At 50.6% G+C, this 68,073-nt stretch overlaps 4 protein-coding genes across 8 annotated transcripts in view; 3 read left to right on the plus strand and 1 right to left on the minus strand.

Annotated features, from left to right (window-relative positions):
• The first annotated feature begins 5,279 nt into the window (after nucleotides 1–5,279).
• Nucleotides 5,280–27,894, plus strand: RGS8 (regulator of G protein signaling 8). 5 transcript variants are annotated; one of them, XM_062497166.1, is made up of 6 exons: nucleotides 5,280–5,360; nucleotides 11,646–11,704; nucleotides 15,580–15,681; nucleotides 16,594–16,658; nucleotides 26,230–26,396; nucleotides 27,712–27,894. In XM_062497166.1, the coding sequence occupies exons 1-6, from the start codon at nucleotides 5,280–5,282 to the stop codon at nucleotides 27,892–27,894; spliced, it is 657 nt and encodes a 218-aa protein (XP_062353150.1). The 5 variants fall into 5 exon arrangements, with proteins under 5 accessions (XP_062353150.1, XP_062353149.1, XP_062353148.1 ...); XM_062497165.1 differs by lacking the exon at nucleotides 5,280–5,360 and adding an exon at nucleotides 10,887–10,973; XM_062497167.1 differs by lacking the exon at nucleotides 5,280–5,360 and adding an exon at nucleotides 11,399–11,448 and having other exon boundaries at nucleotides 11,648–11,704.
• Nucleotides 27,895–40,839: 12,945 nt separating this feature from the next.
• On the plus strand, nucleotides 40,840–44,901 carry RGS16 (regulator of G protein signaling 16). The gene is made up of 5 exons (XM_062497340.1): nucleotides 40,840–40,919; nucleotides 42,123–42,224; nucleotides 42,900–42,961; nucleotides 44,236–44,402; nucleotides 44,701–44,901. The coding sequence occupies exons 1-5, from the start codon at nucleotides 40,840–40,842 to the stop codon at nucleotides 44,899–44,901; spliced, it is 612 nt and encodes a 203-aa protein (XP_062353324.1).
• Nucleotides 44,902–52,632: 7,731 nt separating this feature from the next.
• On the plus strand, nucleotides 52,633–59,278 carry RNASEL (ribonuclease L). Its single transcript, XM_062497339.1, has 6 exons — nucleotides 52,633–54,401; nucleotides 54,736–54,824; nucleotides 55,129–55,319; nucleotides 55,426–55,543; nucleotides 55,852–55,973; nucleotides 56,398–59,278. The coding sequence occupies exons 1-6, from the start codon at nucleotides 53,015–53,017 to the stop codon at nucleotides 56,531–56,533; spliced, it is 2,043 nt and encodes a 680-aa protein (XP_062353323.1). The 5' UTR covers nucleotides 52,633–53,014; the 3' UTR covers nucleotides 56,534–59,278.
• The window catches only part of RGSL1 (regulator of G protein signaling like 1), a 15,972-nt gene continuing 7,101 nt past the window's right edge, over nucleotides 59,203–68,073 (minus strand). Inside the window, exons 10-19 of the mRNA XM_062497715.1 lie at nucleotides 67,655–67,741; nucleotides 67,214–67,286; nucleotides 66,148–66,364; nucleotides 65,622–65,751; nucleotides 64,729–64,900; nucleotides 63,920–64,058; nucleotides 63,237–63,361; nucleotides 62,846–63,084; nucleotides 60,025–60,206; nucleotides 59,203–59,271 (exon numbers count right to left, since the gene is read on the minus strand). Of these exons, the coding sequence (XP_062353699.1) occupies nucleotides 59,203–59,271; nucleotides 60,025–60,206; nucleotides 62,846–63,084; nucleotides 63,237–63,361; nucleotides 63,920–64,058; nucleotides 64,729–64,900; nucleotides 65,622–65,751; nucleotides 66,148–66,364; nucleotides 67,214–67,286; nucleotides 67,655–67,741 (1,433 nt within the window). The remainder of the gene's footprint in view (nucleotides 59,272–60,024; nucleotides 60,207–62,845; nucleotides 63,085–63,236; nucleotides 63,362–63,919; nucleotides 64,059–64,728; nucleotides 64,901–65,621; nucleotides 65,752–66,147; nucleotides 66,365–67,213; nucleotides 67,287–67,654; nucleotides 67,742–68,073) is intronic.

A 68,073-nucleotide genomic window follows, 5' to 3' on the forward strand; every position in this document is an offset into this window, starting at 1 on the left:
CTGGCACACAAGATCTGCTTCCTCCTGCCTGCCTGCCAGCAGGGAAGGCAGAGACTGATGGGGGTGAATAAATGGGGTTCTCTTTTGGGTGCTGTGTGTGGTGCAACCCTGAGCCACGCAGAGGTGACCTGCTATGCCAGCATGCTGGGACATTCTGTGACCGCTCCAGCTTGTTTAGCAGGTGTCCATGTTTTCCAAGATGGAGGGATGCTCATACTCAGGTAGTTGTGGAAGTCCATTATTTTTTTTTTTCTGGATCTCACTGCCTATTTCTCTTAGTTTTAACTGTAAAGTCCCAGAGGATGACCATGTTGCCAATACTGGATTTTTAGGAAGATGTTATTCACACGGTACCTTGTTGCATTCCGTGGGTGCTGCCTGAAGTCCACAGGACTCCTGGGAATTGCATCCACGCTGTCTTTGCAGTCAGTCTGAGCTCAGAATGGATCTGGATCAACTCCTCTTGTCCGTGCAGCTGTGGGGTCCCAGGAACATCTCATTTGCCTGCTGCTAAAGGCAGGTGATGGAACATCCTGAAATATAAACCCCTCTCTGAGGGTCACCTTGTTTGGTCTTGTATAAGGGGACTGCAGGATATGCAGAGTTTAGGCAATAAATACAGATTTATGGCTTTAAACCAAATACAGATTCATGGCTTTAAACCACAGTGAGGACAGGTAGGTTTTAACAAGCTGACAGACCAGACTTTAGAATGCTTCTGCCTTCCTCTCCTAAAGACATCCAAAATTTTTTTCTTAGCTCTGTAGCACTGCCAGGAACAGAAGGGTTGGTCTCCAATGCTCCCTGCAGCAGATCCTCAACAGTGCTCAGCTGCTGTTCTTCTGCCTCCCTGAGTATTTCCTGGAGAATTTTCAGACCTTCCCAACTCATGGCTGTTTATAAAGAACTTTCTGCTGGCTGCCAGCAGCAAGTTCTGGGTTTTGTTGGGCTGTACTGATGTAAATGTGAAAGATAAATTAACCTGCAGGTGCTTAGTCAGAGTTGGAATGTGGTTTTCCAGGCATGGGAGCCAATTCTCAGGGTCAAAGTGTCTGGACTCCGTTTGGCCAAGCGTCTGGATGGTGGCCAGCATCACGAGAGCCACTAATTACAGCAGGCTGGGCAGGGGACAGGCATCACTTGGTTCGTGGCCTCTCGTCCTTTGCCAAACGGTGCCGGGGTCACGGCGACTTCCACGGGGCAGAGAGACACACACGTGTGTCCCTGCTCTTTGAGCAGAGGCTCAGCAGCGTTCCCAGATGCTCGTTTAGCCCTGCAAGGGCTAAACAAACAGCAGCAGATGGGATGGCCCCCGTTGCGGGCTCCACAAAGCCGTGAGACGACTCCAGGACGCGTTTTTACGGAGCTGCTGCTCACGGTGGGTCGGCTTGAGTGATCGGGGAGGAAATGAGGGAGCAGCAGGATCGCTGTTGGATCCTTCTCAGCTCTGATTAGGAAGGAGCGCTGGAAGATGATGGCTCACCTCTGAGCTCTGTGTGCTGCAGCTGCAGCGAGGGTAAATACAGAATCAACAGCAGGTTTTAGAATGCTTTTTTTTTTTTTTATTTCTTCCCCAGAAATGTTTTGCTGAGACAGTTGCTCCCTGGGGCATTTATTTTAGGAGAGAGGTTATCTCAGGAGCCATTTCCCAAGAGACTTCTCTGTTATGTGATGTTTTAGCAAGAAAGACCTTCTCCAGAGACTGTGCTTTCTCTCGGGGGATTCGTGTTTTGCAGAGCATTTCCTTGCACGTTTCAAAAATCCAATTTATGTCCCCATTTATTTGAAAACAACACCCTGTATCAGTCGTAGCCTTCAGTCTGTGACGTGGTAGCCTCCCTCACCTCCCAGGCTGGACTTCAGGTGGACAGAAGTCATCCTGCTGTCTGCAGCCAGTACCTGTGATCAGTGCTGCCCCTAGCTACAGGTACTCAAAGCCCAGGGTCACCATCCTTTCTGGAAGTCTCATCCCTTGCTGCTTTAGGATAAGTGTGCAGGAATACGGCCCCAGGCTCAGGGAATAGAGGAGCCAGAGGCCACAGAAGCTTCCAAAATCCAGTCTTCTTTCTCTTGGTTTCCCCACAGGGATGACTTTGCTGCCATTTGCGAGCCCAGTTCAGCCCTTGAAGGGCTTTCCCAGAGTCCCAGGGTGACAAATTCAAAGCCAAACAAGGAGCAGAGTCATGCTGTTTCCCACCGGTGCCAGCACTGCCCCATGATGGTTTCAGGAGCTGAAAGGCTTCTGAAGTGCAGCGTTGTCTGAAAAACCCTGGAGTGACTGGCTCTGGGGGTTTCCATTTCCAAGGCTGGGGATTGCTGGATTCCCAACCTGCTTTAAGTAGGGCAGAGAATGTGAGTGGAAGGGGAAAGAAATGTCACAGGCTGGCAGGGAGCTGTCTGCCCCTGCAGGGACCAGGCTTCCCGAGGTGGATCCAAGCCATCAGGCTTCACAGCCAGCAGGAGCTGCTAATTTCAGTCGTGGCACTGCCCCAGCTGCCCCGCTTGGAAAAACGCTTGGGTTTTGTTTGTGCACAAGGGAGTCGTGTTTTGCGGGTGCCCCGTCCACCACGGGGGATGTCTCTGTGAGCAGAGGGCCAGCACTAATGCCATCCTGTGTGGCTGGGAATGAATTCACCCTTTATTCCACGCTCTCCATCCCCGCTGCCCCGCTCGCAGGCGGGAGGAGATGCTGCCGTTTGCAGCTCCACACCCTGGTGCCTCTAATCCCGGACAAAACCCAGCCCGTGGAGCAGCAAACACAAGGAGACATCTATTCTTAGCCTGGAAAGCCTCAAAGCTGGTTCTTTGGGGTGTGGGGCGATAAATATGCAGTTGCTGGAGCTCTCACAAAGCCCTGAGCTGGGAGCAGACTCTCCTCTCCCATTGGATCTGTAGCCTTCACTGCAGCTTTTCACAGTTACATAAATATGGCCTATTTTCCCCTCACAAATTAACATCTTGCTCGCTAAGTTTGGGCTTTTGCATGCATACAAAACAAACCTGTTTTTTTCGCACACAGCTGGAAATCCCAGTTCACTCAGGGAGAAGCTGTCCCTGCCCCTATAAAGCTGGGGGGCACCTTCACAGTGGTGACAGAGAGTGGCACTGACAGTGTCCCCTTACAAATCCTGGACACCACACTGCAAACCATCAAATTGCTCTTTTTTTTTATTTTATTTTTTTCCCCCCCTCTGGGAGAGTCAGATCCCAGCCTACAAGGCTGCCAGAGGGTCTCCTCCTGGAGACTGGAAGTTTGGCTTGGGGCACAGAGCAGACAGCTCCTCACTCCCCACAAGACACAGATGTGGCCATTATTTTCCCCAAAGATGTTTCTTGCCCACCCTCCCCAATGGCTCTGCAGTGTGTCTGCATTAAAAACAGCCCTGCAGAGAACAGATGTCACTTGGACCTCTCCCAGCCCTGGGGAGTAGGAAATCTGTGCATCCTCAGAGACCCCTGGCAGCTGCAGTTATTTAAGTAATTTAGTGATTTAAGTAATGTTAGTGATTTAAGTAATACAGATGCAGATGCCCACACCCCCCTTTGCAGTGATAGCGCTCCCAATTTTAGCATCCTAAAGGGATCCAGCTCCCCAGCACCACTGGGATCTCTCTGGGATGGAGAAACAACCGTGATCTTGACGTGGCATCAAACCTCAGCTTCTCGCTCTTCTTGTGGTGGGAATGAGAATGGGATACCTGGTTTTGTCACCTGAAGTGATCATCCCTTAGGCCTTGGATGTGCTGCTCGGGCAGAGGATGCAGCCATAGCTACGGATCTGCAGGGGGACCTTTTCTCCTGTGGGGCTGATGGAATGCTGAGACTTGAAATATGTTCTGACAGGTCCTGGCAGGGTGACCTGTGAGTGGGAGGCCTCCTAGAGCTGGGTGCCAACATCCTGAGGCCAGTGGAGCAGGCTGGCAGGCAGGGCACTGAATTTTTGGCTTGGGAGGACTAATCTTATCCTCTGCTGTGGGAACATTCTTCATTTCAGGTGAGCCTTGAAGGTGTGTGACTGAACACAGCCACCCAGAGATGGGGATGGGTCTGGTGTGCTCCCAAGTTAGCTGCTGGGCAGGGTATTGACTTGGAAATTCTGCACTTGTAATTCCATGAATCACCCATTGATTTCTATTAACAGCAGCCCTGTGGCTGGAGATCCATGTGTCTGCAAACACCAGTGGGAAACCTTGGAGTAAAACGGGTGGCTGGGGGTTTGGGGGAGGGTAGAATGCCTCAAACATCCGACTTGACTTTCGTTTTAATCCTTCTGACCAAACTGTGCTCCCCAGGCGAGACCCAGACCCTGTGAGTGGCAAAACACTGGAGCAGAGGAGGGGAAAGTGTTCTGGGAGCTTTCAAAAAGCTGAAAAAGGCACGAGGTACAAAGCTCTCACTTTCTTCCAGAGGATCACACACTTCTAAGCATGCGGTGTTTTAGAGAAATAAAATCTATGGAGTGCGGAATTGGTGCCCCTTGGGGAAGGATTCTGGCTGGATCTCTGGTTCCCACCGGTTTGGGTCTGTCATTGCAGCAGATCAGCAGTGTCAGGGACTGCAGGCGGCTCTGCCAGCAGCCTCCTGACAGCATCCAAAGGGGAGGTGTCATGGCTGGAGTGTCTGCCCACCCCCTCAAACAGCCCTGCCAGCCCTTGGGATCTCTATCAGGACGACCCAGATAATGGGGATGAGAGGGGGAGCTCAGCTTTACGCCGTGCTGCTGCTTTGGGGACGAGCAGCCCTGGCTCAGGCCAGCCCCACGCCATCCCTCGGTGTCCCTGGAGAGCACTGGGCTGGGGGATTTTATGTTCAAAGGAAGAAAGGAGTCACCCAGGAAAAGCTGAACTATCACTGCCCTGTAGCACAGCTCTTCCCCTGCCAGGTACCAGCAAACAAAGACCACGGAGTCCCCGGTGCCCGGGCAGTTCTTTCCTTCCTCCTTCCCATGGCCCGTGGTGCCCTCGTCTCCTTGCTGCCCCTTCCCCCGTGCCCGTGGGCAGCAGCTGATGCTGGCCAGCCCTCCGTGGGCAGCAGCCAGCCCGCAGCAATAATGAGAGCAAGTCAGGCAGTGAGTGCCATCCTATGCAAGCCCTCTGTCTGCTCTGCGTGTGTGTGTGTGTGCATCTGCCAGAGCTCCCGCTCTCCCTTCTCCCCCTTCCCTCTCTTCCCTAACCCCCCTCCCTGCACCAGCTCTCGTTCTTTGCACGAGATGCAGGGCTGGGGAGCCCGGGGAAGTGGCACGGTGCTGCTGCTCTTGAGATCGTCCCTCGCCCTCCCCGATGCACCGGGACCCCGCAGCTCCCCAGAGCCCCAGCCAGCCATGTCCATCAAGCACCAAAAGCCACGTAGCTGCAGCACAGGTAAGAGCCAGGAGGGCCTTGGAGGGTGATGAAAGGCCCCGTGGTCCTTCCCTTGGCTGCATCCCTGGGGAAGGAGGGATTTCGCCTTGCTCCTGCCCCAGTTTCCTGCGGGGAAGGAGGACTCCGCAGAAGTGGGAGGGGAAGGGTGCTGCTCGGATGTCACCCGTGTTAATGCCACCGCAGTGCTTCTCCCCGTGCACTAATCTTCCCGTGGCATCTTGTGAATGGTGAAAGGGGCACAGGCACGGCCTGTTTTGAATCAGCAGGCGGGGAAAGCGCAGCGTTTCTTGGGCTCAGCCCAGCCCTGACTGGGGAGGAGCGGGACTGGCTCTGGGGTGATCTCCGTTCCAATGGGATTAGCGCTGGGCCTTTGATGCTGGGAGAAAACATCAAGACTCTGCTTGTGCCTGCACCCCCCGAGACCTTCACCATCTTGGCATCTTCCCCCCCTTGCTCCGTGCTTTGCTACTGTTGCGGTTTTAAAATGGTGGATTGTGTTTGCTTTCAATATTTGGGTATCTGTGACGTTGTGGCTGAGCTGGTTAAAAATAAGACTAATTGGAGCGAAAAGAGAGCGAGTTGGAGGAGAGGGAGCTGCGCTGAGCCGAGGTTGGAGCGAAAACTTGCAGATGGCAGAGGCACGTGCACTCTTTGGGGGAAGAACCAGCTAAACTGGGGGGGTTTCTTCTCCTGTAACATCCCCTCGGTGGCGAGGGTCAGCTCCTTGCTCTCCCGGGGGTGGGGGAAATGAACTGCGTATTTGGCACAGCCGGCCCCTTGTGCTGGCATCTTCTGGCTGCTGTGTCCCATCCCAGTGGGACGTGGTCGAATTCCTCCGTCTGGGGAGCCCACAAGTTGCAGAACGGACGGGCTGAGCTTCCTGTCCTGCTGTGCTGCCCCTCCCGTCATCCCTGCGCTCCCAGAGCAGCGCTGGGACCAGCCTGGGCTGTCACCCTGTCCCCCTTCCATGCGGCTCTGGGGGTGTTGCCCATCTGGGCTTTAGGCTCAGGCTTTGGCAGAGCTCAGGGGGCATCTCTCTCCAGCCTGGCACTGCTGGCAGCCACTCTGCCGAGGAGGAACCGGTGCTGGATGCATCAGATGTTTTTGCTAAAGAACCACCGTCTGCTGGAGGAAGAGGACGAGCTCATCTCGCTCACCTCATTTATATTTTAGCTCAGGCTACGGCAGCAGCCTGCAGAGACAGATGAAAGAGAAATCCCAGCTCACCCTCGCGGCTAACTCCGTTTGTATTTCGCCCTACGAATTCCCACGCAGTGTTTAAAGTTAAGCACGTGCTCAGGTGTTGGGCTGTGGTGGGAGCGACCTTGTGGCACAGTTGTGTATCCACGGAGCAGTAAATGGCCCCAGGAAAACCTTGCCGCGGGACCTGGATGCGCTGCAGGGCCCCAGTCTTTGGAATAACAGCGATAAGAGCAGAGCAGCAGCAGACCTTGTCCGTCATAAATGGCTTTGGGGCTAAAACCCGGAGGTCGGGGGCTGATTTTTAACACTCAATAAACAGCTCGCTTGCAGTAGTCAGCTCACAGAACGCAGGCTGCTTGGGTGATCTCCCAGCAGAAAATTAACCCTATCTGTCAGCAAGGCTCGTTCCCTGACCTGTGCTGAGCCCCAGTCCCAGCCAGGCCCTGCGAGGGACGGGGAATGGGCGGCGGGGATCACTGCGGAGCTCTGTCTGCCGGCGTGGATCCGTCCCGGCTTCCCAGCCGCGCTCAGAGCTGCGTTCCAGCCGCTGCCATATTGACAGCAGCAGCGATGCTGAAAGCTGGGAGGGCTCCAAGGCTGCACAGAGCAGCTCTGTGTCAACTGCAATCCTTTCTGCCTCCCTGCTCCACGCCCGCAGCATCCTCCGCAGAGCGCAGCAGCTCCCGTCCGCGGAGCCGCTCCTGGGCACGGCTGCGAGTTTCCTCGGAGAACAATTACCGAATTGTAATAAAGCTCTTTAAAGGGGGAATTCTTCCCTTTGATTCCTGCCTGCCCTTCTCAGCCTGGAGCTCCCCGCCCCGCTTTGCTGCTGGTTTTGTGTGCCACCTGCCCGGAGGAATTCGGCAGGGAGCAGGGAGCGCAGTGGAAGCATCTGCTCTGCTGCAGCAGCCGCCGAGCCCAGGAGCCACAAGCGTGGCCAGGAGACACTTTTGTCATTGGCACAGGGGACAATTGAAATAGCCGCCGTGCTCTCGAGCTAAGCCACAGACGCATCTGCGGCTCTCGCTTTATGTAACTCGGTTTTATTTTTGAACGTATTCTTTCATTTTCAAGGGGAGTTTGACTCGATGGGTGTCTCCCATCTCCTGCCCTGCCATGTAGAGCACATGTGAAGTGGCTTCCCTGGTCAACCCCCATCACCTGTCCCTAAAATTCTTACTCTCCTTGTTACGCCTTCTACGATCTCCTCCCTGACATGAAGAATGATTTGAGGTTTAAGATGAATAGACAAATCAACTCCTTTTAAAAAACATTCTGAGCTTCATCTGTGGATATTTCCTGGTGCTACTTGAGATTTTTTTTTTTTTTAGAAGGGGGGGTCTGTTTGCAATTAAGATAAGCGTGTGGATTGTTTTGTAGTTCAGCAAGTGATCTACACCAGTCATAATTCCTTCCTTCCAAGGCAGTCACCTTGTGTTGGACCAAATGTGTTTTCAGACAAGACAGCAGGACAGCCTGGCACAGTAAACAGAGTTGGATGCAAGATACAAGTAATTTTCTTCCAGGTTTAATTGAAAATGGTGGTGGAGGACAGCAATCTCTGGAGAGTGATTAATTAATTATTAATTTGAATTCCCTTGGGGTTGGGCCCATATCGGCGCTACTCTGGATAAATTTTGAATTACTATGAAGGAGTGCAAATAACATTTTACTCCTTTCTGTAGTCCAGCAAAAGTCCAAAGCCCCCTAGGTTACAGAAATGTGGCTGCAGCTTTGTGCCTGAGCCTAAGGCAGGATTTGCAGCTCACCTGGATTCTCAGAGCCAGGACTACTGTGGGAGGTAGCCAGCTCCCTCTGATTGGCATTTTGCAGTCACAAAATCCCAAAATGGTTTGGATTGGAAGGAATCTAAAAGCTCATCAAGTTCCAACCACCTGCCATGGGTGGGGGCACCTTCCTGTGGTTGCTGAGCATCCTCTGGAAAGATCTCAGAAGCAACAAGGTCTCAGGAAAACACACCAGGGAATGACTTCACCTGTGGGGTGGTAGATGCCCAGCACCACAGCAAAGTGAATCAGTGCTTTTCTTGGCAGGAAGGAAAATCCTCTTGGACCAACAGGTTGTGAAAGCTTGAACGAGGCCTTTGGAGCACGGCACCAGCCAGGAGAGATGCTGCCAAAGACCCAAGAAAAATCACCAAGTAAAAGCAACTGAAGCTGGCGGAGCTGTTTGGTCTGGACGAGAAAATCCAAAAAAACCCCACATATGAGTAATGGTCAAAACACCTGGAATAGGCAGGGAGGCACTGAAAAGGAAAAGGACCCTGGAGAGGGAGATTAACGTGTAGGGAAGAGGCTGGCAAATTCCCTTCTGCCCTTCCACAGTGACAGCCAACGCTCCCAATGCTGCATGTGTTCACTGCTTGTGTGTTTGCTGCTGCCAGGTTAGGAAGAAACTGCTTTAGAGTAATTTTTGGAGAGATTTAAATTTTTGGATGGCATTCAAGCCTAATATCAAAATGAGTTATTTTATTAAAAGCATTTAAATAGAAACTAAAGAGTGGTCGGAAGCAGGGGGGCTATTTTTGAAGGAATTTGCTATAAACCTACTGCACAGAAGCTTTCTAAAATATTACCCTGTAAAAACCCCATAATTCTCTTTATCTGCAATTTAATTACATTTCCCGTAGTGCCTGTGTCAGAACAGTTCACCTATTCTTGTTCTCTATTAACTCACACCTGCTCTAGGAAACTAGAAGGAAAAATTGTTGGCATACAGAGTAATTTGTGTGTTATTCAGGATCTCATTGAGCTCACTAAAAGGGTCTAATGAGGTACTGGAGAAGTAGGAATTGGGTGTCTCATGCTGGTGATGGCTGTGAGATGGCAATACCTAAAACTGCTGTAAAAGCAGAGGGAGAAGTGGGAGCACTCCCATGATCCAGGGATTTGTCCCATCCAGTGTTAGTGGACCGGAGTTTGATCTGTTTGGGACTGCAGCAAAGTCTCATAGCATCTGAATAATGGGGCAGAATCATCCAGAGCTGTGTGGATTGAACATTTTAGTGACCTCCTCCAGCCCACAATGTGTGTGTTTGTGAGTGAGAGCTGAGGGAGAAACAGCCCTGGGACTGTTGTGAGAACCTTGTCACTTGTGACCCCCTGCACTGCCCAGAGGGAACCTGGGGGCATGGAAATGATGTATTAAACCAAAAATAACATGTTAAAAGTTAAATTTGGCTTGGGTTTTGGGGCAAGGGCTGCAGCTGACTGTTATTTAACTAGCACAAACCAGCCTGTGGTAACAGAGGCAGGGGATGAACCTCAACCTTTGGCTGTGGTTTAGAGGAGATTTCGCTGGCCACTGCATTTTTGCAGTGCTTGTCTTCTGATAAGTGGAGATGTGATTTAATCTCCATCAGGATGACCTGGGCTTTGCCAGGGGAGGGTGAGAACAAGACAAACATTTCCATGCCACGGCAGGCTGGGAAGGAGGGGATCCAAACTGATGGAGAGCTGGGATCTTTGTTGCAGTGCTGCTAATCCCTGTGTTTTTCTAGGAGGTTTTGCAGGACTCTGCCTCTCCCCAAGGATGGTGCCTGGTGATAATGTGCTATCTCAAGACATGTTTCCTGCTTATAGCACCAGGATGCCAGGGCCAGCAGTGCTTTAGCAGAGAGGAAGGTGACTACAAATTTCCAGGGAAAAGGCAATTGTTAAACTGCAGAGGACTTTTTATTATTATTATAATTAGTTTTCTTTCTGGTTTGGGGGGTTTTTAAAGTCAGTCAGCTTTGTCAGGAACAAAAAAGCAATGGAGACCCCCTGGTCTGAGCTCTTGGTGAACCTGTGACCCCCAGCAGTGCCTGTGTGACACCGGGTGCTGAGCCCATAGCTGGGGGGAGGTGGGTGCCAGGGGTGAGGTTGTTGCTGCAGTCACCGTGGTGCCCTGGACATCCCATAAACTGTTCACTGGAGGATGGAGGTGTGTGCAGGAGAAAAAAAAGGGGATTGGAGCCCATACATTGGGGTGGGGGCACCGAGGGAACTCGCAGGGATGTCCAACCCCAGATGGGTTCAGGGGGTCTGCCACACCACCGGGTGGAATTTTTTGTCATCCCGTGCCCAGCAATAAGACCTTCCTTTGCTTTGTGCCAAAATCTCCCTCGGCCCTGCTGACACCTGGGCTCTTCAGTGAAACTCTCCCATCCCTCCTGTCTGTCCGGCTCCTGGACATGAGCGATCTGAGGGCAGGGACCTTCCCTAAAGCTCCGGGGAGCCGCTCAAAGCGAGGCGGGCGGGCGCTTTATTCCAACACAGCGAGCGCTTTCGCAGGCATCCCCCCTCCCCTCCCCGCCCCCCGATGCTCCCCGGCAGCCTTTGGCATCCTCCGCCCGTGCGCGGCGGTCCCCCGAACCCTCGGGGGGAAAAGCTGGGCTTCTGCTGCCAGGTGGGTGAGGCAAGGATGCGCTGGGGTGCGATGGGATGCACTGGGATGAGCTGGGATGAGCTGGGATGAGCTGGGGTGCGATGGGGTGCGATGGGATGCACTGGGATGAGCTGGGGTGCGATGGGATGCGCTGGGATGAGCTGGGGTGCGATGGGATGCGCTGGGATGAGCTGGGGTGCGATGGGATGCGCTGGGATGAGCTGGGGTGCGATGGGATGCGCTGGGATGAGCTGGGGTGCGATGGGATGCACTGGGATGAGCTGGGGTGCGATGGGATGCGCTGGGATGAGCTGGGGTGCGATGGGATGCGCTGGGATGAGCTGGGGTGCGATGGGATGCGCTGGGATGAGCTGGGGTGCGATGGGATGCGCTGGGATGAGCTGGGGTGCGATGGGATGCGCTGGGATGAGCTGGGGTGCGATGGGATGCGCTGGGATGAGCTGGGGTGCGATGGGATGCGCTGGGATGAGCTGGGGTGCGATGGGATGCGCCGGGCTCCTGAGCAGAGCGCTCGGGCTGCGCAGCCGGGCTGGGGCTGATGCGAGAGCGGCTCTGAGCTGCGCTGCTGCTGCTGCTGCTGCCCGGGGAGATCTGGGGAGGGGAGGGGTCCCGAGGTGTCACTGTCACCCCGAGCAGGGGGCTGGCTCTGAAGAAGCTCTGCTCTCTCCCCAGAGCCTCTCTGACCGCGCTGTCGGCACAGACCCACCGGCAGAGAGGACAGGTCAAAGGCAGTGAGTATTCTTTTTCTCGGTGTCTGTCTGTCTGCAGTGCCTCTGTGCTCGTTTTTTTCCCTGGCTTTCTCTGCATGCGAATGGATGGTCTTAATCTCCTGAAGCCCCTGAGAGATCTCATGGTTTGCTGTTCTGTTTATTTGTTCGGTTGGGATTTTTTTTAACCTTTGTGCTGTTATTTTTTCTCTTTTTTTTTTTTTTTATTGAGATGGCTTCTTTTCCTTTGTTCAGGTGGTTTGATAACCTGAACATCCTAATCACAACCCTTCCTCGCTGCCTCTCAAGGAGAAACCCCCAAAACACACCCATGATGAGGCTGGTAATTCTCCTTGACCAGGTTCCTTCTGTAGGAGGGAGGCAAAACCCTTCACCAAGACCTTTATTACAATTTATCAGACACCACAGATTGCATTTTAAAGTCATAACCGACTGGATTTGTTTGCAAACAGGGGGGACATCCGTGGGTATGCCAGCTGAGCAGTGGGATTGCCTCCATGGGAAATGTAGGTCCCAGCACCCCTGAAGTCAGACAGACTTTGGGATCTCAGGGAAGTTGGGTGCTGCTCGGCAGTGCAGGTGGTTTCTATGGGGGCCGAGTGGGTGTGAGTGAGGGTGAGCAGAAGGCTCTTTCATAACAGTACCCCAAAATTCAGGCTGCTGGAGCAGGCTGTAAGGGAGAGGGGCAGATGGCTCCACTTCCAGCTCGGAGCAGCAGTGGGAAAGACAAGCAGGAGTTGCTGGACTCTAGGAAGTCATGTGCTGTGGCCCCACATGCGGGTGAGGCTGTTAATGAGGAAATTTAAAGGGGCTTAAGGAATTACAAGGATTGATTTCAGTCAGAGTGCAGCAGAGCAGCCGGTCGGGGTGAGGATTAAGGAAATGCACTCACTGGCAATGCAGAGCAATCCCAGTTCCATTAATTTACTGGGGAAGAGGCTTTGTGTGTTTTTAATGTAATCATCTTTTAAGAGGGATGTTGCATTGGGCAGCCCAAGCTCCGGGGTCTCCCCTGGCTCCAGCAGAGCAGGGTCCTGACTCTGTGCACACCCTCCAGCTCTCATCATCTCCTTGGGCTCCTCCTTGGTTGTGCCAAGTGACAACATGACATGGAGGGTACCTGGAGCTTGGCAAATCAGAAACCTTTGCCTCTGCTCGTTGTGGAGTCCTGTTCTCTATCCCCTGGCTCTCCTGCCTGGTGGATCTCACCTTCACTCTCTGTTGATGTGAGAGTTGTCAGCCAGTTGCTCCCCAGTGTGCCAAGGCTCACGAGGACCCTGCCATCTCCTACCTCCCTCTTTCATTCCCTCCTTCTCTCCTTCCCTCCTTCTCTCCATCCCTCCTTCCCTCCCCTTTTGCAGGCTGTGCATCTCCTTGGTGGCTCCCCGCAGGCTCCCACCACCCCAGCGAGGCCTTGCTTGCTTTGAGTTATTTTTGTGTGAGTGCTTGAGCCTGTGGTGGTGAAAGGAGCAGCACCTGCAGATGCGTGAAGTCCTCCTGTTATTCTGTTTGCAGTGCCAGCTTTTCCATGATACCTGGCCAGTAACATCAGCCATGACCTGGAGGGACAGGCACAAGAGGTAGTTTGGTCTTCTTAGCAAGGTCAGCCCAGAGCTCTGCCCATTGAGGAGAGACCTTCAGAGGAGTTGGAGGATGAGTGGGATAATGGCAACTCCTGCTGCTCCCTGGTGAGCTGGGACACCAAACTCAAACCGCTTTAGACCTGAAGCTGGACTTTACCTGCAGTCCTGGTCTTAGAAGGAAATGCTGTCTCTCCTCTGTGACCAACCCTCAACTCCCAACGTCTTCCATTGAACAATTGACTTTCCACGCTAGGAGGCAAGGATCAAATGGGTTGAGGACAACTGGCCTTTCTTGGCTTTGGCAAAGAGGATTCTTTGATGTATTTTTAAGTGCCAGGACATGAAACAGTAAATCCCTTCTTCCTGCACTCCTGCCTCCTGCAAGCAGCCCCGACTGCGGTCCAAGCCAGCCAGTTAAAGGGTTAACCATAGCTGGATGCCTGAATGGCTGCCTTACTGATCCCACGGAGGTAACTGGAAAGACACAGTGCATCCCTCACTCCTGCCCATCCTGTCGCTGTCTACCTCGTCCAGCAAGCCCTTCAGCTCACTGCCCTCTTCCCTTCTGCCCTTCCCTTGCCTCCCTGCCTCCTGCAGACCCAATTTCTTTCCCTGTCTCTCTCTCCCTCTCTCCTGTGTCCTGTCTGGGAAGTCCTCACCGAGAGAAGTATGTTCCATGAGGAACCAGCTCCCTGCTCTGCCCCCCACCCGCTCTGATTCCCTGCTGCAGTCCCTGGATCTCAGGCACCACGGGGGGAATGTGAGCAGCGCTGCGGTAACGCCTGTCACACCTCTGGCTGGGAAATTCGGGAACAAACAGAGGCACGGGGCACTGAAAGGTGGGGGGTAGGAGGCATCTGGAGAGGCACCAGCAGGACCCTGTAGTGGGCTCGGTGTCCGCTGGAGCCTGGCTGGGAGCGTGGCACTCCCTGTGCTCTCATCTGGAGTTTATGGAGTGGAGCATCCCGGGCCCACGGCCCTGGGGCCATAGTTGGAGGCTGTGCAACAATTCCTGGGACTGAGGAGTTCCTGGATTCTGTGCTTGTTAAATGCTGCGAGCTGCCTGTGCTGCACCAGGGAGACACTCGGTGCATTTAATTAACATTTAATTTGCTTCAAGATTACATTAAAGTGTGCAATAATAGAAGCTCTCCGAAGGGCGGGAGGAGAAGGGGGAAACAGGCAAGCTACAGATTGGCTCAGGCACTGGTGCTGAAGTGTTCTGAAAGAATTACAGATGGAAGGGGAAAAGATGCTGTACTTGTGCAGCCACAGAAAGTATTCGGCATCTGTTTGGCAGCAGGGCTTGGAGAAGGGCTTTCAGCAGCTCCAAGCAGGTCCAGCGGCTGAGAAGTGGAGACGGGGTGGCTAAATGCTCCTCCCATGGTCCAGAGGAGAGAATGGCCTGGTTTGATGTCTAGGGAATCTCTGAGAGGAGATGACCTCGGGCTGGAGAGGCAGATCACAGAGCCCCTGCAAACCCACGAAGCAGCCCCTATGTGTTTTTGGGGAGAGGGTGATGGCACTCCCTTGCAATGCATGCGTGTGCTCCCTCCCTGTCCCTCTGTCCCTGTCCATCCCGGGTTATGTAATGAAGGATGCTGCGGCTGCTGTCCTGGGAAGGGGCTGGGCAAGGACACCAGGGGCTGGCACAGGACTGAAGGCTCTGGGGCTGGGCTGAAATTTAGAGGAAAAAAGCAGTAAAGCCATTTTCTGCCTGGGTAAGCGTGTCAGGAAACAGGCAGTTTGATCCTGCTTATGTAATCCTGAGTCTAAAGAAGCCACCTGGGATCGATCCTGGCCGGGAACTCACGGAGCTGCAGCGCAGGCTCACCTTGCAGGTGCCTTACTACCCCTCTCCTTCCTCCAGCCCTATCCTGCCCTCCACCTCTGGTATTTGTGCTGGTGCTGGTGCTGGTGCTGCTGGAATGTGGTGACTGATTTCTTGTGCTGCTGCCCATTGCTCTCCTCCCACACTTGACCGGAGCAGGACTTTCCAAGAAACCATCCCAAAGCGCAGCCTTCCAAAGCCCTTTTGCCAGCCAAGGCAGCTGAATGCCTGGTGTGAGAGAGCCTTCAGCTGCTCTGGTGCTGTGTTCACCCTGAACATCTGCCTGGAGATGTCTCAGGGTCCCTCTCACACATGAGGAAACCGAGGACACAGATATGGCACAGAGCCACTGAGGGTTTTTTTGGGTTTGTTCTTTTTCGTTTTGCCAAGCTGGCTAGACTTATAATCATCCTCTTCTTTGGTTTTCCCCTGCTAACACCCCTGCTTCCCCACCTCGACCACAGGAACAGAGGGATGAGGACTCGCCTGGGCTGCCTGTCTCACAAATCAGACTCATATAATGATTTCACAGCTATTCTTCCGGACAAGCCCAACCGGGCTTTGAAGTGAGTATAGCTGCAGCATCCCACCCGAACCCCACTCCTGCCCTTCCCCTCCCCAGCCACCACCCCCCCACCCAGTATTGTGTTCCTTTTGTTGTACTTTGTATGAGCTGTGACTGCTTCCACGAGGAAAACAAACCGGCCCTGATCCAACAGGAGCAGCCTCAGGAAACACCTGGATCCTTCACAGGAGCTCTGCCTTGAGACAGGACCTGCTCACAGTGCCCACTGCTGTGTGTGGGACATGTCTGCACCTCTTTGGGGATGACATTTACACCTCTGCCATCACAGATCGAAACCTGAGCAGTTGGCTTGGTGCAAGAGGTGACCAGAAATTTCAGGTCATCTTCAGCTCAGCCTTGTATTTAACACTGCCGAAATTCGGGTGATGGTTTGGACAGTGCTTGAGGGAGATGCTTCAAACCCTCCAGTAGTCCTGATTTGAGACGTATGGGATGGGACTCATCTGATCACAGGTCCCTGCTTACACCTGAGCTAAGATCTGTCCTTCCCCTGAAAGGCAAGCCAGAGAAATAAACATTTCTGCAAGGCTGAATTTCGTTTTGCCTGAATTTTGGCTTTTACAATGTAAATGTCTGCATCTGAGCTTGTTCCCTGGGCCTCTGCTTAGAGACAATGAGGAAAAATGGGTCCATTTTTGGGTATGATTCATCTGGCCTGTTTTACCTGCCTGCCTGGGGATGTGAGGTGAGCAGAGATGAGTCCCTGCAGGTGCCTTGGTATCTCCTCACTGATTCTAAAGGAAGCCCAGGGTCACTTGGCTCAGTTCTACACTCTAGACCTCCAAAATCAGGTGAGAAGAATTCCAGCCTCCCTAGGTGTCCTCATCACACAGCTCCAGAAAGGGTGAGAAGCTGTGGGTTGTCTGTAACTTGCCCCTTCCTTTCCTTACAGAAGACTGTCAACAGAAGAAGCGACAAGATGGGCAGATTCTTTTGATGTCCTTTTGTCCCATAAATGTGAGTAGAGACCAAATTACACCTTTTTTTTCCCCCTCCTCTGCCCTTAACCCCTATCCAGGGCCATGGTGCCTCAGAGCTGCTCACTCCCCAGCAGTCACAGGCAGGAAAAAAAAAAAAAGAGTTTTGTGTGTTCCCTTCACCTCTTTGTTCCTGACCACGAGGAAAACCACAACTGCTAAAGCCATCAGCCCAAGGTTCTGCCTTTTCCAGCTCAGTACCCTTGACCAGCTTGCCCTGCTGCAGAGGAGTCACCTGTGGTGCCCCTGAGCAGAGCCTGATTTGCAGTTATCACAGCAAACCCAAATATTTCACATCCAGAGACCTTATGCCAACCTGTAATCAGCAGCCCCAGCTCTGTTCAATCCTATGAGTTCTGTTCAGCAATTATTGCTCTGCTTCACCAGCATTTTCACACTGAGAAATTACAAACAAAGCAAAATTCCCAGTATGGGCTCATTCATGGGCTTCTATTGGAGAATAAAACCCGAACGAGTCGAGGTTGGCGAAAAGTCAACGTGGGTGCTGAACTGTTTTATGGCAATAAGGAGCTGTCTGGCTTGCTCAGAGACTCAGGTTTTCCTCACATTTTAAAATATAAGTGTAGAATTATATTATTAAGAGAAGGGTAATTTTGCTAGGTTTCTACTGAGATGACAACAGTTTTGGCAGTGAATTAAGTGACAACTTTAAACAGGCTGGCTGACCAAGGCAGGAAAAGCAGGATGTAATTTTAGCAGCAGTATCTAGTTGAGATCATTGCTCTTGCAGCCAATAGGGGAAAAAATATATGGTGTAGCCAGGTATGGCTAAAAAGGAACATTTCTTTTGTGGAAATTCAGAACAAGAAGGGGAAAATGCACCAAAGAGATTATAGGGTAATCACCTGGGGGGTGGAGAGAGGGGAGGGCAGGATATTCACATCCCTGTTATCATCCTGAACTCAAACCCATTTCTTCTTCACTGGTGCAAAAGTAGAAATTTTCTTTATTAAGCTGCAGAAGAAGCACTTGGATTACAAACCCCAGTGAATTTACCCACCTATGTCCTGATGTTATACAGATTCTTCTCTCTTCAGCTGACTAATGCAAAAATCCATGCTAAATCAAACCTCAGTTCAATTATTTTGGCCAGCAGCCTCCACAAGGGTGTCTGGTTTTATTAATAAATTAGCCTTATAGAGTGATAAATGGATTATCAAGATTGCTCCTATCTCTTAGAATGGAAAGTAATTCTGGTAACTCTCTGGCACTAATGAAAAATATTCAGTTTCTAATGAAAAATATTCAGTTCCTAATAGCAACGGAAGGTGATCTTTAAAATTTAAATTAATCTTTTTTTATCAGCAGTCACGGTGGCATTGCCTGGTGATTGGTGGCAAAAAAAATAATTGCTGTTTAATAAACTACTTTCTAAAGGAATATTTTATAACTGCTCTGCACCTGAAGTTTCTGGAATTGTCAGCCTGGCAGTCAAGGGTTATAATGATGCAAATACAAAAAGTTCTGTTGAAACAGAAGTGTTATTTTAGTTACACTGGTTTAAAGGAGAGAAGAGCATGTACTCAGAGAATTAATTATATTGTGCGAGTCGCATTTTTGCTGTTAGGATGTGCTGATGTTAGACAGCTAAGGGAGCCTTACGCCTTAACTGGCCAAAATCTGGGAGTAAATAAAGCTGTGCCTGGCCTGCTGGCATCTGTCTGTAGGGAAGCTGCCAGCAAAAATTCTGCTTTTAGTGCCAAGAGGAGGACAGAGCTGCCCCAGTCTAATTTCCCTGTGACTGCTCAGGTAGAACAGCATTAGCTGGGGAAAATTGGAATTCATGCTTGGGGACATGGGCTAAGCACCAGCTGGGCTTGAGGAGAATTCCCCTCGGGGCTCAGAGCATCAGCAGGTAGAACATTTCTGCTCCACACATCTGTCAGAAGCTGTCTCCACTAGATGGACAGTTTATTTATTTTGGAAAGGGGATTGTGATGTCGGGGGGTTGTGCGGCGCTTTCTGCTGCACTCAGATGGTTTTGGTCCCTTCCAGCCAAACTGTTCTCCAGGGAAAATAAACCCCAAAGCGCTCGAGAGGGACTCAGGAACTGGGTGGAGCAGCTGAAAGCGGGGCAGACCTCGTGGGCAATATTGCAAGGGGTTGGACAAGTGGCAAAATTTCTCCAAGGAGGAGGAATGTGGATCAGAGCTCCCTAAGAGGCTCTCCAGAGTGCCCAGCCAAGCAGGCTGCCCTTGTACACAGAGGGGACTCACAGGGCTCCATGAGATGGGGAAAAACATTTCTTCCCCATCCTGTTCTCATCAGTCTCCAAGAGGTTCTAAATGGAAGCGAGCTGAGGAGGTGTCGCAGACTCTGGGCAGTCTCATCGTGCCAGGCTGGATGGGGCTTTGTGTCCCTGCCCGTGGCACAGGGGTTGGAATGAAATGGTTTGTAAGGTCCCTTCCAGCTCAAACCATTCTGGTGGTTCTATGACCACCTTTGCCAGACATCCCTTGAAGTGTGATGGCCCTGGGGAGCTCCCCCTGATCTCCCCTCATTTTTAATGAATGAATGGATGACTGTGCAGGCAATGTTTGATCCTGACCTGCTGCCGTGGGCAGGATTGCCCTGCGAGGAGGATTGAAATCCCCTGGGATTTGAAGCAGTTGTTTTCTCTTGGGAGATTCCCAGGCCGGGTAATGCCCCTCTGCATAGAGTGGTCTGATTTGGATTAATTCCCCGAGCCGTTCAAAGGATAATTTGAGTGGACGGTAACTAGAGATTGCGAGCAGGAAAGGTGGGAGGGCTCTCCCCCACCTCTTTTTTGTGCTGGCCCTGGGACTCAATTCCCTCATCCCTCCTGGAGTGAGCAGTGCTGAACAGCAGGATGCAGATAGATAGGTCAGTGCAATGATATCCTAATTGTTTTTGCTAATGGGTGAAGTAAATCAACTCAGAAACCCCGGGGTCAGGCAGACAATCCCTATTTTACATCGGGAGCTCTGTCTGAGCTCGCTGCCAGACGAAAGCAAGCCGTGTTCCCTGGGGTCAGGGTTTCTGAGCAAGCAACAGGAGAGGGGAGCCTGATGCTGCTGTGGTCAGGGAATTGAGAGAGTAAGAGGCAGACCAGACCGCGTGCAGCTTTTCCTTGGGTGCCCAGGGAGAAAAAGTGGTGTTTGCAACACGCTGGATTCCAACATCTTTCCCCATTTTGTGCCAGGGAAGTGAGCTCGGAGCGGTCCCCGGAGTGTGAGTGCATGCGTGTGAGTAACTGAGGAGTAATCCCCTCACTGTGCCCGTGCCCAGCAGGCACAGGCTGGCCAGCCAGATGAGGATTTCTTCTGACAGGCTGCTGGAGGGAAATACAAGCAATAGCATGTCTCGTTCTGCTTCCCTCATGGGGCTGGACACATGGCTTATCCTTCGTCCAGCATCCAGCAGGACAGTCTGTCCTCAGCCCTTGGTCACTTCCCAACAAAACACTCAACACCAAAAACCTTCATGCTGAATTCCCACTTCTATCTCGAGGGTGATTTTGCTCCAGATTTTTTGTGATCTCCGTGCTCTTCTGCCCAAACTTTATTGTTGTTCTCCTCCTTCTGTTGTCTACACATTCCTTCACTTCCTACACAGCACAGGAATATCCCAACCTACTCCCAGCTCTTTCTAAGCCAGAACAGCATTAGCATTGTGCTGGTGACAGGCAGCTGAGATTAAGGAAAGCACTGCTCAGCAGCTGTGAGAGCACGTCCATGTGCTGTGCAGGGCAATTGTGACCTTGCTCCTCCAGCCCTGGACCTCACACATTCCACGGAGCAAATCCATTCATCCATCCATCCATCCATCCATCCATCCATCCATCCATCCATCCATCTGCCAGCCACGGGTACTCTACCTTTACTCCCTGCATGAGGTCTGGTTGCTGAGGGGATGAAACATTAAATAAATGATTATTGATTGTTTTCTTGCTCTGACAGTGGCAGGTGCTTGGTTATTAAACTGCCTGAGCGACTTAGGCCACTAATTTGGGCTCTTCCTCGTGCTGATGAAGTTTAGTTAAGATCTGTCTTGTGTTTTCTGCTCCCCACTCCAGTCCCTTCTTGCTGGAAAGGATCCACTCTCCATCTCCTGAACGGGATTTCAGGAGTCTCTGTCCTCACATGGCCGTCGAACTGCCTGGCACTGCCCATTCATAAAACACAAATTCCTGTCATTGCCTAACTCACAGGTGACCTGCAGGATCCTGAATAACATCTGAGCACTTGCACAATCCCTCCTGCACGTGCCTCAGTCAGTCTGAATGGAGAGCAGGGCATTTTGAAGCTCATATATATATTTACACTGCAGAAGTGAAATAGCAAACGTCTGCTGCTTCTCCCTCAGACTCTCAGCATTCAGTAGAGCTCTGCTTCTTTGCCTTCATCTTATCTGCTCCATCAGGAGCCATTTCCTCCTTTGGCTTCAAGCAAAGGAGACTCTTGAGTCAAATTCCTGAATAATTGTCCAATAATTGTCCTGAAGGGCAGTGCACCTACACCAGCACATCCAGTCCTCCTGAGTGGAAGTGCCTTTGGGCCTCAGGTTAGGGATTATCTTGTGCTGCTGCCTCTGCAGACTTCTAAACCTGCTTTTAATTTCTGTGCTTTCTCTGTAAAGCACCCCTGTGGAACTGCTGGGATATTTCAGGAGGTGAAATCTCTCTCCTGCTCATATCACACTGCACTCCAGCTGTGGTTGTCCTGGGAAAAAACAGATGTCCAGTTGGGTGGGGGAGCTTTGAAATGCTGGTCATTCATGAGTGATCATTGCTTGAAAGCCTTCATGTGCTAGGAAGGAGAGGAGGAGTTTGAAGTCAATATCTAGGGGCTGGCAGCTCCCCTGCCTAATTGTCCTCCTACCCTTTCAATCAGACCTGTCATTGCTCCATGACAAACTTTTGGCTGTGATTCCCCAGACCTGGCTGTCAGGCACAACTGGAAACCTGGCAGGCAGTCAAGGGCTAAAGATGAAAACTGGAAAACCTGGCAGTCAGGGATGACCTCTTCTGCATCCAAAGTGTCCCATGCAAGGACCTCACGGGTTCAGCCTCACCACTTGCAGCTCCTCGAAGCTGTGAGGACTGCATGACAGGAGTGCATGAAAAAAAAAAAGCAGAGAACAGCCAGACACTATTATTTATCCATTCACTGTCTAAACTTATTTCAGGATAAAAAGGAGCTGATTGACATTAGAGCAGGAGGCAGAGCTCATGGAAACCTTCTGGTCCCAGGGGAACCTGCTGCAGCTGCTCTCTGGGGCAGGGCTGTAGCAAATGCCTTTCTCTCCTTGTCACTCATGACATTCCCTTCTTTTAGCAGACATTACATTTTTCAGATATTATATTTTTTTCAGGTATTATATTTCTCAGGTGTCATCATTTTCAGGTGTCATATTTTCCAGGTATTTTATTTTTCAGGTATTTTATTTTTCAGGCATCATATTTTTCAGTTATTATATTCTGCATCAATGACCTTTTGCAGATGTGGTACTTTCATGTAACGCTGCTGTTCCTGCAAGTGACCCTCTGTCAGTGCTGTGGCTCTGGGATTGCTGTAGAGGAAAAGAGGGGGGGGGGAAAGGGCCAGGGCAGAGACAGGGGAGCAAGACCTCAGCACGGACACAGCAGAGACTGCAGTGACACAGCTGGAATATTTAATGTCAAACATCCTAGGAGCTGATGATTTATAAAATGACATGGATCTTGAGGATCTGGAACTTTCTCCCTGTTTTATTTCTTTTTTTTTTCTCTGAAAGCTGTCAGCCTGCGAAGTCTCCTTGCTTTGCTCTCACACAAGCCCTGTGTATTTTAGAAGCACTAAGGTGGGCACAGGTTTTTGTGTCCCAGATTTCAGGAAGGGGAGCAACTCTACAACACCCCTCACCTTCACCAAATTTATCTACCCACAGAGATGCTCAAAGTAGCCACGGGCAGGGTGATCCTGACAGGCTCCTGCTCCTTTGGCATTCTGCTCTGCTGATGTCACAATATTGCCCCAGGCTTGGACCCACAATTTGCAGTGTTACTTGGACAAGAGGTCCAGTTTTGTCTACCCTAGCAGTGCAAAACCCTGATCTCCTCCAAAAACTGCTTGAATGAAGAAATGTCAGGATGAGCTGGAATAATGCAGCTATTTCTGTGGCTGACAGTAGGAAGGAGCATGGCTGAGAGGGGATGGATCCATTTTTATTGCTGATAGCAGGCTGCTGATGGAGCAGTCAGTGAAAAAAAACCTTAATGAAGGAGCTTTGAGGAACACAGAGCAGAAAGGTTTAGCCTCTAATTTGGGCTTGTCTGGCCTAATATCTCTTCTGCCTTTCCCTCTGAGGATCTGGGCAGTCAGTCATCTCCTCTGACTGACACGAAGACAGAAATAGGATTGTTTGTTGCTTTTCAATACCCAGGGCCACTGCTTAGGGCTTGAGGCTTCAGCAGGAGCTGGAAAATATCTCCACGTCCTAAGTTATTACCAGAAACAAGGGAAGCAGGAAGAAGTTTAGGACATGCAAGGGAGATGCAGAGCAGTGTTACATTGCTAAAGATCTGCAGCACACATAGCAATAGTTATCTATAGCATATAAATAGAAAATAAATAGCATATATACTATCTATAGCATATAGATAGTATATACAGCATATGGAATGAACAGCCTGTTTGAGAAAATTGTCCACAGGGATCTGGACAAGCTTGAGAAATAAGCCCATGGAAGTCTCATGAGGTTTAATCAGACCAAGTGCAAGGTGCTGCACCTGGATTCCCTCCAGTATCTGTCCAGGCTGGGGGATGAACAGATCAAGAACAGCCCTGCCCAGAAGGACTTGAGGATGCTGGTGGATGAGAGGCTGGACATGCCCTGTCCTTGCTCCCTCCATCCTTTGGAGGAATCTGACCTCACCAAGTCCATCCCCAGTCCCATCAGTATTTTTAGATGGTTTCTTGGAAGTAGACAGGGCTGACTCAAGAGCTTTCCAGTCATGAAAAAAACTACAAAAACCTGGACCCTGTTGCAAAAGACCGGGAAGAGTTAGAAACACGTTACAAAAAAAAAAAAAAAACAAAAAAAAAAAGAGAGAGAAGCTAAATTTATCCTGAGGAGAAAGGGTATGTGTGAAGCCTTCAGCTACTTCAAATGTGCTAGTGCCATTCAGGGAAAGGAAATAAAAAACAATGGCTGTGTCCATAAATAGGCCCAGGCAGGGGTTTAAGAGGACGCAGATTGCCTAATAAATCTTTCCATATTTCTAATCTGCCCGGGCTGACTCAGATGGCATTACTGAAATGTCACAATTGCTGAGCATTAGCAAGTGATAAGCACACTTTTACCACGGACTAGACAAGCCATGATTAGGCCGAGTCCTTTCCCTCTTTACTGGAGCTGTAACAGACTCTCAGAGAGCTTTCCTCTGTTTAAATAAGAACTAAAAATGGCACAAGGCAATAAAGCAAAATGACAGAAAACACAGGAGACAAACTCACAGCAGCCATGTTTAATTTATTAAAGGTTTTTCTTAGTGACGGGCAGCTCGTTACAAACGAGCTCTTGCATTAACGTGAGTTGAAGCTGGAGGAACTTTCCAAAGGGGGGGTGTCCCAACCCTGAGGAAAGCCACATGAGCTGGAAAAACACTTCTTCAGAGTTCCACTGGGTGACGTTTGTCTTTTGGTGTAAGTTATGGACGCCATCCCGGGGTTGCAGAACTTGGGAGAATAAACAAATGGTGTTGGTCAGGCAGGGGTGGATGGATGGAAGGATGTCCGTGTGCTGCCTGGAGGAGCTGGAGCACAGGCTACACAGATGTAGGAGCAATCAAATGGATATTTAGTGAGGGGCCTTCAAAGGCCACGCCGAGATGGAAACAAAAGGGGGTTTGCTCATAAGGTCTCACATTTTTATAGGTTTTAGTCCATTTGCATGCAGAAGTCAGCTGTCCAATTAATAGCCTCCAATCATGAAGTTCCATCCTCTTTTCACTTTGTTTATGCCCAGGGCCTGAAGTTTGAAGAGATTGTCCTTGAGTCCCCAGCTGGAATAGGACTGTTTTGTCGTTACCAGCTGTGAAAAGATCCTAGTAGCCCTTAGTATAAAACTAAAAGCTGCACACCCAAGCACAACAGAAAAACTTAAAAATAAAAGCATCAGTTTCTCCCCTTTAGAGGATCTACAAGGCCTCTGTCTTGTCGAGTCTCTATTCTGAATATAAATATTTGCAATATTTATATAATATTATATTTATTGTATAAATATACTTAGAATAATATTAATTTTAAATACTTAGAATATAAGTATAAATATTTACTAAATATTTAATGGAAGACTGATAAGTGTCTAACAATAATAAGTATTATTAATTAAAAAATAAATAATAATAATATTTACTGACAATATTTAATTACAGGTAAGTGACTAAAATAATAAGTATTAATAACAAAAACAATAATATTTATAAATAATAAAAATAATAATATTTACTGACAAGAAGTGTTTAATGGGAGACAGATAACTGTCTAAAAAGAGTAAATATTATTAATAATAAAAAATAAAATATTTATAAATAATAAGAATAATAATATTTACTGACAAGAAGTATTTAATGACAGATAAGTGTCTGACAATAATAGATAATAGTAATAAAAATAATAATATTTACAAATAGTAAAAATAATATCTACTGTCAATAAATATTTGATGGGAGACAGATAAGTATCTAACAATCATAAATAAAATAATGAAGCAAAGAATATTTATAAATAATAAGAACAATAATATATACTGGCAATAAGTATTTAATGACAGATAAATGTCTGACAATAATATGTATTATTAATAAAAGATAATATTATTTATAAATAATAAAAATAATAATTTTTACTGACAATAAGTACTTAATGACAGATAAGTGTCTGACAATAATAGATATTGTTAATAATATTTATAGATATATTAATAATAAAAAATTACTGACAAGAAGTATTTAATGACAGATAAGTGCCCGACAATAATAAATACTATAAATAAATAAATAATATTTATAAATAATAAAAGCAATATTTATTGACAATAAGTATTTAATGATAGATAAGTGTCTGACAATAATATATATTAATAATAAATAAATAATATTTGCAAATAATAAAAGCAATATTTACTGACAAGAGGTATTTAATGACAGATAAGTATCTGACAGTAATATGTATTGTTATTAATAATATTTATATATATATAATATTATTAATAAAATGATATTTACTGACAAGAAGTATTTAATGACAGGTAAGTGCCTAACAATAATAAATATAAATAATAAAATAATTATTTTTATAAATTAATAGTAATAGAAATAATAATTTTTACTGACAAGAGGTATTTAATGACAGATAAGTATCTGATAATAATAATAATAATAATAATAATAATAATAATAATAATAATAATAATTACTGACAGGGAGTATTTAATGACGGATAAGTATCTGACAATAACAAATATCTAAGGAACAGCTCCGTGCCTGCTCTCTGCTCCCTCTGGAGCTCCCTGTGTGTCTCTGGCAGATGGGCTGGCAGCGTTCCGTGCTTTCCTGAAGACGGAGTTCAGCGAGGAGAACCTGGAGTTCTGGCTGGCCTGCGAGGATTTCAAGAAGACGCGCTCGGCAGCCAAGCTGGCCTCCAAGGCCCAGCGCATCTTCGAGGAGTTCATCGACGTGCAGGCTCCTCGGGAGGTGGGTATGGAGTACCCCGGGCTGCCACAGCATTCCCTTCCCTTCCCTTCCCTTCCCTTCCCTTCCCTTCCCTTTCCTTCCCTTCCCTTCCCTTCCCTTCCCTTCCCTTCCCTTCCCTTCCCTTCCCTTCCCTTCCCTTCCCTTCCCTTCCCTTCCCTTCCCTTCCCTTCCCTTCCCTTCCCTTCCCTTCCCTTCCCTTCCCTTCCCTTCCCTTCCCTTCCCTTCCCTTCCCTTCCCTTCCCTTCCCTTCCCTTCCCTTCCCTGGGGTTGTACAGGGCTCTCCATCTCTCACCACGGGCAGTTCTTCACCTCTGCTTTGCTGCCTGTCAGGAACCCCAAAAAGGGCTCATTTTACTCCCTCTCCCAGCTAGGAAGGCTACTGGGAAGGACCCAGATTCACACCGAGGTCACTCTGCTCTCCTTGAGCATTTCCCCCGTGTTATTCAGGAACTGGATGATATTTTAAGGACTGGAAGGCTGATTTTTTGATTAGAAATGGGAATGCAGGTAGGATGGGGTCTTTCCTACACTTTGCTCCTGTGGTGAAGTTTCCTTAGCAGTGTTACATAGTTTTGGCACGCTTAGAATATGGAATTATTAACCAAATGCAGAGAGCTAATCTGTACTGCTGACATCCACACTGAGGTAGACAGCTTTACTTTCCTGGCTCCTTCAAGCTTGGACACTGAGTTAATAACAACAAATAACATTTTTTCTGTCTTTTTTTTTTTTTTTCTTCCAGACAATAACCCTAAAAAATGCTGATTACCCTGCTAGGGAAAGAAAGCAGGAAAACTCTGTTGGCTGGCTTTGCAAACAAATGGCAGTCATAACACTATAGGCTGGTTTATTTTTTCAGGCCTCTCCTCCAGATATTGTAAAGTGATGCTGCTATGGGAAAAATCAAACTATTTATTTTAGATCAACAGAGTTTAGAAACATTTAATAAGAATGTAGTAATGGTTTAAGCCTAGTTAAAAGTTCATTCACCCATCTATTGGGCATGTGGTGAAGAATAGAGGGAGCCGGAGAGAGGCTGAGTCAGCAGTTTTAGGTGATGTGCAGCCTAAAAGTCTGAATAAAAGTAATTTGATTTCAGAAGTGCTCAGATCACTGTAAATCCAGCTCCTCCAGGCTTAGGGCAGGATTCACAGCCCTGGGTCACTAAACCCCCCCGGAGCTGTGGGGGCTGTTCAGGCATGGACCAGGGTAGGACCTTGGTGCAGCTGCTGTTTCACAGCCATGGCTGGGAGGGAATGCTCCATTTGGAGGAGGCCAGCTGCACACTCAAACTCTCTTCTGCTGCTTTCCCCAGGTGAACATAGACTTCCAGACACGGGAGCTGACGAGAAGAAATGTGCAGGAGCCCTCCCTCTCTTGCTTTGACCAAGCTCAGGGGAAGGTGCACAGCCTGATGGAGAAAGACTCGTACCCCAGGTTCCTGAGATCCAAAATTTACACAGACCTGCTGTCTCAGACCCAGAGGAGGCTCAGCTAGAGCAGCGATGGGGCCCTCAGAAACCACATGCTTCCCACAACAGCCGAAACCCATGTCTAAATGTGAAACTTCCTTGGTGTTAAAAGCAGTGGGAATGGGAAAAGAGGGAGAAGGAGCAGAGGAAACTTCCAGAGTGATCCAGGCGTGGTGTTAAGACTCTTTGACTTTCTGTGCTTTTTTTTTTTTCTTCTGGTTAGCAGTAGCACCTTGCAGTCGTTTCCTCTCTCTAGAACAAACCCACAACCCTCCCGAGTCATGGGCTGATCTGTGGGCAAAGCAGGTTTCCTTTAAAATCTCTGGGATGGTTTGTGTGTGACACCTTTCCGTCCTTCCACACATCTCCCTGTCTCTCACCTCTCCCTGGTGCTTGGAAGGGCCCCAAGGGCAGTTCTGACACTTGTGAAGCCACATCCAGCCCATGTCTCACACGTTGGCTGCTGGGGTCTGGACCCAGAGAGCGAGGGGAGGGAGGGAGGGAGGGAGGGAGGGAGGGAGAGAGGAGACAAAGGCACAGAATTCATTCCCTTTCCTGGAGAGGAAGCCATCAGCAAACTCAGCTCACCTCCCCATTTTGTTTGCACACCTTATGATGTTGCTGCTACCCTGCCACTGCCCCTTTTCCTTCAGGGCTGCAGACTCAGAGTATTCTCCACAAGACTGTCAAGGAGCTGAGTTTTCCTTGTGAGGAAGGTAATCCCAAATGCTCTCACTAAGCCTGGGGGGCTGGCAAGTCTTCTAATGGGAATGATTGTTTTTCATGGCTGTTATTTATTTGTGTGGTAGCTCAGTCTCAGGGCCCCAGTCGTCATTCAGGCTCTGTTGTGCTGGGCACTGGACCAAAACCTTGCACAAAGGGGCTGCCACAGGCTTGGTGGCTCCTCAGGAATGACCTGTTGGGAGAGAGAGGAGAGCAGGAATGTCCCCTCTGCCCCTTGCTGAGGTCTAAGAAAAGCACACGACCCGTCTGCCACAGCAGATGGCATTTTTCACGTGGTACCTGGCCAGCACGCGGCAAGGTGAAAAATCACATTTCTATTTTTATTTCCTCAATACTGACTGTTCCTATTTACCAGTTGCCCACCGTGGGTTCAGTGCCCTGCAAAGAGCTCCCCAAGACACGGACCCTGCTGCAGGGTGCTTGCTTCCAGTGGGACACAGAGAGCATGGAGTGAGCAGGATGGGTGTCTGGGTGTGCAGAGGGCTGTGATGGACGCCCAGATGCACATCCAGTGGTCTGGGTGGCCACTGCAGGAGAAGACTCTGTGCAGATATCAGGTGTGTAGCACCTCCCCTGTGCTGGGCAATAATTCCTACCACCTGATGGCCCCATTTCCATGGCATTGCTGTTCCAGCTTGGCAGATTCTTGCAATATTTTTGAGGGGAGAAGCAGACAGCCTGTCTGTGGATTTCAGCTGACAGACCAGAGGTCTGTTTTCTTAATTTCATGAAGGCCTGGAAAGCGACCCCATGGATCTTTTTCTTCTCTCAGTCATCCCCAGACCAGAGGCTGTAAACCTCTGCTCCAGCCAAGGGTGGTGGGTGGGTTTGATACATCAGAAAGCTGCTGATAAAGACTTTGTGTAATGTGGTGCAAATGAGGTAGAATGAATTCTAAAGCCAAGTATAACATGTTTGGGGAAAGATAAAAAAAGTCTCGTTGGATATTAAAAATTACTGTCCATCAATTAAATAAGGAACAGCTTTTTGAGGCTTTTTGCAAGGATGATACTCAGGACAGTAGGACAAATAGGTTTAGGTTCAAGATAGAGATGGTAACCATGCTGGATTTATTTGGAGGTATATTCTTGTGGTTTCCAAGACACTGAAGTTCAAGTACAGTGCAAGTGCAAACTTTATGTTTGCTGGGGAAACCTGAACAGGCTTTTCAGCACCGAGTTGGTCAGCAGCAGAATCCCCCAGGTCTTCGGAAGGACAATCCCATCTCCAGTTAAATTTCCCTGAGGAATGGTGAGAAAGACCTGCAAGGGAAGGTGGAAATCCTCCCTCTCTGGCTGTGAGCAGAGGCTGGAGGAACTCTCCCAGAAATGCTGTCTGCCACCCCTGTGTTAGGACAGACTGGGATCTCCCAGGGGTACAGGCTGCTTTTGCAGTTTCCTTTCCCATCTGGGTCACCAAAAACTGATGCCTTGGAGTGGCCACCTAGAACAGAGGCCAGACAGAGTTAAGAGAGTAAAAGTGGGTATTTATTAAAGGCCTTCAATAGTCACACTTTGGGCAGTCAGAAGCCTCTGAGAGGCTACACCCAAGATGGACAATGGTCAGGAGTTTGTCAGACAATTATAACTTTGGTCCATTTACATATCAGGGGTTAATTCTCCAATTACAGCTTCAGGTAATGAAGTCATATTCCCCCAGTTTGCTCTCCCCCAAGTCACTTTTGTTTATACTTTTCAGGGCCTGAGGCTGTAGGGTGTCCTTGAGTTACAGGCCTAGAGGGATTGTTTTGTCTGACCAAGATGTGGAGTTAACTAACACTTTATATGGAATTTAGAATTAGGCACTAATGCAGTATAGGACTTGAAAAAATAGAAAAGCTAAAATCTTAAGGCATCAGCCTGTGGTCTCAGTTTTACCCAGTGGTCCCAGTTTTACCCAGCTCAGCCTCCCAGTACTGTGGCATCAAACAAGTCTTGCAGGTGGTGAAGGGAGGCCACCTTGTCTGGCCCTGCCTTCCTCCTTTCCACCCTCCTCTTGCCTGCAGGTGCAAAAAGCATCCCAGAGTGAGAGGCCCAGGGTGTGAGAGCCAGCAGTGGGAGGCTTAAGCAGTCAGGGTTTTTAAAGAGCAGGCGGAAGACCACTGCAGCAGAAAACTGCCTTGTGGTATTCACTCCAGACAGAACCTTCTGAGTGGTCTTGGGTGGTGCTGACCTCTGGTGCCAGCTGAGGCACCCCAGACAAGGCTCTGCAGCACCCTGGGGAGGTCACAGAGACAGCCAGGCCGGGGCACGCAGCAGCAACGAGATGCTTGTGTCAAGGAATGTGAGTGGGGACAATCCCCAGGCTCCCCTGGTGGCTACAAAGCCTGGTCCTGTTCAGAGTGTCATTCCATCTCTCCACAAGATCCTCCAGCAGCGTTGGTGCTGTTGTCCTTTCCTTTCACGTCAGAACTCATGGGAAATCTTCGAAATGGCCAACACAAATGCAAGCTCCCTTCTCTCCTCTGTCCACCTGGGGAATTGCTTGGAGCAGGGCACACCTAGAGATGCCATTGCTGCAGTGGTGACAGGAGCTGGAATCAGGCTGGCTGATGTAGAAGTGTTTTCCCTGTTAAACTGGTGCCAGATAAGGCCCTCCATTAAGAACAGCATCCTAGAGCACAGAGTGGAGCAAAAGTGTTGTCTGAGGCATGTGAGTCTACCACGGTTATTTTTGTTGCTGCTCTTGCAGTTTGTCTCTCTGGAATGAAAACAGACTAGTTATTTAAAGTAAAATTTTGGTTTTTTTCTTAAACAAGAAAGTGGCACCAGCTGCTTCTTTTATGGCAAATGCTGTTCTGAAGTGAATCAGAATAAGCAGCTTGTAGCTCTACCCCTTAAACCAGGGGCTGATCAAGGAAATATTGGCTGAGCCAAAGCTTTGGAAAGAGCTGAGTGGTGACTAATCCCCACAAAGGACGAATATCCTATCCTTGATTCATCTCTTCCTGGTGTGAAAGGGGTATTCACAACCTACAAACCCATTTCCCCTCTCACAAGCACACACCTCCAAAATTTTCCTCCCGTTTGGAATAGTGTTAAAGTGTGTCATCACATGAAGAGAGGGGGGAAAAAATTGGTTCACTCAGTTCTTTTTATTCTGTTTGCTGGCACATACCAGCACAGTCAGCTCCCAGGCAGTTTGATGGCAGAAGGGAAAAAGGGTTCACAAATTTCCTATCCCTTTTCTATGAGCTTCAGGTGGTGCTAACCCCAGGATCAGATGCAGAGCTCTAATCCATCCAAAGTTTCTCCTGCTTTGGTCCATCAGCCAGGCTTGGGATGATTTCCATTACTTTTAGTGGACTCATTAGTGCACCAAGGAGACCTTGTTGTCCATGCTGGGAAGGTGTGAAGGGCAAAGTCTTGCCAGTCTAAGCAGGGGAGGGGGAAATTGCTGTGTGTGTCTGGGGGTGTGGGTGGATGAGAGTGCATGTGACTTCATCTGTATCTTATTTAGTGTCCTCTGCTAGAGAAGCTTTTCTGAGACATAGATGTGCATGTTAAAATAGGAGAATTAGGCATAATTTACATAAACTGAGATCTTTAGCCAGTGTTGTGTTTGCCTCGTGTATAAGTCCGAGTAGTAGTAAGAGACGTAAATCTGCCAGGCTTCCAGTTACCCCTAAGAGCACATGTATCAAACTGAACTGAATGTTCACTGATAGACACAAAACCAAAATGTTTACAGCATTCAGAGCAATAGCAAAGCATACCTCATGCCAGTCCTGGAGTGCCTCTCGCCCATCAGTGCAAGCTCTTCCCTCCCTGGGGGCCTCTGGCTTCTCCCTCCAAAGTCCTCTCTCCTTCTCTGTCCTGTCCTGGTTGTCTTCCCTCCTCCTCTTCCTCCTCCTTGAAGCACTCCAAACCTTCCTGTCCACCAGCACTGTTTGTTCTCATCTGTCTGAGCCTGGGACCCCCTTAACCTCCCCCTGTTTGCCTCTCCTCCATCCCCATCCATCCCTCCTCTCTCTTTGCCTTTCCCTTCCCCAGACACTCGTCTCTGGTCATGCCATCTCCCTCCTACACTCCTCCTACTGCCACTGTAAAGCTCTTAGGAGCTCTTCCTTGCCTGTTATATAAGAACAAATGTTTCACATCATTTCTGCATTGTCTTTCATCCCTGAGGCTGCTGCAGTTGTCTCCTTCCTTGGTGCTGTGCTCTCTCTGGCATCGTAGCATTATATTCCAGAACTGGAATTAAAGTTCATTTTGCTGCTAGACCAGAATGCTTCACTCTACCACGCACCCCTTGGGCTTTGCAAAGGCTCGTCTTGTCCCCAAGTCTTTTGTCTTCCTTCTTTTTCTCCTTCTTCCATGCACGCTGCACATGCAGTGCTTGTGGCAGTGGCTGGCTGGGGTAGAGGGCAGCCGTGCTGGGGTCACTCACAGCTGGGCACCCCCGTGGCTCTCTGGTTTATAAAAATAGTCTCAATAAAGGTGTGTGGGTTGTATTTGCTCGGCAAAGTCAGTCATTGTGCTCTGTGCCTCCTCCTGGCTTTACAGGAGAACGTGCCTCTAACCTGGGACTGCGGTGAACTCAGCAGAGTTCAGGGAGCTGAGGCCGTGGGTGGGAGCTGGCAGAGGGGGATGAGTTCCTTACCAAAAACATCCAACATTCCTGGCAAAAAGGCACAGGAGAAAAGGCTGTGCCTGCTTCTGGAGGGACCAGGGAGCTCTGGGGACCATCTGTGCTGTGAATTGTTTGTCTTAAGTAGCCCCACACCTCCCAATTTGCCTCATGTGCTGCATGCCCCAGGCTGGCTCTAAAACATGAGGGATGAGGAGCTGCTCAGCTTTGCATTTCCAGTGTAGATAACAGCGTTACCCTGAGAGAAATGTCTTCACGGTGCTCTGTCAGTGCCTGCGGCCCCAGCTGAGAAGCAGTGAGGGGGAGGAGGCACCCGCTGCTGTGTTTGCTCCTTCAGACCTCTGTGGGACTCCTGGCCGTAAAGAGAGCAGGGTACGAGCACACCCTGGGCTAGATCCCCCTTCCTTGAGAACCGGGCTGAAGATTTCATCTTCTTATAACCTCTCTCCCCAGCTCCTCTATGAGTTACTCAAATCAGAGCTCGCACTTGTCCTTAAGCTCCTCGGCACCTCCACCTTGGTGGGATGGCAATGTCCCCTGGAGGACCTGACTACAGGCCCAAGCACCCACTAAGGCTGCTTGAAATAACAAAGATGTCTCATTCCACTGGAAATGAACCCGTGGGTGTCTCAGAAGAGACTGGGGATGGCTCTGCTGCAAGCAGTGAACTCAGAAGTGAGCCACCATGTAGAAAGAACAGCTCAAAAGTGCTTCCCTCTGCCACGTTTTTATTTTTGTGAGATCCTCCAACTCTGCGGTGTCCAGGTGCTGCTGGTGTGGGGAGGCAACCGGCAGGAGCAGTTTGGGCAGGCCACTGCGGGCTGTTCAGTCTGATCCCTTCCAGCTCAGGGAAAGGCATGGGCTGGGCTCCCTGGGCTCACCCTGCATTAACTGCTTGTTTGCCAGGCTCCCTTTCCCTGGGGGGCTGCAGAAGCTCCTCAGCCACGCCACAAACCCCACTGGTGACGATTCCCCACCGAGTCGTGTCACCACGTTGTGCAGTGTTACACCCCTTCTGTACAGACACCCTGAGGACCTAATAAACAGCCTGAGACTATTTGTTCTCTGCCTGAGTGTCTGAAAATCTGCAGTCCCGGGGATGGAGGGGTGTCTCCTGGCCAAACTGCAGAGGGGCAAGAGGACAGGAGAAGCTGTTTCTCCTCAGCCCCTGGTCTCACTGGTGCAGACACGCTGGATAGGGCAGCAGGGTGGGGATGTGTTGGCTCCAGGCTGTCGATTGCTCGGTTGGAGCAATTTGGAACCAGGCTTCCCAGAGGTCCAGTTTGGGGAGGTGAGTCAGAAATGTGCCAGTAGGACCTGCAAGGAAGGAAAATCCCAAGAGTCTTCCAGCAGCACATTGCTGTCCCTCTCTGAGTACACCCCACTGCTGCCCATGATGCATTCCCTGCCCCAAATCCCAAACCCATCACAGCCAGAGGTGGAAACAAGTGCTGAGCCTGCTCCCTGCACCAGGAGCAGCAGTGGGGGATGCACGAGCTCCTGGGAAAGGAAGCGGCGTGGATGGATCAAGGATGATCAGGTCACGAAGAGCAAACCACAAATGAAGAGCTTTCTCCAGACTGTAAAAAGCAACCCTGTGCTCCAGCAGGCAGCTCACACTTGAGTCTCAGCTGGGTTCATCCTTATGGGATAAACCAGGGAGGGATGAGCAGGAGCAGGGTGAGAGTCACCAGGCAGTCATGGGCCAGTTTGGGGGGTCTGGAGGAGCCTGGGATAGCTGGGGAAGGGTCAGGCAGCAGCTGAGGGCAATCCTGGCTAGCAAGGGGGAAGAGGAGGCATCAGCAGGGAGCAGGGCAGTTGAGGCGAGGTTAGGTTTTAGTGGGAAATTACGTGGTGAGAGATTTACTGCAGAAACCATGTGGGGCTTCAGTGAGGAAAGGCTGAGCATCTCCTGAGCAAGTCTAGCCAGCAGGAAAACAGATGACCTGGATCTCACCTGGCCCTGGGCACACTGAGGGCTCTCGCCTTGCCTGGTGCACAGCCCACTCTCCCTGAGGAAGGTGAGTGTTTGTTCTGTGGTCTGCCTGGGGTTGCATTTAAAAGCAAAAATTAAATGGGCTTGTTTTCCTCTGGAAATGGGTGTAGTGGAATTTACCAGTCCCTCTGGCTTCTTTCTATCCCCCTTGTTTTTTCCCCTAAATCCCTTTTTCTACTGTTTTTCCTTTTCATCTGCTGCTTCTTCCCTCAGCCTGTCCCCAAGCCAAACCAATTTGAATGCATCCAAGGAAGGATCTGCCATTAGTGCTGCTCTGTCTCTCCTCTTAGTTAGGATATATTTAGCCATCATCTTTTAGCTTTCTTTCCTGGCTGTTCAGTGGCTTTAAAAAGCAGGTGCCGAGAACGGAAAGGGAAGATTAAAAGTACCTGCTGTCAGCTACCTCTCCCTGTGCAGCTGTGCAAAGCGAGCACGTGAGCAGAGTGGATAACAGCTGCCCCTCGAAAACCTCATTTGTAATTCTAATTATTACTTTTTTTTTAAATATTACTTCAATAATCTCTTTCCGCACTGCTACAGATTTCCAGAGCAGCTATTTCCTCCCGTGCTGCATGCAAACACGTTGGGAATCCATCAAACGCCCCACAGGCGAGGGTGAGGGATCCTGCATGGGCAGATGGGATGTCCTGGGATGGGCTGGGCAGGCACAGATGGAGCCAGGCTCACCTGCAGCCACACGGACGTGGTGTCCCACAAGTGTCCCTGACTGTCCCTGTCCCATAAGCTGTGCCCACGGCCAAGACCCAGCTGCAATGTGGAAAACTCAGGGACCAATTGCAAATGCACTGTCTCAGCCTTGGCGCTTTCCCTGCTCCTCCCTGGCACCATCATAGAATTTCTTAGGTTGGAAAAGACTTCTAAGATCACCAGGTCTAACCATTAAGACAGCACTGGCAAGCCTGCCACTAAACCCTGTCCGTATCATGGCACTCCTGCCTGCACAGCACCAGCCTACATCCCATTCCCATCTCCTTGGCTTACTTCCCTCCTTACAGACATCCAGGGCTTATCAACAGCTTGCAGGTGGAAGAAGGGGCTATGCAACATGAGCAGGGCCTTAAAACCTCCTGTTTCTACTCCTTTGCATTCAGCATCTCCCTGATTTCATGGCAGGCTCTGCTGGAGCGCCTTCAGGTTTGACCATTCCTGATTGCCACCTCTGTGGTTCCCCACTGGTTTAGGAGAAACTGGGGACAGAACCCTTGGTGAGCCTGCCTGGTGATGCAGTGAGACCCCAACAGCACAGCTCATCCTGGCTCTTCCCCTCTTCCTTCTCCCTGCCTCCCCTTCCCAAACTATTTCTGTATCTTCTCCTTATTCCAGTCAAACAGCATAAAAATACAAAAATAACCCTACCAGAAACTCTCCTCAGAGCACTGGGGCACATACTAAAGGGCACTTTGCACCCTGCCACCAAACCCTTGTTTTCCTATTCCCCACCTCATTTCTGTAGTTTTCAGCTTTGTTTTTGTGTTTTCCAAAGTTGCTGGCATTTTGCAAACACTCACCCAGAACCACCAGCAGCAATCCCTGGGGATGATGGGGTGTGTTTTGCTGCTGAGGGTGAAGCCAGCCAGTGGCTGTACCCCTCCAAATGCTGGCAAAGGGTGGCTGTGGGTGTCTTCACAGCCCAGCCCAGCCTGAGCAGTTACCAGAGCACCTGCCTGGGCTGCCAGGACCTTCCTGCTGGAAATTGAACTGGTATGGATGGGAGCTGGGTTGGTGCTGGCAAGGCTGTGGCACGCTTCTGGGAAGGGAGCCTGACCCCAGGCGTTGCGACACAGATGAGATTTTTGTATTCCAAAACAAGTGCTGATAATGGAGGCAACGGAGCTGGAGCCACGGGAGGCTGCTAAGCTAAATGAGACAGGAAGCACGTAATTAAATTAGATACAGAGCAGCATGAAGACATCTGAGTACACGTACGGGGCTGGGCTGAGAGGCTATTGCATAACCCTGGGAAGAGCTCTGCAATATGAAATATCTCACCTAGTGAAGCCCATGCTGGCCAGCTGCCTGTCCTCGAACAGCCCCATCAGAGGGGAGAGGCAGAAAAGCTGCCCAAGGGAGCAGAGGGGTCAGAGGTTGGCTTGTGCCCTGTCTGGTGGCTGTGGCACAGTGAGCAGAGGGTTTGACCCAGCCTTGGTGAGGAGGACTTTGCTGGAACAGCCCAATCCCACTCCTGTGCCTAGGCTCACATGGATCTGGCATTGCCCTGTGTCCCAGAGCCACGCTCTGGATCAAACAACCCACTGTGAGAGTGGCACTTCCTGTGGCTTTGTGCTTCTTCTGGCTGAGCCACTGTGGTGCCCAAAAAGGCACAGCCTCTGACTGACCCCTTCCCTTCCCTTCCCTTCCCTTCCCTTCCCTTCCCTTCCCTTCCCTTCCCTTCCCTTCCCTTCCCTTCCCTTCCCTTCCCTTCCCTTCCCTTCCCTTCCCTTCCCTTCCCTTCCCTTCCCTTCCCTTCCCTTCCCTTCCCTTCCCTTCCCTTCCCTTCCCTTCCCTTCCCTTCCCTTCCCTTCCCTTCCCTTCCCTTCCCTTCCCTTCCCTTCCCTTCCCTTCCCTTCCCTTCCCTTCCCTTCCCTTCCCTTCCCTTCCCTGGGGTTGTACAGGGCTCTCCATCTCTCACCACGGGCAGTTCTTCACCTCTGCTTTGCTGCCAGCTTGGCCTCACCTGAGCCCAGAGCCTCAAAAGCTGCCACAGGGGACAAGGTAAAACCACACACACACTTGTCCAATGCACTTTATTTCTCTGGGGAAAAGCAGCAGGGAGATGGGGCCTGAAGCAAAGAGGTGGGGGGTCAGCAGGCTGTAATCTCAAGGCAGAGTTGTGCGGAGTTTCTCTGCTCTGGCTCACATCCCCCATGCTCCTCACCAGTTGCTGTTGCTGCCATCCCAGCTGTGTTTTTGCCATAGTTACATTTGCCTGGCTGCTTCAAGCAGCACATGGTTCCCAGCACAGTGGCTGTGCCAGGCTCCATGGAGTTGCAGCCAGAAATCATCTGTCCCATGTGCCTGCAACACGTGTCCAGGCTCCTGGAGGTTTTCCTCTTGGCATGACCTGCTCAGACTGTGCCTCAAAGACCAGGGAGTGTTACCAGAGCATCCTGTGACTTTGCAGATCTGTGGATGGGAGGATGGGCTGCAGTTCTAGAGGGGAAAAGGACAGAGGTGAACATTTCCACAGCACCTGTGTGGAAAACCAGGGAGGAGATGGGGATGTAGGTGATGAGGAGAAGGGGCATTGCCACCCTAAACCCTCTGGTCACCTGCTGCAGCTGGGAAGTGAGTGCCAACCTAATTTAGCATGATCTCCAGATCTCGTTTCCAGCCCTGACCACTCAGTGACTCTGGAACAGCTGAGTGTGGCCTCCCCTGTGGGTACCAGGAGCCTGTGCCCACATCCATGTGACGCTGCTGCTGTGACGCCAGTGTTCCCAGGCTGGTGTGGCCAAGCGCTTCCAAAACTGCTACCAAGTACTGTCCACACTGTGGGTGTGCACAGACCTCAGCAGCTGTACAGGCAAAGGCAACCTTACAGCCCTCTCTCCTTTACTCTTCCATTTCTTCCCTTGAATCCTCAGTTCTAATCATGGTTTTAAGGCACAGAGAAGACATGAGTAAGAGCTTTGTGTAGCTCCAGCCATTTATCTGTAGCTGAATATCTGCCAACCAAAAAGGCTTAAACTGGATTATTTGAGTGAAAAATCCCAGAGCCATGGGGAAAGAAGCTGCTCTTACATTAGAGCTGAGACAGGAGCTAAAAGCGTGTGTTCAGTCATTAGTCCTGATGCACCTTTCCTGTCTGTCCTGAACAAGACCATTCTGTGACTTTTTCTAAATGATGAGAGACAGGACTGTCCTTTACTGCTCAGTGGGGCCGAGGTGCCTCATGCTCTTCCCAAAGCCTCCCATCCAGATATCCTCGTGCTCCTGCTCCCAAAGGCAGCTTGAGAGGAGTCTTTCTCCCTGGCCCAGGGCCGAGATAGCTTCGTGCTGCCACTCTCCTGGCACAGTTCATCTCTCCTGGGAAAGATGCTCTGGCAAAGGGAAAGATGCTCTGGCAATGTGCTGTGTATGATGAATGCAGGCAGCAAGGGTAGGAGACAACTTGAGCTCTGGAAAAATGTCTGAGCTGGGAATAGCAGGGAGGAAGGGAGAGGATGAGGAATGGAAGTGGCAGCTGTGGCCTTGTGCTTGGCTGGCCACGAGCAGGAGGGTTTAAGGTCACTCCCTTTCAGAGCCACTGAGCTGGGGAGTTGCAGGGAGGGCAATTCTGGGATCCTGTGTGAGCCTGACCTCAGCACAAGGGGCATCTTGGTTCTCATGGGCCTCTGGTTTTTGTAGCACCAGACCCTGGGGTTTGCTGGTGTACACTGGTTTAACCTTTCCTTGTCATCTTTCTCTTTTACTGGCTCAGTCCTTCCCCTCCAGTTTCCAATCTCTCCCTGGCTTTTAATCTCCTTTCAATTTCAGGTCTCAGCAGGATCTTCCATTATCAGATGCTTTCCCAGGTTTTGGCTCTCTTTAATGTGCATCCCTTTCCTTCCCTTCTCTCACCACACACCCAGCAGGGAATCTGTGATGAAGTGTAACTTCAGCCAGCACACAGGGCCAGATATTGTCCCTTATATATTCCAGCTGTGAACTGGCAGTGCCATTAAGAGGGAAGCACAAATATCACACTTCTGCTCCATCTGGATGGCATGGCCCCAAGGAAGCACAAACCCTCCTGACCCTGCCGGGCTGCTTGAACCACTCGGGCAGAGCCTGCTTGAAGTGCGGGCAGGTTCAGAAGCCCCCAGGCAGCAGGATGGAGCAGCGGGATGGGGCAGCGGGATGGGGCAGCGGGATGGGGCAGCAGGATGGAGCAGCGGGATGGAGCAGCGGGATGGGACAGCGGGATGGGGCAGCGGGATGGAACAGTGGGATGGGGCAGCGGGATGGGGCAGCAGGATGGAGCAGCGGGATGGAGCAGCGGGATGGGACAGCGGGATGGGGCAGCGGGATGGAACAGTGGGATGGGGCAGCGGGATGGAGCAGCGGGATGGGGCAGCGGGATGGAGCAGCGGGATGGAGGAGCGGGATGGGACAGTGGGATGGAGGAGCGGGATGGGACAGTGGGATGGAACAGTGGGATGGGGCAGCGGGATGGAGCAGCGGGATGGGGCAGCGGGATGGAGCAGCGGGATGGGACAGCGGGATGGAGCAGCGGGATGGGGCTGACGACTCTCGCCGAGCGCTGCAGCGTCTGTCCTGTGCCTCGCCGGCGGTTACTCAGCAGGCTCCACACGTCGGTGGAAACGAGCCTGTTTTTTCCTGTTCTCGAGGAAGCGGCTATGATGACTGCGATGCTCAAGGACGAGCCTGGGCCTCCCACTCCCCCCTCCCTTACCAGCGCACACAAACTTACCTAAGCTCTTATCTTCACGGGCGCTGCCTGAGCAGCTTTTGGTTGGCTGGAGGCTGGAGCGATGCTGTGTCCCCCTCCCCGCTCTCCCGCCTCCCACCCGATATAAAGCGCGTCTCGGCGCCGCCGCTGCAGCCTCCGGCACAGGACCGCGGGGCAGGTGGTGCCGCAGCCGCCTGTTGCACCCCCTGCCACCCCCGGAAGGAGCCGATGAGTTGCTGGATGCCCGGGTGCCCAGCTCTCAGCATGTGCCGGGGCTTAGCCGCGCTCCCCATCGCTTGCCTGGAAAGGTAAGGCGCTCCTGGGAGGCAGAGGGTTCGCTGGAAAAGATGCGCCTTGGACCGGCCCCTGCTGCTGCGGATGTGATGTTAGGGTAGGAACTGGGGTGCAGACCTCGAGGAAACGCGCAGCGAAGTGATCTGTTGTGGCTGCATCCCTTCTGCTCCCCTGGAGGAGAGCACGGAGGTGAAACCAGCGGAGGGAGAGAGGAGGATGGACAGGGCTGTACAAACACACCAGGGCTCCTCTGGCTCTGCCTCCGCACAACTTGCTCCGAGCTGACAGCAGCAGGAGTATTTTTGCCAACACGGCTGAACTGTTAAGTGACATGTTGCTCCTCCCGCAAAGCCCCGCGCTGCCGGCTTGACATTTAAACCCCTTATTTTTGTCCGGGAGCCTTGGGACGCCCGAGCCAGCCCGGCAAGCAGCAGCCGGGCCACACGCCGCCTGTCCCCTCGGGGGCACCCTGGGGACACACAGGAGCCGCTTCTCCTGCCCAGCTGCAGCAGACACCTCCCTGTAGGGAGGTGCTTCCTCCGTGCCCTCTCCGCGGAGCCGCGGGGACAGGCAGGAGCATCCCAGTCTCTGGCACGGGAGCATCCCAGTCTCTGGCACGGGAGCATCGGTGCTGCCGCTGCCTCCTAAAGGCATGGGGTAGGTGGATGGCGCTGCTGCGGAGCGCTGCCCGCTCCACGGCCTGGTGACAGGCTCCTGCGGACCCAGGGACACCCCAAAAAAGAGAGCAGGGGAGCGGCAGCCTGGCAGCAGGGAGATGCTCCCGCTCTGCCGAGCGGAAAGAATTCGCTGTGTTTTTCCAGCGGAGCGCTGCCGGGAGAGTGGGATGGGAAAAGGAACCAGGTTAGCTCCGGGGGGCTGGGGGAGCTCCAGCTGGGCACTCAGCAGCTGCTTTGTTACCTGCCCCAGAGGAAAGAGCTCGTCGTGCTTTGTATTCCATGTGTCTCTGCCTGGGAAGCGAGCGGGAGAAAACAGTCCCCCAGGCTTAATGCGCTGCCGAGCGCCGTTGCCAGGGAGCAGAAAAAGCAAGTGGGGAGCGTTTATTTCACACATCAGAGAGTAAAGAAGTGGCTGAAGCTGGGGAGCGAGGGCGGTGCCCCCGAGCCCGTGGGGTGCAGGGAAGGGGGTGTCGGCAGCAAACTGATGGTGGGGCCATCCCACCTCTCCCCTTCTTCCCTCCCTCCCTCCCTCCCTTCCAGAGCCAAGGATCTGAAGACCCGCTTGGGCATCCTGCTTCATAAACCCGAGCTGGGACACAAGACTGGAAACTCCAGCAAGCTGCAGCTGGGCTCTAGGCGCAGGTAAGCCAAGCACTGCTCTGCCCCAGGTTCAGCCCGGGCCAGGTCCCCATGGAGCAGTTTTTCATTCCCGAGGGATGCTCCTGCCCATCTGCGCAGCAGAGAGCACAACTCCCCCTCCACATAGTCCCACCCAGGCGGGCCGGGAAGGCGGATCACTTCCCAGCTCCAGCGCTTATAAAATCCGACGGGGAAACGGATGCTCTGGCATTAGGCACAGAGAGCAGGGCCTTGGCAAGAGGCAAGGAACCCGCACTTCCTGGTGGCTGGGATCCCTGGGGAATGCAGGCAGCATTAAACACAGAACACTAAATACTGCTGCTGAGGGCAGGGTGTCTTCCTGCAGAGGAGGCTCTGCTGGACCAGCACTAGCAGAAAAGGGCTCTTCTGAGAATTTCCTAGAGAACCTGCTGGACTTGTATCGGCAGCAAAGGGCTTTTCCGAGCACCCCCTAGAGAACCTCCTGGCCAGCAGCATGGAGCTGAGGTCGGGTGAGCCATCAGGGAAGGTAAAAGAAAAGGAGGAGAGAGGAAAGAGAGCCCACAGGTAATGGATACTGGCCTCTCGCTTTGGTTTCCTGCTGAATGCTGTTGTCTCGCATTGATGGAGCTGCACAACTGAAGTGCTGCCATCCCTCACCGCTGGACAGCGAGCCTTACATCCTTTTGTCTTTTCCAGAGACTCCTCCCGAGATGTGCTGGAGTGGAGGGAGTCCTTCGACCAGCTCCTCAAGAGCAAAAGTGAGTACCATCTTGTTTTCTTCTCTTGGTGAGAGCATGTAGGACAAATGTACTCGTAGTGAACTGTATGACTGAAGTCAGTCCACGATGAATTCTTGCCTCCTCCTCTAATGAGGTGTTTTAGGATTTAGAAAGAGGTCCCTTTCCTGCCCAGATCTGAGGCACAGGGCTCATTGCCTGCCTCATGAAGCTGTACCCTTCCCTCCTGGCTGGGTGTTTTTGGGAGGCAGAAGTGTTGTCTCACTGCTGCTTTGGGGCAGGAGCGTTGTCACGGGCATCCCATGAGGACCAGCCTGCCGGGGGAATGCCATGGTATTCCCAAACCACCCCTTTCTCCACACTCGGGAGAAGGAAGTGTCTGCTCTGGGTGTCTGGTGGAAACAGCAATGCAGCCACCTCCCCTCAGGCTTGTCCAGACAACAGCATTGCTGCCCTCTGTCTGTCTGTCCTGTGCCTCCAGGGATGGCTCCTCCACAGGGAGAAGGAATTCAGCTGTTCTGCTGAATAACCGTGGCCTTTCCCCCCTCTGATATCTGTTGATGCACAGAGCTTCTGTGACATGCTGTCTCCCTCACCCCTATGCAGGCAGCTCCTCCAGACCCAGAGATGGGACCTCTTTTCCAGTCCCACACATCATCCCCTCTTTACACTGGGCTCTGCACAATGGCAGAAGCACCAAATTTTAATCCAAAATTAGTTGTCTAGCTTAAAAGCTCTTCCCCAGACAGACAAAGTCCTTCCACAGCGCAAGTCTGGGGCCAAGCGTATTTTTTTTCCCCCAGTCTTCCTCACGTGCTGTGGTGGCAAATGAGCATCTCCAGCTTTGTAGCTTAATCCACCCTCCCAGTGCACCTTTGAAATCCTTGCTGCAATTCCTCTCCCATTCTCAGCATCTCGTTCCCCCCAGAGCTCGGCTGAGAAATCAAAATCAAGGCACCGCTGCTCGGCTCCTGCAGCGTTCCGATGCGTCAGTGCGCTTCTCCTTAGGTAGAATTAGCTCTTTCCTGAAGCTGTAAAGAAAATACTCCGAAGCCTCATTACAGAAAGGTCAGATAAATAAAACCAGAGGATTACTTGTCTGTGGGAAAGGATTTTATTGGAGTCTAGAGGCCAATTAGCTGTGTCTCAGAGGGTGGAATTTGCCAAGAGGGAAAGGAAATCTGCAGATGTCATGATCTGAGCTCCCAGGGCTGAGCTCGCCAGGCAGTGTCTGCTGCTGGACCTCTTCCTCCCTGCCTTCTGTCCCATTAACTGCTCTTCTCTCCCCTCCTCAGGTGGGGTAAATGCCTTCCACACCTTCCTGAAGACTGAATTCAGCGAGGAGAACCTTGACTTCTGGCTGGCATGCGAGGACTTCAAAAAGACCCGGTCAAAAACCAAGCTGGCCTCCAAAGCCAACAGGATCTTTGAGGAGTTTGTCCAAAGTGAGGCGCCCAGGGAGGTGAGACCATTTTCTGTGGCATCAATTAGGGTGGGAAAGGAATAAAATATCCTGTTGGGTTTTACAAAAGTGCTTTTGGATCAGTGGGAAGATGTGCTCTTGTTCACGAGAGCTTTAATTTCTAACATCGTGTGATCCATCACAACTGGCTCGTTAATGTTGGAACAGAAATTAAGCCTAACCGTGAAGGGATAGAAAGGTTTGTGAGCGTCTTCACCTTCATCTGAAGATGGATTAAAAGCAGTTTTGTCCTGACATAGGAGAGGAGTTAACCTTTGTGGGCGCTGCTGCCTTGCAGGTGAACATCGACCACGAAACCAGGGAGATCACCCGCAAGAACCTCTCGGGGGCCACCTCCACCTGCTTCAACGAGGCCCAGGCCAAGACACGCACGCTGATGGAGAAGGACTCCTACCCCCGCTTCCTGAAATCTGCCTCCTACCAGGACATGAGCAAGCAGGCCGCCAGCCGCGGCACCAGCAAGCGCTCGCACACCTGACCGAGCCCCGGAGCGCGGCTGGAGCGGGGACGAGCCAGGGGCCAGGCACAGGGTGGGACGTGGTTTGAGAGGGCTGAGGCCCCTGTGGCGGGGTTTTGGCCGAAGTTCTGGGATTTTAGCGGGATCCCCAGCACCTCCTCCGCACGGAGCCGGCATTGCTCGCTCCCCGCGGGAGCGGAGCGGGTGGGAGCCCCGAGCCTCGTCCTGCAGCTCGACCTGCGCCTCTGCAGACACGGAAAGAACTCGGGTTTGACCTGCGAGTCCAGGGAAAAGAGATGGGATTCCCCCGAGCAGCCACAACCCAAGAGCTCCCACCTGCTCGCAGGAGCCTGCCACTCCCGTTCAGAGGGAATGGCCAGGATAAAAGCCCCGAGACTTCGTGGCATTTTCAGCTGAAGGGATCCTGCACCTTCTCCTGATCCCAAGATCCTCCAGCTGTGTCCTGTGCATGCTCTGCATGGAAGCTTTCCACCTCCTTCCAGTGCAGTGATGTTCTTATCCCTGGCTTGAGCTCCACGACCTTCAGATTGCACCTAATCTTAGGTCCCGTGCACGACGTTTTATTCCTATTATTGTTATTTATTTCATCATTGTTGCTATTATTATATCTATATTTATCAGAGGAGCACTGCTGAAAGCACACATGCATGTCCCTTGCTCCGAGGAGCTTGCAAATTAAATTATTTTAGCTGTTGTAGCACTTAGCATGCCTCCCACCTTTTCTGTGTAATAATTTGAAAGGACCAGGCAGATTTGTAGCACAATTCCAGAGCGAGGTATGCCAGTAGCAGCAGGGAGAGCTGCTAGAGGGTTTGGAGGTGCAAGGGTGCTTTGCAGCCCAGGTTGTTCCCTCTATCCCCTTAAAGATGTGGAAGGCATCTCAGCACACAGCAGCTTGTCCTAGGCAGGGAACAGAGAGCTCAAACAGGCCCTTCGGTGAGCAACTCTATGGAAACCTTGATTTTCACACATGGGAGAGAAAACCCGGGGCTTTGCCTGGGTTTATAATTGGGCTTGGTGTTCCCTGGGATGGTGAAAGCCTCCAGCCACAGCACTTTATCAGAAACCCGTGGAGTGAGCAAAACCAGTGCCGTGAATTCAGTGACTCAGAGGAGTGGCAGGACACATCATCGGCACAGACCTGGGGGTAGCTCTTCAGAAAGTCCCTCTCAGCAGGAATTTTGGGCTCCTGGAGAGGTGTGGATCTCATCTGGCAGCAGCTGCCTGGGTGGGTGATGTGGACCCCGTGCTGGGCTCTGGGGAATGTGCCAGCAACACTGCTCCTTGCTGAGGGCTGCTTTCCAGGGCTCTGCTTTTCCCTAAAGACCAAACCTGGAGATCCTTATCCCACTGGTACTCACTCCTTGCCACGGGACTCTTTTTTGCCCCCCTGTCCCAGCAACAGCCAGAGCACAGCATCCTTTGGACTTTTCACAGCTGTTGAGCAGTGCAAGGGAGCAAGGACCAGTTTGGGGACGTTACCCTGAGTGCTTTTCCACCATCCCCATCCTGGTCCCACCTCTGAGCCTCTGGCTGTTGTCCTGGCTGTGTTTACAGGGAGATACCAGCTGCTTTCTTATTTATTATTTTTTTTTCTTTACAACTGGAACCACCTTTGCTGTGTTACTGAAGCGAGCGATGCACAATGGTCTGTTCTCATTACCAATGTAATGTCATCTTTACAAAATAAAATGTAAAGAGAAAAATACCCCGACAGCATGGGCTGGGTCTGTTTTTTAATTTTTTTTCTAGGTGGGGGCTCTCAATTAAATTTTGCATTCAAATTCTGGATCCTTTGCAAAGCTGCTTGTGTTGGGTAACTCAGGGAGCATTTCCAGTTGCTTTAAAAGTGAGAGTGTCAAGAGCAGGAAAGGAAGGAGGAAGACTTTTGAAGCATAAAGCTTTGTGGTATTTGGTTTATTGAAGAAAACCAAACAGTTCATAGAAAGAATGAAAGCAGAAGGGAAGTTTTGAATGTATGAACTGCCAGGGTATTCAGTACTGTTTGTATTGATCATAATTTGAGCCCTTTACAGCACTGCAGTTCCCAATATCTGCTCCATATTAATAAAACACAATTGTCTTAAAATTGAGAGGATGTAATTTTTTTTTGCAGGAAAATCCCTGCTTTTGAGTCAGTGACATAAATAATACCTGATTTTTGTCTGTAACAAAATCACCAGAGAGACCTGATGATTGAATTCATTGACAAGGGGGAAACTCTCTGGTATCAGAGAGGTTATTAAAAAAAAAAAAAATCTTATTCCTGTCAGAGTGTGTTGAGGTCTGAGCAGTTCCCTGGAATGGTCTGGGAGGGAAGGTTGCATGGAAAAAGAGCTTTCCATGGAAGCACCCAGGGCTGCCTGTGGCAACACATGGGGAGGAACACCCCAGTGCAGCTTGAAGAAGTGTTTGGAATAAAAACTGACCCGAAATATGGTTTTATTTCAGTTGCCTTCTATTTATTGCGTGTTCTGGAAGCCAAAATTAACTGGCCTGCGTCAGCGTAGGAGAGCGTGAGGGGACTGCCAAGGAGGAGCTGGAATCCTGGGGGAATAACTTGGGAATATGCATGTTCCAAGGTGCTACTGTGAGCACAAGCCACCCCCTGCCATTCTAAGGCATTTTACAAGAACCTGCAGCTGCAGCAGAACCTCCTGTCCCCTCTGACACAGCCATGCAGGGTCCAAGGATCACCAGGCACTGTAAAAAACACCAGCTCTGCTCCATCCCCATCTATCCAGAGGAAAGCAGGTCAAGCTTCCCCTCACCTTTCATTTCCTTTTAAATTAAGCATGGCCATGTCTTACAAGCCGGGTGATTTGGGATCATAGAAGTTTGCATCTCTATCTGATCTTTGTCCGTGTCAGAGGGAAGAAATGAGCTGAAAAGTATCCAGGAAATATTTAAATTACTTGTCAGGAAAGAGAGCAGTAAAGCAGACTAGAAGAAGCCAGAATCAAAAATAATGTTGTTCGCCCCTTTATTTTTTTTTTACTGCAGCTTCTGAATGAAAATATGAATACTTTGTCTTGCACATCTTGAAGTTAATTTAAAACTGATTCTCCATTAAAAAAAAAAATTAAACAGGCCAACAACAACAAAATAAAGATGCAAAAGATATAGAAGTAAAACCTTTTTGAGCTTTCTTTAGAAGGAAAAGTGAGGCTGTGTCCATCCTTGCTGCATCATGCATGGCCCGAGCTGAGCCCCAGCCTTGGTGGCAGCTCTCAGACCCCACAGCTGATCCTGGACAATCCCATTTACAACCCAGTTTCCTCTGAGATTCTTCCCAAAGAGAAAACCCAGTCCCTAAAAGCCAGCCTTGCATCCAGCTATGGCTGCAGCCAAAACCCAGTGGAAATACAAGAAAACCTTAAAGCCTTGGGGGGAGGGATAAAAATAACCCCAAACCACAAAACCACATTTGAGAAAGAGGAGCCAAAGCTTCCCTTGGCCAGATGTGGTCACCCCCAATAAACCCCGACTGAACTTTCCCAGGGTTTGCAAATTTGGAAGATTTGAGCTCCGGGGAGCCACTGTGGGGGCTGGCATTGCCCCCAAGGCTGTGAACACAAACTTGCTCCAGGGCCAGGTTTCCATGAGCCAGGATGGGGGGGGAGGGGGGTGGTGGGTGGGGTGGATTTATCTGGTGGAAAAAAAAGCCATTCCCCTGTGCCCTGGGAGCCAGAGCATTCCCAGCAGCAGCTCGGGGGGTCCTGAGGCCAGAAGGTCCCTGCTCCAGTGGGACCAAGCAGCTTTGGGGTGGTCTTAGGACATGGACATGGATGCAGGAGTGCACTAAGACAAGGATTTAGGCAGGTGGATGTGCAGATATTTAAGCGTAGCAATTCCAAGCTTTCATTTTCCACGGACACACACAAGTGACAACAAGCTGCATGCATTTACATCCAGGATTTATTTCTCTCTTTAAAGAAAGACCACAAAGGAACGCTGTAAAACACTGTCGGGATACGTTTTTGGGGGAAGCTAGGCAGCAGAGAGGATGCACTGAGCCATTTTAAACACCCCAAACATCTTGCCCTGCGTTCTGCAGTTCTCTGCCAGCCCCCAGGCCAGCCAGCAGAGAGGGAGCAGCTGGATGGAATCACTCTGCAGCTTCCACTCCAAGGCCTTTGCCTGAACCAAGTGCCAGGACTCACAGCTGATGTGCTCCCACTCTGAATGCCAAGGCTGTCAATGCAAGGATTTGTGTCCCTGGGCTGCCTCAGGAGCTGAGAAAGGATGAGAGAGAATTTTTCCTGCTCTCTGCTGCTGCTGGGGCACCGAGGGCAGTGCTGGGGTCTGCAGCCCTCCTGCCTCCCCAGGGCTGGGCTGCCCGTGCTGGACAGGAACTCGGGAATGGTGCAGCCACAGCCTGGGGACAAGGATGGGGATGAGAAACAGCTGGGAGAAATCCTGCTGGACATCCACCTGCTCTCCTTAGGAAAGGCATCCAAGCTCAGGTGCTCAGCCTGGCTCCTTGTCTGACTTGTTTTGGCTGCTCTAGGCTGTTTTACATGGATGTGCCCTGCTCTCCTTGCCCAGGGACTGGGATGTGCTGCCCTGCTTGGTGAGGTCCCTGTCTGCCTCACTGTTGCCCTCACATCTCCTTCCCAGCTGGCAAAAATTTCTGTTTTGGTGGTGATGAGGATTGAGCAGCAGTCTAAAAAACTAGAATTTGAAAATACTCCAGAAAGGGCACAGATATGGGGGATGTGGTTCAGAGGTGGACTTGGAGGTGATGGATAATGGCTGGACTCGATGGTCTTGGAGGTTGAACTCAATGACCTTGGAGGTCTTTTCAAACCTAAATGGTTCTGTGAAAAGTGGTTGATGTCCCTCCATGGGCAGCATCACCTGCCATCCTTCTGTGGACTATTTTCCAGGGTTGTGTTCCAGCACTGAAAGTCACATCAGCACGACCAAGCACATAAACCCTGGGGTATTCCTACTTGGAAATATAATAACAAAGCACGTGAAGTGAACATGAAGAAAAAAGCTCATCCTGCTATTCATAGCTCCTTTTAAAAATTATTTAGCCCTTGGCAGGCAGTTTTTGTTGCCACATTTTGCCTCGTGTTTATTCGTGGTTGCTGGGAGGACAAGGATTCTCGGGAGATGTCATCTCAGGAGAGGGGATGCAAAAGTGGATGCAAGTCCATCAGAATGGAGGAAAAGGGAGATTTTCTTAGTTGTGCCCTTGATTTCCCCGCTGTCTGTGTCTCAGCATCTCATCTTCTGAGTCCCTGGGTGCACGGGCAAATAATGACTCCGCAGATGTACAAATACAGCAGGAACTCCATAACCCAGAGTCTACAGAATGCTGGTGGAGAGGAGCTCTGTTACTCCCACGTTTTAGGAAACCTTTGAGACCCTTTCATTCTCTGGAAACTGTTGCAGGGATCAGAGTTTAAACTTATGGCTCTGTGAAAAACAATTTGGATCAGGAAAGCACAACCAGCAAACCCTTCTTTGCTGGGATGCAGGCACAGGACACTTCTGCCAACTCCCTGCTGGTTACAAACACCTCATTCCCACCCCCATAGGGTTTGGGTTGCTACCATCCTAGGGATTTTCATCTTCCCACCATAAGATAATAAATGACTTTAATTAAACCAGCAAGGCGAAGAAAGCTCTTGTACTTGGGTGGGTGGGCGATGTGATGCTGTTATCTTGGCGCTTATTTTTAATGTCTTTTGGCATTCTTTGGATGTCTTTACTGGCTTTGAAGCTGAGCTATGCCCTTGCTCTGGTTGTTTGTCTGTTTTGCAGCCTGCAAATGGGTACCTGAACACTAGCAGCTGCAGTACAGGGCCCTGGTCAGACCAGGAGAGATTTTTCCTGTGAGTTAAAGTGAGATCCTGGCAGCTGTGAGACAGATTGGAGATTGCTCCCTGAGTTTTCACAGTCTCTGTCCCCTTGGGGCTGTGTCAAGGTCTCCTGTGGCAACACAAACCCTGCAGAATTTCATGCAGAGACCGTGGGATGTTCCCAGTCCCTGTGGATGCTGTGGGAAGCAGGATGCCCAACACCACAATGTTGGTACAGGGATGTGACTCCAGCAGAGGCAGAGTTTAGTGAAAGCTGGCGTGGAGATGTGAGCCAGCAGTACAGGCATCCAGAAGGATTGGGATATCCATGGGAAACACCTGTAGGGCTGCATCCACCCAGCCCTTTAAGGGCTTTTCTGTGCCCTTGTGCCTGTATCAGGCTACATCTCTATGTCCATATACAGATTCCCAGTTTGTGCACGTGCCAAGGCACCATGGAAAGTCAGGAATTATTTTATTGACACAATTCCAGCCCCGTGAGCAGAATCCTGCTTCTGGCACAGACCAGTGGAGGTTGCTGGAGTAGCTGCACTGGCTCTGCTGAGCTCATCTCATGTCACAGGGCAGTGACGGAAACTGGGTGGGACTTCCCAGCCTGGGCTCCTTCTTGTATTTCCTGCACAGGCTTTCCAGGAAGATGAGGAAGGCCTGGAGGAGCAGGCTGGGTGTTTACACATGGAGCAGGGTGCCAGGGTGATGCCAGGCAGCTGCCTGCCCAAGCCATGAGGAGCCCACAGATCTGCAGCTCAGCAATTCCCTGCGTGTAATTCAGCAGCATTTAAGCAGATGGATTTACCAAAAGGTGAGAAAAAGCTTAAAATGAAACCCCAAATGTCCCCCAATCCACAGCCCTGATGCGTTCAACGCCTCCACGACTTCAGCTCCTGAACCACTGCTGAGCTGATGTTTCTGAACAGGGTCTGGGTGTATGGGGAGGGCACTTTGCTCGTGAATTCCCTGCTGCCTGCTGAATAAAAGGCCAAAACACCTCCCTCAGAGCCCCAACACCCTCCTGTGAGCAGGTAAAACCCTTCTTGGCAGGAGCCAGCACATATTTGGGAACCTCGCCAGTTGTGTTGTTGTGGGTGGCAGCAGGCAGGGCTGGGTGACGTATCAGGACACGCAGACATGGTCAAAAGTCAGTGGGATGGGGCTAGAAATATTTAAACACTTCCTGGAGAGCAGATCTCTTGATTCTGCTGCTCGGAGGAAGAGGAGGAAGAAGGTGCTCAGCCCCTCTCTTCCCCCTCCCAGAGTTCTGCCGTCCTGACAGGAGTGAGGAACTTGAACCCCACCGTGCCCAGAGGATTCTGTGCTGCTTTTCTGGCCAGGAAAGTAACTTTTTTTTTCCCCCTGGGTGGCAAAAAGTATATAAATTAATACAAGGGAATTAAATGCATCTAAATCAATTAAATGCTGGTCAGGGAAATAAACCATCCAAAACCCCAATCTTTGGCTTTCCTGAGGGTAAATTCATGTAAATTTATACTTCATTTTTATAACTTAAGACTTCTCTATCCTTTTCCTGATTTGTTTAGATAACTTACTTACAGTTCAACTTGTCAGGCAGTAACTCCTGAAAGTGCTGATCACTTGAAAATGGTTATTGGAGCCCCACTTTTTCTAGATACCAGATAGATAAAGGTAAATTGAGTCCTACCTGATTAATCTCCTAACGTGGGGAAAAGCTTAGGAGAGGCTTCCTGTCAGGTAGGGTCTCCTCATGGCCTGTAGAAGCAGGAGGGGTTAAGGCTGGCTTTCTGCCTCACTCCAGGTGTTGGATCGGGGCCAGGCAGGACTGTGTGTGTTTGCCATGCCAAGCTGAAGGGCAATGCCCGTTTCCATCTGACATCGTGGCTGGGGAATGGCTTATCAGGTAATCTATGATGAGTCTGAGATGACATTCACAGTAAAAAGCAGCAGGGACACTATCCTGGGCTGTGAGAAGGGCTGGGGCCAGGCAAGGGAACGAGGAGTCCATGAGTGCTAACGTTGTGCTTCTCTCCAGGACTTGGCTCTCCCGCTGGCACTGGCACTGCTGACCTCAGCTGCTCCTCACACAGGACATGGGCTGTAAATGGTGAGGTGTCACAGGCCAATAAAACACTCTTTTCATTATTTAGGTGAAGACCACCTTAAAATTTCACCTAATGTGTTTCATCGGCCACGCCCCGGCACATCTGCTACACGGAAGGCACTGAGCACTGCATCTCTCCCATTCTTCTGTGGATGCCTGGGTTCTGGTGGTGAGCCCAGAGCCCTCCCTGGAGGTGACCACCATGGAGCTTAACACCCTTAACTCCAAGTTAAACGCTGCCGTGAAGAACAGGGATAAAGAAGCTGTGCTGGAGCTGCTGGAACAAGGAGCAGATGTGAATTCCCAGGTAGACAGTGGCTGGACACCCCTGCAGACCGCAGTGCAAAACAGGGAGAAGGACCTGGTCGAGCTTCTGCTGGACAGGGGAGCTTGTCTGCATGCCAGGAAGGACAATGGTGGCACTGCATTTACTGAGGCAGGGATAGCAGGGAACGTGGAGATCCTGGAGCTGCTCCTGGAGCGTGGGTCAGACATTAACGAGCAGGACATCAACGGCTTCACAGCTTTCATGGAGGCTGCGTGGTACGGGAAGGAGGAAGCCTTGAGATTCCTGTACAGCAGAGGAGCAGAGGTGAATCTGAGGAGGAAGACCAGCGAGGAGAAAGCCAAGCTGCACAAAGGAGGTGCCACGGCGCTGATGGACGCTTGCAGGGAGCGCCACTTCTCAGTTGTGAAAATCCTGGTGCAGGAGATGGGGGCTGACGTGAACATCCGTGACAACAGAGACAGGAACGCCTTGATCCACGCCCTAAAGAAGGGCTCGAGCAAAAAAAGGTACGAGTCAGCTGTGTCCATAGTTCGTTTGCTGCTGGAGCATGGTGTGGATGTGAAGAGCAAGGATGAATGTGGGAAAACTGCCCTCATCCTGGCTGTTGAAATGGAGAGCCCGGAGCTGGTGGCAGCTTTGCTGGAGAAAGATGAGATAGACATTGATGACGTGGATGAGGAGGGCAACACAGCCCTGATGGTGGCCGTGGGGAACGATGACTGCAAAATAGCAAAGTTGTTGTGTGAAAAGGGAGCGAGGACTGATCGTGGGAACCTGATTGATGTTGCAAAGAGACATCGTTCTCTTAGCATGGAAAACCTTCTCCGTGAGCACAAGGCCACGTTTGTTCCAGAAACCCCCAGAGAGTGGGAGCCAAACAGCAAACGCTGGAGGGCCCAGCTGAAAGAACTTTATCAAATGTATCGCCCCATGATTGGCAAGCTGAAGATATTTCCATACAAGCAGCAGGAAATTCAGGATGGCATCTACCTCGGGCTCCACGGAGGGACAGAGGTAGCAGTGAGAAAAACCCTCAGTGCAGAGGGTGACAAAGAAAAAGAGTTCTTTGAAAAATGTTCTCACTGTGAACATCTACTGAAGCTCTTCCAATCTGAGAAGGAAAAAGACTGCGTGTACTTGTGCTTCCCACTCTGGGAGAAAAACCTCCAGGAGCACCTGCAGGACCCTGGAGGCCAAAAGGATTACAAAGCTGCTCTGAAGATGATCTTCCAGGCACTGAGAGAGCTGCACTGCCTCAGATTTGCACACCAGGATCTACAGCCCGGGAACTTTGTAATAGGTTATGTTTGGCTTTCTTTATGTTTTCATTTTGCTTCCTATGGAGTTTAGAGAGGAAGGTGCCACACAGCTGTCTGTAAAAGCAGAGATGTCTTTGTGCTGAATGGGGTGGCTTTAGAACTCCTCTTTAAATAACTGCAGATACATTCACAGAGAGAACAACCTTACACATCTCATCAGCTCTGTCCCCCTCTCCAGGGCTCTGCAGGCAGATGAACCCTTCCCAGATGCCTTCAGAGAAGTGGTTTTTAAAGAAGGGGCCATCCAGAAGTCAGTGATGGGCCGCATGAAGGTTTGCCACCTTTATTTGTTAACAATTTCTCTTATTTCCTCAGATTTAGGTGGCAAAATTTACTTGGCGGACTTTGGTAATAAAAGAAGGTCAATTGAAGGCCAAGAAGAACTTGTAAAGTCAGATTTAGAGGCAAGTATTCTGCGAACCAGCCTATGGTTTAAAATTTTGGGCACTGTAGGTCCTAGGGAAAGGCTTTTTGCACCCTCAACAAAAAAATGCCTTACTTGTGGGGAAAAAAAAATCAGTGTAGTGACAGATGTTGCACGAGAGCAGTGTTGATTTGGATGCCCATCTCCTGTGTCCTTGTGCACACAGCTTTGAGGTTTGTGTTGGGTGTGTATTTTACACCTCTGGGCACCTGTAGGGTTTGGGGATACAAGTCCTCTTCCAGTGGGTTGGAAGCTGGCACGGGAGCAGTGATGTCTCTTTGCAGGCTCTGGGCAGGCTCGTGCTCTTTGTTTTAACAGGGGGTAGAAAACCCCTTCAGCAAGTTGGAATTGAGGATTTGGCTCCCAATTCCCCAGATTACTCAGAAGCTCTGGACCTTGTACAAAGCCTGTCCTCTCGTGATGAACGAGGCCTGGAAGGGTTGAGCCAACATCCCTATTTCTGGAGCAATCTGAGGTAAGTCCTGGGAGTACAAAGGAGATGGAATTTTGGTGTGGGAATTGCCTGTAGTGCTGGGAACACTGATGTCCCATTGCAGCTAATGAAGCTTCTCATCCCACAGCAGGTTCAACTTCCTGAAGACTATATGGAATAAAATCAAAGATGACCCAAACAAAAGAAGTATTTTTCAAGATCCTGTCACTAAGAAAACTTTTCCTTATCCAGAGTGGACCAAAATGGTAATCCTCTTCAATTTGGATTGGTATCAATCAGGTTTGAGCTAGACATTCAGGCAGAAGATTTTCCAAGTGTTTCATGGGCTCTGTTTAGAAATGGAACTGGAAAAAGTAGCCCTACACAAAATACAGACAACTGGGAAAAATTCAATCAAAGGCACGTAGTCAGAAGATGTTGATGCTAAAGGGAGCTCTGCTAAGTGGGATGATAAAGGGGGTTAATCATTCTTGAATTGGCTGGCAAACCTTCGAAGTCTATTGGTTTTTGTGGGGTGTGACAGGCAGGGAATAATCTGTGTGCTTTCTTTCAGATTGACAAAAATATTTTACATGTCATGGAAAATCCTAGGAATGTAAAACGTACCAAATACAGCAATGCTGTCACCCAGCTCCTGAGGCTCATGAGAAACTTGGATGAACACAAAGATGCAGAGTATGTATTCTCATCCTTGCCCCTTCTACGGGTGCAAAGAATCAGAGAATATCCTGCACCTATGGGTGCATAGAATCAGGATATCTCCTGAGCTGGAGAGGACCCACAAGGATCACCAAGTCCTGTCTTTGCCCAGGACAAATCCCCACCATGTACTTGGGAGAGCTGTCCAAGATGAAAGTGAAAGGCAGATGGAGGTGCTGGAGGAATAGCCAAAAAAAAAAAAAGGGGGGGTGGGGGGTAGAAAAAAAAAAGGAAAAAAAAAGGGATTGAAGAGTAGAAAAGCTGCAGCTCTGGGGTTTCTAGGAAACCTCTCCGTGTTATCAGAAAGCCTCTGGAATGGCTTTTTCTCTGCAAGGGCATCCTAGAATAATGACCCCTTGGATAAGATTTAAAAATCCTTTTTGGTTTTGTTCTCTTTCAGGATCAGCAAAAAAATAGGAGACTATGCTGAGTACTTCCTGAAGGTTTTTCCAAAACTTACCATCTATGTGTACAACAGTTTACGCCGGAACCCCATGTGCACTCACTTTGCAGACTTCCAGGACCCTTCTCTGTAGGATGTCACTGCTTCCTACCCCATGTCTGATCCCACCAACACGCCTTTTATTTCGTATTTATTCACCTGTAAAAGAGCTGAAGATGTTGGTAAGGAGATGGGACAAAGCATATGCAGGGACAGAGTATGGAGGACTTAAATTAGGAAAGATTCCAAAGAGCTTGGTGTAGCAGCCACAAGCTTCAGATGCTCTGATTTGCACTGTGATTAGATGTTGCTTATGGAAATGTTTTCCAGCTGTGAAAAGGTTCTTTGTTATGTAATTTTATTTTTTTTTCCAAACTGGGACTTTTATTCTTTCAATGACCCGGTGGAGAAACAAACTTGACTAGAAAACTGACTCTAGGTTCCTTTAGGAATGAGGTTCCCCCATCCCCTCTGCACAGGAAGAGAGCTTCTGCAGCACTGTCAAACCACCACCTGCATCAGTGGTCCTGCCTTGAAGCAAAGGTCCTTCTGAGGGTGCTGGGGACCTTTTAAATGCACTGTGGAAGTTTGACTATGCAACTGTTGATGGGAAAATGCAACCAGCAGAACGCTGACTCCTCTTGCACCACCATTTTTGGTTTTTTTGCCTTTCCTCCCTGCTCTTTTTTTTTTTTTTTTTTTTTTTTTTTTTTTTTTTTTTTTTTTTTTTTTTTTTTTTTTCCTTGCTCACTGTGCCTTTCTCATGCCCAGAAGGCAGGAGGACACCCAGAGATGCAGTGGCGGGAGCAGGGGGCTGCGGGGTGCCCTGTGCAGCATTTCTGCTCTTGCATGAAGAGAAGTGAGGCCATGGGCTGGGCTCCTCCCTCCTGTAAAATGCCACATTTCCAGCTTTCTGTGACCTTTGCCACTTCTTCCATCACTCTGTTGTTTCACTGAAGGGCTGGGACTCAAAAGGTGTGCCCAAAACAGAGCAGTGATTAAACGCAGGGAGGCTGTGACTTGTCTCTGTAGGGCAATCTGGCTGCTGGGAAGAATTTCCAGGGACAGCTCCTGCGCTCTGTCCTGCTGGCAGAGAAGAAACCTGATCCATGCACAGCATCTGCAGAGCAGATTGCTCCTGGAACATCGGGCCATGGGAGGAAGGAATGCAGGACTGGGAGCAAGGCTGGGGAAGACTTTGCAGACTTCCAGGACCCTTCTCTGTAGCATGTCACTGCCTCCTGACCCATATCTGATCCCACCATCACTCCTTTTACTTCTTATTTTGCCTGCAGAAGAGCTGAAGATGTGGGCAAGGCTCCTCCAGGCTGCCTCTGCCAGGAGGATGGGTTAGTGAGATTCCAGGCAGGATGGAAAACTGGTGGGCAGTGCTGCAGCTGGGTGGTGTGGCATGTCTGGGACACAGCCCGAGGATGGAGGCGTCCTGGGGAGCTGGGAGCAGAACCAGCTGCCAAAATTAGTGCTGTAGGATGTCCCAGCATCGGTGACCAGCTTTGCCTCGGGCAGGTTTGCAGCCCACCCACGGTGCCCAAAGGTGTGATTTGGCCCCTTCGTTGCCCTGCTGTCCTGCCTGCATTTGCTGTGCCTCTGCCTTTTTCCCCTGGGGACCCCCAGGACGGCTGGCTCAGCCCAGTGTGATGGGATCAGGTGCTCCCTGTCCTGGTCCTTGCATGCTGAGGGTGTGATGGTGTGCACAGAGATGCTCCCAGCTCACCGTGGCTCATCTGCTGCTCTGAAAAACAAACCCACAAAGCAGCCCACAGAAGCAGTGGAGTGAAGGGTTGCTCTTAGCTGTGGTTTTGCTGTGATGAGCTTCAGGCACATTTGTGAGGGCCTGGGTTCAGCTGGGCTCTGGAGTGTCAGTGAAAAGCTCACAAAAACACAGCAAGATTTTGAGCCTGAAAGCTTTTGGGGCAAAATCAACTTCCAGCACAAGAGCAGTTCTGAGAGCTGGTCACATTTCATGTTGTAGGAGTGGTATCAGCTTCCCAAGCCCTTCAGTTAAATAAATGTTCTTGGCTTTGGGTATTTTTGATCCTCCAGAAGCAAAGTGTTGATAATCATAACTGGTAAATATGAAACATGTTGTCATCTGCTTCAAAATGTACCTGGTGTTATTCCCAGGACGCATTCTTCTAGGATCTGGGAATAAAAAATAATTTAAAATAGGTCAAAATGACAAAGCTGGGAGCTTGCCTCTGGCAAACTGATAAAAGTTATGGTCTTTTCTTCATGAGGTCCAAAGAATATTTGTGATTTCTGCAGCTTCCTGGTGACTTGGCAAAATCACCTGGACTCAGCTTCACCTGGGGTGAAGATTTGGTTGTGCTTTGTAAACACACGCTGGCTCAAAAAAACAACAAAAAAACCAAGACCTCACCCAAAAAAAAGCATGCTGAAGCTCCAGTCAGGCATGAGATGATTTTTGCCAGAAAATCAGAAAGGCTTTGGCAAAACAGGCACCAGCTGGGAAAGTGAACCCAACAGGTTCACTTCTCTCAGCCTTGTTACCCCCAGCAAGTATTTAATTTGTGTGGAAAGGCGAGGAGCTGAGGTACATTTTACAGATCCATGTGAGGAAGGAGATTTGTGCGGTGTTCCAGCTGGAAACACGCGTCACAGCACGTCCCTGCCACGGCTGGGAGCTGCTGTGCTGTCACCAGGTAAGCTGGAGGATGCTGTGAGTTGCTTTATTTTTAGGTCTTATTGCTGAGTGCAAACGATTCCCTGTGTCCAGGCTGCTCAGCTTCCTTGGATCACACCTGTGTTTTGGGAGAGCTGCTCGAGGGAGGGCTGAGGTTCCCTTAGTTCCTGCAGGGAAGGGAGAGAAGCTTCATCAGTGGCTGCTGTTGCTGAAGGCAAGGTGAGAGTGATCAGGGACCTGCACAGGGCTGTGTGATCGCAGGGAGGAGTTCTGGGCATGGAGAGGCATCAGGGATGCTCTCAGACTGGAATTCTAGGCATGGAGAGGGATCAGGGATGTTTCTAGGGAGGAGTTCTGGGCATGGAAAAGGTTAGCAGGGGTAAGCACATGGCTGTGTTGACCTAAGGAGGAATTCTGGGCATGGAGAGGGATCAGGGATGGTCCCAGAGAGGAATTCTGGGCATGGAGAGGGATCAGGGATGCTCCCAGGGAAGAGTTCTCAGCATGGAGAGGGATCAGGGATGCTCCCAGGGAGGAATTCTGCACATGGGAAAGGTGAACAGGGGCGAGCACAAGGCTGTGTTCACCCAAGGAGGAGTTCTGGGTATGGAGAGGGATCAGGGATGGTCCCAGGGAGGAGCTCTGGGCATGGAGAGGGATCAGGGATGGTCCCAGGGAGGAGCTCTGGGCATGGAGATGTGCCTCAGCTGGGAGGTTTCTGTGACTGCTACTGGAGACGGTGGGGCTGAGCAGCATCCTGCACAACGCCCTGGGATTTAAGGGGAGCCCCATCCAGTTCTGGTGGGGTTTGGAGGAGGTGAGCACCTCTGGGACCACTTGTGGGGCAGACTCGCTGAGCGAGGGCCTCTTCTCCTCACTGGGATCCGGGTCTGATGGAAACAACAGCACAAACCTCTCACCGTGGGCTGCTGCAGGGAGCCCTCGAGCCTGGCTCCCATCCCCGCAGCCCGCAGGAGCAGGAGGGCCCCTTTCAGCCCTGCCTCACCTTTTTGCTCCTCTGAAGGCTCAGCTTTCTTCTGGGGCCGTGGTTCCAGGAGCTCGAGGCCCTCTGACAGCGTGAAGATCAGGACAGGCCTTTTACCTGGGCAGGGAAAAGCCAAGGAGCGCTCTGCTGGCAGATGAGGGAGGACAGCAGCAGCGTCCCCCTCAAATCGTTTGGGGTTTGCCCAGAGCACAGGGAAGGATGGCTGAGCAAGGACTTGAGGTGTCCTTGATGGCAAACCAGTTTGGGGGCGGCAGGGTGGGGGTGATATGTCCCACGCTGGCTCGGTGGCAAGGCTGGGTGGCAGAAATGGAAGATGGGGAGGTGTGCAGGCTTTGTACCTGCCTGGACAGCTTGTCCTGGGAGTGGCTCTGTGCTGGTGGTCATACCCTTGATGCCTTAAATTTCAGCTTTATATTTTTCAGATTCTGTACTGCATTGATGTGTAACTCTGAACTTCATACAGAGCATCAGCAAGTTCTCCTCACAGCTCAGTCACACAAAACAATCCTTTTCCAGCCCCACAACCAAGGACACCGCTGCAGCTTCAGCCCCAAAAAGTGCAACCAGCAGGGAATTGAGGAGAGCAATCTGGGAAGATGGGACTGCAGAACCTGGAGCTGGAATTGGACAATTAACCCCAATATGGAAATGGACCAAAACTTATAAAAGTGTGAAAACTCGTGACTCTGAGTCCATCTTGGGCAGAGCCATGGCCGAGCTCTTGCACCGCCCAAGGTGAATCCTTTGAAGGCCTTTTAATAAATTCCTATTTGATTCCTTTACCACTGTCTGGCCTCTGTTCCAGGTAATCTCCCAAGGCATCACCCTGGGGTCGGGCAGTGCAGTGCCAGTGCCACAGTGATGGCAGATGGGTCCCTGCCTGCCACCACCCAGCATCTGCACATCCCTCAAAATAAGGGAAGAGCACAGCGTGGAGGAGAGGAGGTTTTCTCTGCAAGTACAGGTACAGTTTCCCCTTGCAATTTAGGTGCTTTTTAAAAGGCAACAAAATATTTTTTTCCCCCTAACTCAAAAGCAAGTTTTTACCTAAAGGTTAGACTTAGAGAAAGGTCATTGGTGAAAGCATAAGGTGCAGAAAAGTGTCTCAGGAGCTGGTGTGGACATCAGTACAGTCACAAACAGCAGCTATTTTGGGTCACACATCTTGTTCCCTGCATGCCAGGCAAGCTGAGGGATATTTTTCTGCCTGGCTCCTGTTACTCATCCCTATGAGACGCAGCAAGGAACAGTGGCTTGGGGACTGTTGTCCCAGGGACAGGCCCTGTGGAATTAATGTCCATGCTGGAGAAATCACAGCCTTTTCTATGTGTCCAGAGCAGCTTCCAGGGCAGTCACTCTGTGCTGCTTGGGACTGTCCCAAGCCTTGCAGCAGTTTGCACTGATTTAAACACAGAATAATTGGTGTTGGAAGGGACCTTTCAAGGCCATCTAGTGCACCCCCCAACACCTTACACTAGACCAGGTTTCTCAGAGCCCCATTCAACCTGATACTGAATATTTCCAGGGGCTGCCACAGCTTCTTTGGGCAACCTGTACCGGTGTTTTACCACCCTCTAGTGTAAGAAACTACTTCCTATCTCTTATCTGAATCGGTTTCAATGTCACTCTCTCCACTCTCTGTAGACCTTGGCAAAGACTATCCTTGTCCTGGAAAACACAGCCAGTAGCTCAGGTGTAACACAAAGCTTCTGGCTTATCACTACCTTGGAATACATGTGTGATACATGAGGTTTTTCTGGGGGTTTTTTGTGACTTCTGCATTAAAACCACTACATTTGAGAAGGTCCTGGAAGAGTAGTAAGGCTCTGTAAGAAGCTGGAGACCCAAGCTGAACACTGGATGCTGTCCATGGGAATAGCCAAGGTGTGAGGTGGTTTGAGCTATGGACATGGCTTGGCATTCCTGGAGCACAGGGCTCTGTCACCTCAGCCCTGCTGAGGAGCAGGAGCTCAAGCACCTGCCTGGAGGCATCCAAATCCTTGAACTCTGCTGCTTTTTAGTCAGAACTTGACAGTGATAAATGACAGGGAGCAGAACAGCAGCTTGCTGACGCCCACTCATCCGTCAAAGCAAGATTAGTATGTGCCTATTTTTGTTTCCCCTTTAATCAAAAATCAATTAGACAATTTCCAAATGAATATTCAGCCAAGGCATGTCAGGCAGACTGACAGTGCTCAGCATCACTTTGTGTTTTTCAGTTTAGAGTTATTCAGTGTGTCTAAACTAAACAAGGGGACAAGGAAGAAAAAACATCTCTTTCCCTGGACCTGTCACCTCAAATTCTGACAGAGCTTATTCTCCATTCCAGATATTCAAAGCACCCTCCATGGAACATCAGTGTGCCTGGTGTTTGTCTGCACAGTTGTTCTCCTTTTCCTACTCCCATGTGACTTGAAGCCTGAAAGATTGGGGGTTTTCATTTCTGTTTCAGGGGGTGTGCCTGAGTATTTTTGACCTTGTAATTGCAATAAATAGGAATTATGCAACAGCTCTTTGCTTGGGAAATCTCTGTGCTCACTTCCCTATTCACCAAAGACAATTTCTAAAATCCTGCTGGACAGTTCTGACTGATTTTGACAGGAAAAAAAGATTCCATTCCATTTTCCCAGCAGGCCTGCACCACATACACCCTCAAAGCTGTGTGAAGGAGGGGGTCTTTTCAGGGGAACTTAGAAGATGTCAGGTCTGGGTGTTTCTGCACTAGAAGAACAAACCTGGAGCATAACGTGTAGCAGAGGGAACGGCCACCAACTTCTTGGGTGCTTTGGAGGGGGTTTTTGCAGGAGGTGAAGAGGCTGGAACCTTTCCCTCCTTGTGGCCCTTGCGCTGTTTGAGCTCCTGAGAGCTCCTCTCCTCCTTTTGGACCCAGGATCTCTTGTTCCCCTTGACGAGCCCAGAGCTCCTGTCCTCCTGGTAGGCGTGGAAGCTGCTCATCACCTTCCAGGTGCAGAACCTGCAGGAGAAACACTGGGGACAGCAAAGCTCCAAGGGGACAATTCCAGCCGAGCTCCTGGGGGAGCTCAGGCAGAGGAACAAGTGGCTGGAGATGAAGGCTGGCATCCCCAGAGTCTCCTCCACCTTGGGAGAGAGGGGATGGATGGGTACCTTCTCCAGAAGTACATCAGGATGGGGAAGAGGGTGACCTTGGCGTTGTGGTAGATGGCCCGGGTCAGTGACTTCTTGGAAGATAAACGACAGATTGAATCCCTCTCTTTCTCAGAGATGTTGACCTGGGCACAGAAGAGACCAAAGCACTTTGCAGGTTTCTCTCCCTGACCCCACCTCAGCAGTCTCTAAGAAATGATCTAAATTCCATCCTGGCTGCTTGGCCCAGGCACAAGGGCAGGATCCCACCTGGATTTCTGTGGGAAGATTTGTGGCCTCCAAAGGGGTGATGGCAGAGCTACTGGGAGGAGTTGGGGTGGGTGCAGTGGGGAGGGGATAATGGTGACACTGGCCTCTGAAGAGGGAAAAGACTGGACTGGTGGTGTGCAGCACCATCCTGGTGCTTCAGCCCTGGCATTTCTCCAAGAGGTAATGCTAGAGAATCATCCCCATCTCTCCCATCCTTATCCACATGTTTGTTCTCAAATTATCAAGGACTGGTGGGGGGTTGCTTCCCAGCCCTCCCAGCCCATGTGGAAGCCCCAAGCTCTAGAGCATGCCCCAAAGCCCCCCTCCAGCAGATCCAGACCCCTGCCTGTCCCTCTTTCCCCATCACTGTTCCCAGCTGTGCTGCAATGAGCAGGCAGCAGCCTCCAGCCTTCCGGGCAGGTCCAGGGGCTCACCCGCAGCTTGGGGGGGATATCAGAGTTCAGGAAGAGTCTGTTGATCATGTCGAGCTTCTTTCTGAGAAAGGCAACATGCCTTTCTGACCTCACGCTGTGGGGTGCTACAGCTTCCTTGCAGTCAGCCAACTTGGAAAACCTGCAAAGGCACATGGAGTCTTGCTCTGAGACAAGTGCTGGTAACTGCTAGGCTAGACAGTTGTGTTCTTGCTTAATTTGGTATTTGCTTGGCCAGGAAAAGCAATCCTCAGGGTGTGGAACAGTGACACAGGAGGTATGAAAAGCCACCTCCCTCTTCTGCCACCCTCGTGGTCACAGGATTCGCCTGGGGCAGGCGGTGTTCCCCCTTTTTGGGAAAACAGGAGGACTTAAAGCTGGGGATTTTGCCTGTTGTGGGGGTGTTGGCTGCAGGGCTGGTGCCCATTGGCCATGGATTGGTTTTACAGGTTTATTGGGAATGTGGACAAAGCCAAGGGAGAAATGCCACCACAGCTAAGACATCCCAGAATGGTGCGGGCAAAATGTTGGATTGCTTGGGACTACCAAATCAAAAGGATTTCAAACAGGGACCCTGAGCCAGAGGATGACTGCAGGCTTAAATGGGGGCTTTGGAAATCTCCATCAGAGATGGGTTCAGGCCAGAGCCAAGGGAGGCTGGTGCCAAGTTGGATGGAGTTTTCAGCAAGCTGGTCCAGTGGGACATGTCCCTGCACATGGCAGGAACGAGATGACCTTTAGGGTCGCTTCCAACGCAAACCATTCCGGGATTCTGTAGTGGTACCTGAGCACCTGGTGGAAGAAGAACTTACTTGTTCATCTCCAGGTAAAAGCGGAGGTCGTCGACGAGGAAGTTGACGACGATGAGCTGTTTGTCCAAAATGCGGCGCTTTATCAGCACCGCCTTTTCCGGCCGGGCTTTGTCCTTGTGGGAGCGTGGGCTCTTCGCGGGACTTGTCTTCTTCTTCTCCTTGATGGGCAAGTCTGAGGCAGGGGAAGAGATGCTGTGTCCTGCTGCCCAGCACTGGGTTTGCTCCTTCACCTCACCTGTGCTGCCCTTACCTGCATGAAATGTGCTGAGGGCCTTTCTACCTCTGTGGACTCCACCCTCCCTCTAGCTTGGTGATCTCCTCCATCCCTCCTCCTCTTTGTCCCCACGGGGTGTTTATGTTCACTGTTTCCATAGGGAATGGCCTGTTGCTAAAGCCTGCAGGTGTGTCTAGCTGTTGCCCTGGTCCTGACAGAGCCTACAGGCAGATAATGAGTGAGGATGAAAGGGAAAAAAAATCTCTTGTTTCCCCCATATACAAAATTCTCTTAATCTAGATTGGGTTTATGTGTGTTTAGTAGATTACTTCTCTGACTGCTTTTCCAGCCTCCTCTCAAACCTCTGTGCAAACTTTCTGTTTAGGTCAGCTCCCTATTGCCCAGAAAACAATTTCCTTTTGTTTATTTTTCTGGCCTGTCTCACCTTAGCTCCATTTAGTGTTTCCTGGGTTTTTTTGCTTGTTTGTTTTTTTTTTTTTTCCCAGGCAGGGATAAAAACTTGCATATACAACATTGTTTAAGAGAGATGCAACAGCATAACAGGCATCAAGTCACGTTAGTGGGAGGTAAGGGACAGGTTTTCTCAATTTTCTTCTCTACCTAAACCCAGGGGTGTCCTGGGGAGGGAGGAGAAGGGCTGGCAGGACACTGGACATACTTTCCCTCTCATTTCTTCGCTCCTGACGGAGAAACTCCTCAAATTCTGCACGGCGTTTGTGATTTTCCATCTCCCTCTGGAACTTGCAGAAGCTCCTGACAAGCTCCCGGATGGCATCCCAGGCCCATCTCTGTGGAGACACGGCACAGGTGGCACCAGCCAGGGAGCTGCAGCGCTGGGGCTCAGCCCTCCTGCCTGGAGGGCTCCTGTCCCGTGAGCTGGAGCGGCCTCGGCAGTGGGATTTGTGACCCAGCCATCACCTTTGCTTTCCAGCATTTCTCAGTTTCCCTGGTGGCCACAGGGGATGGTGTGAATGGCTCGGGCAGTCCTGACCAGATGTGGTGAAGTCTGTGGGGAGCAGGACTCCAGACCCTGTAGGAGGGAGCCTTTCCCTGCTGCCTTCCTGCAATTCCCCAAGTCTGACCCCCTCACCCCATATATGTGACATCCCTTGTCTCACAGCACCTGCTCGCTTTCTTGCCTGGCAAACATCCTCAGCCTGCCAGCACACAGGGTCTTTCCTTACCATACTCTGTGTCTCGAGGCCCTCTCTCCCTTCCTGCACATGCTGATGACTCCTGGACTTGGGTTTTTTGCTCCAGGACAACAAATCCTCCTCTTCCTGCTGCTGTTCCTTCTGCTTGTGTGTCCTTTTTTGCTTCTGTGTCTGCTTCTGCTTCTTCTGCTGATGGTAGCCTCCTTCCTCCTCTTCCTTCTCATCCTCCTCGTTCTCCTCCTCAAAACTGCCAGATGGGAGAACAGAGAGAGCATCAAGAGCAGCCAGAGGCATGAGGAGGGCACTGGTTTGATGGAAGGGGAGATCAGGTGGGAGCAGCTGTTTGGGGATAGCACCAGGGTTGGGGTCCCACTGGATTTCTACTCCTGGAGGAGGTTGGACAATGGTAGAGGGCACTAGATACCCTCCCCTGGGCTCCTTCTTGCACATGGTAGCCTTGGGAGAGTCTCTCCTGCTTATCTGCAGTCTTTCCTCCTCCAGCCCAGCAGGCCCAGAAGCAATTTGGTAGGTTTGGAGTGAGGGTCTTGATGGAATATCAATGTACTGGCTGATGGGTCATGGAAAAATTCATTTATTGCAGTTGCTGTCTGGCCCCTTGGGTGGGATATTGGGAAAGGTGCATTTGCACAACTGGGCTTAAGAAATCAGCTCAGCTCAGGTGCTCACCATCATTTTTCCATTTGCTTTATATCCCAATGTGAAGGTGCAAGGAGACGTGGCTGGAGTATTCCCAAAAGGTGAGACACGAGTCCAGATATCTAAATAAGGCTACAGTGTGATTTTAAGTGATTTTTCTGGGAATCTGAGGGATGCCCAGGTGGCATTATGGGGTTTGGTTGAGGATGAAGTGCACCAGACGTGCACAGAGTGTGAAGAGTAAAACTGAACTGGGGGTGGTGAGTGTTAATTTTTCTCCTTTCCCTGGTAATTCTGCAGTTTAGAACCACAGGCCACCTATGCCTACAGCTGAGGGGGCCAAATGACCAAACAGGGAGCAGTGGCACTACAGGGGAGCACTGGGAAAAAAATCAGAAAGAGTGGAAGGAGCAAAGCTCTGTGCTGCAAGGTGCCAGACCTGTGTTTTCTAGATGCCTTCTTCCTCACAGTAGCAGCAGCATTCTCTCTAGCAATCCTCTCGGATGCAACAGCTGTGGGGACAGAAACAGGGCTGTGACAGCCAGAGCCTGCACACAGCTGGACCCTGGAGCATCCCCGTGGTGTCTCTGTGCTGACTCTGGCTCGGGAGATGCTGTGGGAGCTCTTCACCGCTCATGGTTTGATCTCCTCAGCATCTGCTTCAGACAAATTCCCCACTCCCACCCTCCCTGGCTGGATTAGTGCCCCAGAGCACAGCCTGCTGTGGGTGGACAGACCTTTCCTTCTGGAGAAGCTCCACCAGATGATGCCATGCCTGCAGGGAAGCCTCCTGCTCGCCCAGTCCCTGGAGCACGCCCAGGGGTGATTCCCAGATGTTTGGGAGCCCACCCTGCTTTTTGCCTGCCCAGCCTGGACTCACCAAGTGCTGCACTCATGAGCTGCAGGAGTTCCTCTTCCTTGCTTGGGCTAGCCACAGCCAGCTCATCTGCCATCATCCTCTGGCACTCTGCATCAGAGAGAGGAGAGGGGACAGATCCCATGGCCATCACCTCGGGTTATGACAGCCTTTCAGCACTGTCTCTGAGGGCTGGGTTTTGTTACCTTCCCTGCCCTCTTGTGTGTCTTGTTCCATGATCTACCCATGACACTGCATTTCTTGGGTAAAACTTGAGGGCCCACAAGCTACAGGGGTGCTGCAGATGACTGCTGCCACCCCCAGTGCGCCGCAGGTGCCTAGAAAACTTGTGTCACTCCCAAAAGATTGAATGACAGAACAAAGCTGAGGGGTTACACCAGCAGCACCAGCATGGTCAGTCCCAGCATCCTCAGAAGGCCAAA

This window comes from Cinclus cinclus, chromosome 8 (genome assembly GCF_963662255.1).
Source record: "Cinclus cinclus chromosome 8, bCinCin1.1, whole genome shotgun sequence".
In the NCBI taxonomy this organism is placed as follows: domain Eukaryota; kingdom Metazoa; phylum Chordata; class Aves; order Passeriformes; family Cinclidae; genus Cinclus; species Cinclus cinclus.

What these genes read in the sequence shown, in the direction of transcription:
- RGS16 (XM_062497340.1), top strand. Translation starts at nt 40,840, where the DNA reads ATGAGTTGCTGGATGCCCGGGTGCCCAGCTCTCAGCATGTGCCGGGGC. An exon ending in CCAGCTCCTCAAGAGCAAAA is followed by an intron (nt 42,962 to 44,235) that starts GTGAGTACCATC and finishes TCCCCTCCTCAG; the next exon opens with GTGGGGTAAATGCCTTCCAC. An exon ending in AAAGTGAGGCGCCCAGGGAG is followed by an intron (nt 44,403 to 44,700) that starts GTGAGACCATTT and finishes GCTGCCTTGCAG; the next exon opens with GTGAACATCGACCACGAAAC.
- RGS8 (XM_062497164.1), top strand. Translation starts at nt 11,394, where the DNA reads ATGGGATGCGCTGGGATGAGCTGGGGTGCGATGGGATGCGCTGGGATG. An exon ending in TGTCCTTTTGTCCCATAAAT is followed by an intron (nt 16,659 to 26,229) that starts GTGAGTAGAGAC and finishes TGTCTCTGGCAG; the next exon opens with ATGGGCTGGCAGCGTTCCGT. An exon ending in ACGTGCAGGCTCCTCGGGAG is followed by an intron (nt 26,397 to 27,711) that starts GTGGGTATGGAG and finishes TGCTTTCCCCAG; the next exon opens with GTGAACATAGACTTCCAGAC.
- RNASEL (XM_062497339.1), top strand. Translation starts at nt 53,015, where the DNA reads ATGGAGCTTAACACCCTTAACTCCAAGTTAAACGCTGCCGTGAAGAAC. An exon ending in TTGTAAAGTCAGATTTAGAG is followed by an intron (nt 54,825 to 55,128) that starts GCAAGTATTCTG and finishes GTCTCTTTGCAG; the next exon opens with GCTCTGGGCAGGCTCGTGCT. An exon ending in TATTTCTGGAGCAATCTGAG is followed by an intron (nt 55,320 to 55,425) that starts GTAAGTCCTGGG and finishes CTCATCCCACAG; the next exon opens with CAGGTTCAACTTCCTGAAGA.